At 38.9% G+C, this 69,803-nt stretch overlaps 8 protein-coding genes across 10 annotated transcripts in view; 3 read left to right on the top strand and 5 right to left on the bottom strand.

Moving 5' to 3' along the window:
• Positions 1-7,480: 7,480 nt before the first annotated feature.
• On the top strand, positions 7,481-8,250 carry LOC149380659 (pectinesterase inhibitor-like). The gene has a single exon (XM_089601884.1). The coding sequence runs from the start codon at positions 7,535-7,537 to the stop codon at positions 8,054-8,056; it is 522 nt and encodes a 173-aa protein (XP_089458010.1). The 5' UTR covers positions 7,481-7,534; the 3' UTR covers positions 8,057-8,250.
• A 17,886-nt stretch (positions 8,251-26,136) lies between these two features.
• LOC149380658 (replication protein A 70 kDa DNA-binding subunit D-like) lies at positions 26,137-31,015 on the bottom strand. 2 transcript variants are annotated; one of them, XM_089601039.1, is made up of 14 exons: positions 30,972-31,015; positions 30,577-30,659; positions 30,382-30,462; positions 30,173-30,228; positions 29,582-30,061; positions 29,336-29,492; positions 28,988-29,258; positions 28,799-28,898; positions 27,737-27,861; positions 27,559-27,640; positions 27,316-27,448; positions 27,055-27,215; positions 26,833-26,953; positions 26,137-26,753 (listed from the first exon to the last, which is right to left on the bottom strand). In XM_089601039.1, the coding sequence occupies exons 5-12, from the start codon at positions 29,590-29,592 to the stop codon at positions 27,156-27,158; spliced, it is 939 nt and encodes a 312-aa protein (XP_089457165.1). In that variant the 5' UTR covers positions 29,593-30,061; positions 30,173-30,228; positions 30,382-30,462; positions 30,577-30,659; positions 30,972-31,015; the 3' UTR covers positions 26,137-26,753; positions 26,833-26,953; positions 27,055-27,155. The 2 variants fall into 2 exon arrangements, with proteins under 2 accessions (XP_089457165.1, XP_089457166.1); XM_089601040.1 differs by lacking the exon at positions 30,382-30,462 and having other exon boundaries at positions 30,972-30,996.
• LOC149380657 (uncharacterized) lies at positions 30,848-33,259 on the bottom strand. The gene is made up of 10 exons (XM_089601042.1): positions 33,213-33,259; positions 33,063-33,130; positions 32,915-32,977; positions 32,804-32,842; positions 32,631-32,704; positions 32,445-32,536; positions 32,242-32,343; positions 31,759-31,839; positions 31,576-31,667; positions 30,848-31,209 (listed from the first exon to the last, which is right to left on the bottom strand). The coding sequence occupies exons 6-10, from the start codon at positions 32,523-32,525 to the stop codon at positions 31,197-31,199; spliced, it is 369 nt and encodes a 122-aa protein (XP_089457168.1). The 5' UTR covers positions 32,526-32,536; positions 32,631-32,704; positions 32,804-32,842; positions 32,915-32,977; positions 33,063-33,130; positions 33,213-33,259; the 3' UTR covers positions 30,848-31,196.
• A 1,151-nt stretch (positions 33,260-34,410) lies between these two features.
• On the top strand, positions 34,411-40,552 carry LOC149380656 (uncharacterized). Its single transcript, XM_089601915.1, has 3 exons — positions 34,411-34,727; positions 35,073-35,283; positions 35,371-40,552. Exons 1-3 carry the CDS (start codon positions 34,569-34,571, stop codon positions 40,110-40,112), a joined length of 5,112 nt encoding a protein of 1,703 aa, XP_089458041.1. The 5' UTR covers positions 34,411-34,568; the 3' UTR covers positions 40,113-40,552.
• A 32-nt stretch (positions 40,553-40,584) lies between these two features.
• On the bottom strand, positions 40,585-42,667 carry LOC149380655 (large ribosomal subunit protein uL30z-like). Of its 2 annotated transcripts, none has more exons than XM_089601916.1 (6): positions 42,562-42,667; positions 42,260-42,454; positions 41,864-41,961; positions 41,628-41,765; positions 41,107-41,209; positions 40,585-40,997 (listed from the first exon to the last, which is right to left on the bottom strand). In XM_089601916.1, the coding sequence occupies exons 2-6, from the start codon at positions 42,446-42,448 to the stop codon at positions 40,782-40,784; spliced, it is 744 nt and encodes a 247-aa protein (XP_089458042.1). In that variant the 5' UTR covers positions 42,449-42,454; positions 42,562-42,667; the 3' UTR covers positions 40,585-40,781. The 2 variants fall into 2 exon arrangements, with proteins under 2 accessions (XP_089458042.1, XP_089458043.1); XM_089601917.1 differs by having other exon boundaries at positions 42,570-42,654.
• Positions 42,668-43,296: 629 nt separating this feature from the next.
• On the top strand, positions 43,297-47,636 carry LOC149380654 (uncharacterized). The gene is made up of 8 exons (XM_089630449.1): positions 43,297-43,737; positions 44,132-44,650; positions 44,725-45,048; positions 45,124-45,282; positions 45,659-45,973; positions 46,046-46,537; positions 46,701-47,185; positions 47,259-47,636. Exons 1-8 carry the CDS (start codon positions 43,297-43,299, stop codon positions 47,431-47,433), a joined length of 2,910 nt encoding a protein of 969 aa, XP_089486575.1. The 3' UTR covers positions 47,434-47,636.
• A 280-nt stretch (positions 47,637-47,916) lies between these two features.
• On the bottom strand, positions 47,917-51,027 carry LOC149380653 (protein FAR-RED IMPAIRED RESPONSE 1-like). The gene is made up of 3 exons (XM_089630448.1): positions 50,174-51,027; positions 48,833-49,907; positions 47,917-48,411 (listed from the first exon to the last, which is right to left on the bottom strand). The coding sequence occupies exons 1-3, from the start codon at positions 51,025-51,027 to the stop codon at positions 47,959-47,961; spliced, it is 2,382 nt and encodes a 793-aa protein (XP_089486574.1). The 3' UTR covers positions 47,917-47,958.
• Positions 51,028-68,511: 17,484 nt separating this feature from the next.
• Positions 68,512-69,803, bottom strand: part of LOC149380652 (uncharacterized) — a 2,177-nt gene continuing 885 nt past the window's right edge. Inside the window, exons 2-6 of the mRNA XM_089629889.1 lie at positions 69,627-69,702; positions 69,485-69,547; positions 69,129-69,173; positions 68,993-69,049; positions 68,512-68,924 (exon numbers count right to left, since the gene is read on the bottom strand). Of these exons, the coding sequence (XP_089486015.1) occupies positions 68,832-68,924; positions 68,993-69,049; positions 69,129-69,173; positions 69,485-69,547; positions 69,627-69,702 (334 nt within the window). The 3' untranslated portion in view covers positions 68,512-68,831. The remainder of the gene's footprint in view (positions 68,925-68,992; positions 69,050-69,128; positions 69,174-69,484; positions 69,548-69,626; positions 69,703-69,803) is intronic.

Here is a 69,803-nt window from a genome sequence, read left to right as displayed (position 1 = left end):
ATCCAAGTTGGATGAGCGGCGCTCTCAATCGTTCCCACCTCGTCACGTGAGACGGATGGTCGCGAGAGAGACTCGATTGGGATGGTTCCCAACCCATCTTCGGTGATATCGGATCCGAGGCGAGCTAAGGCATCAGCCTCGGAGTTCTCTTATCGTGGGATCTGGATGATCTCGAACCAGGAGAAGGCATCTAGCTTGGCATTTGTCTTTGCCAAGTAGGCGATCATGTTAGGTTTTTTTGGCAACGTAGTCGCCTTTAACCTGATTTACAATTAATTGCGAGTCACAGTGTATTCGTAAATTTTGTACGTTGAGCTTTTGAGCGAGCTCCAGCCCTACGATGAGGGCTTCGTACTCGACCTCATTGTTTGAGGCCTGGAATCCGTAGTGGATGGCGTAGCGTAACTTTTCCCGGTCGGGGTTTGTCAGAATCACGTCGGCGCCTGCTCCTTGGGCATTAGATGCCCCGTCTACGTGTAGTTCCCAGATGGGACCCGTAGGGTCGACCTTTCTCTTTCGAGCCGACAAGTCGTAGGTCGAGTCGTCTTCTGCTCTTCCCATGTCGAGAGTGTAGGAGAATTCTGCCACGAAATCAGCTAAGGCTTGAGCCTTTATTGCCGGCCTCGGATGAAACTCAATCCTGTACTCGCTCAATTCTTGGGACCAGATCGCCATGCGAGTCGATGTTCCCTTTTGAAGAGCCTTACCGATTGGGTGTCCGGTTCGGACAACGATTGGGTGAGCCTGGAAGTATGGGTGTAGCTTTTTGGCGGCTACGAGGAGAGCAAGAGGGAGCTTCTCTATCTCTGTATAACGCGTTTCGGCGTCAAGTAGGGCTTTGCTTAAGTAGAAGATGGGCCATTGAGCCTTATCTTCTTCACGGATTAGCACAGCGCTCACAGCTCGTTCGGAGACGGCGAGGTAGATGTAAAGCGTCTCGCCTTCTTTTGGCTTGGAGAGGAACGGAGGTTTCCCGAAGTAGGCCTTCATTTCTTGGAAGGCCTTTTCGCACTCGTCCGTCCATTCAAAGCCGTCCGTCTTCTTAATCGCTTTGAAGAACGGTTGACACTTATCGGTTGCTTTGGCCACAAAACGCGATAGGGCGGCAATCCGACCGGTCAGACTTTGGACTTCCTTGAGACGTCGCGGGGACTTCATGTCAAGGAGTGCCTTGATTTTCTCGGGGTTCGCTTCGATACCCCGACGGCTAACTATGTAGCCTAGGAACTTCCCGGACTCGACCTCGAACACACATTTGTTGGGGTTGAGCTTCATTTTGTACCGACGGAGGATTAGGAACATCTCCCTCAGGTTGTCTACGTGGTTGGTAGCCAGCAGGCTTTTAACGAGCATGTCGTCCACGTACACTTCCATGGTCTTGCCGATTAGGTCGGCAAAGATCCGGTTTACCAATCCTTGGTAAGTAGCTCATGCATTCTTAAGGCCGAAAGGCATGACCTTGTAGCAGTAGAGGCCGCGATCAGTGACAAAGGTTGTCTTGATTTGATCGGGCTTGTGCATTCGTATCTGGTTATAGCCCGAGTAGGCGTCCATGAAACTTAGGAGTTCATGTCCTGCCGTGGCGTCGACCAGTTGTTCGATGCGTGGGAGTCGAAAGCAATCTTTCGGGCAGGCTTTGTTAAGATCTTTGTAATCTATGCAAATGCGCCACTTCCCGTTGGGCTTTTTGACCATGACCACATTGGCCACCCACTTTGGGTACTTGGCTTCTCGGATGAAACCAGCGGAGAGAAGTTTTTCGACTTCCTCGTTTATTGCTAGGTACCGTTCGGGGTTGAACGCACGTCTAGCTTGTACCTTTTCAGCGATGGTTTTATCGTCATTCAATCGGTGCACAATCACATCGGGGTCTATGCCGGGCATGTCTGCATGTGTCCATGCAAAGACATCCTTAAACTCCCGAAGGAAGGACGCGAGTTGAGTTTTGATGGCGAGAGGGAGTTGTGCACCGATCTTTACTACCTGGTCATGTTTAGCTTCATCGAGAACGATCGAAGTGAGATCATCGGGGTGTCAGCTTTCAACCTCTCGACATCGTCGCGGGGGTCTAATTCCCTGAGTTGCCGTGCGTCTTTTCGATCACACGGGTAGTCGTCTTCCAGTTGGTAGATCGTGTTAACCCTTTTTTCAGCGGGCTTGCCGTCCACGCCTTGGACGTAGCATATCCTCGCCTGGGTTTGATCACCGGCCATGACGCCAATTCCCTCTTCGGTGGGGAATTTCACTAGTAGGTGATAAATAGACGTGATAGCCCTTAGTCTGTTCAACGTGGGTCGCCCAATGATAACATTGTAGGGCGACTCCTGGTCGACCACAAGAAAGGGGACCATGTGAACGACTTCGATGCCTCCGGTAGTTCCGAAGGTGACTGGTAAATCAATTATTTTCTTCAGTCATGACATTTTCTCCCGTGAACCCAAACAGGGGTGTCTGAGTTGGGACATGGCGGAGCCCCCCGAGCTTCATGCGCTCGAGGGTGGTCTTAAAGATTATATCGGCCGCGCTGCCGTTATCAATAAGAACTTTTTTTACCAAGTTGTTGGCCACCTGGGCCTTGAGGACTATAGCGTCATTGTGCGGGTGCACAACTCGCTTGGCCTCTTCATTGGTGAATTGTATCGTCTCGTAAGGTACGGACGGAGGTTCCTCGTAGGTGAGGTTAACCTGCCTGGCAAGGCCTTCTTGGGAGGCAGCTCTGAGGAGCTTTTTCCTTTGCCGGGCCGAGTCCCTGTCTTGCAAGCCACCTAGTATGGTGGTGACGACGTGGAGTTGCGCATCAGCCGTAGCTGTGACCGCCGTGCGGTCGGTGTTTGGGTTGGTCCCTCTACCTTTTTCAGGCTGTGGCCTATTGTCGGTGGGGGCTGCCGCTCCTACCAAGCGAAGGACAAACTCTTTGAGCTCTCCCTTCTGGATTAATGTCTCAATTTGTTTCCTAAGATGGAAGCATTGAGCGGTCGTGTGACCGTAATCCTGGTGGAACTCACAATAACGGGACCGGTCGCGCGATGCGGGATTGCCCCTTATTGGAGCCGGAGCGACGAACTTGTCACGCGCCACAGCGTAGATTTGCTCTACCGGGGCGTTCAAGGGAGTGTAACCCGAGTAGTCTCTAAAATTGCTCGCAAGATGCGGCTTCTGAGACATAGGGGGTCGGCTATCGATAGCTTTACCTCCCTTTTTTATCCTCTTGCGGGGGTTTCCAGGCTCGTTGCCGGACTCATCCCGACGGCGGGAGCTTTGGCTGCTGCTCCTGCGGCCGTCGAGGTAATCTTCTACCCCCATAAAGGTTTTGGCTCGGTTCATTAACTCGGCCATCGTAGAAGGGACTCTGCCGACGACGGACTTTAAGAAGTTTCCGGTGCGCAAGCCCTCGATGATGGCTGTAATTGCGTCACCGTCGTCAAAGCGGTCAACCTTATTTGATTCTACGGTGAATCGGGTGAGATACTGTCTCAAGGACTCGTTATTCTCTTGCCTGATCGACCATAAGTACATCTTGGTCTTCTTTTGGACCATGGATGTAGCAAATCGTGCTAGGAACATGTCCTTCGGGTCTTTGAATGATTGGACGCTTCCTGGTCTTAAATTCTTAAACCACTCGAAACCGGGTCCGGTGAGGGTAAGACTAAAAGCTTGGCATAGAGCCCCAGGTGAGACGCCCTGCATCGTCATCCAAGTTTCGTAATGTTGGATGTGATACGTGGGATCAGATTTCCCATTGTATGGAGGGAGATTCGGGAGTTTGAAGTTTCCCGTGCACACCTCAGCAAGGATTTGGGCGGTGAAGGGAGAGGAATGTTCTTCCACGACCCCGTACGTATAACCGGCCAAGCCGCCTTCACCCAGGTCACGCACCTCGTTACGAAGATTGTGAATCATGGTGACGACGTCGAGGCCAGTGTTGGGGGTCACTCCTTGTTCAGGAGGAGTCACCTGCCGCCTTTCGTTCGACCCTTGAGCCGTGCGAGGGTCCCCATTGATTGGGGCCGTAGGGTTATGACCCTTACGAGCGCTCAGCCTCTCTCGGAGGTCTTCGCCACGGTTGTTCCGTTGGGCGGTAAGTCGATCTCTAAGATCCGGCCCGGCGGTATGGGGGCGTGAGCTTCGAGCCACACGCCTTACTCGCCGAGTCGTTGTACCTTCCCTGACATTGCCTCTTTGACCGAGTCGGTCATGGGCTGAACGTCGGGAGGTCTCTTCTTGAGAGGAGACCGGTATTGCTTTCGTTTTCGACGGACCGGCTTCGATCTCAACAGGGAGTTCCCCATCCTTGGTGAGAGAAGTCTCGACGTCCGCCGAAATTTCCAAGCCTTCATAGTTGGGGTCATAATCATGTCCCTCGTCCATGAGGTCCTCAGATTCCCCGTGGGGGACGCCGTGTGCAGGTACCTTGCCCGCCAGTTGGCGGTGGTACCTTGCATTAGCTATCTTTAGCTGGCGGATTTTCTCCTCCATTTCAAGGATGCGGTCGTCCCGACTGTCCTGAAGAGGAGGGGGCGAGGGAGTGTGGCTATCGTCGTTGAGAGACTCCCCGTCGCCTTGCGCTCGGGAGCGCAGGAAGTATTTCTTCACCGCGGTTGCATTTTCGGGGTTATTCACGCCCTCAGAACGAACGGGTGGTTGACCACTCATGTCTTTCTCGTGTCGAGAAAAAAGGGGTCGAGCTGTAGAAGGGATTTCGGGTTGTGTAAGTCGGGAAGTCCCCTCCTTCTAGCGCTAAAATGTTGTCGCACGAAAATGAACAACGATTAAATACCTCGGGCGGTTCGATCCAAGGCCGGACCAAGTTATCGCGCCCGGGCCAAAAATGGGAGCTCGTAGACCGAGCTGCACCCTCCAGACCCTGAGGTGTGTTTTGGGGGGTGTGACCGTGCCAAAGGTTGGCTGCCTACGTACCCTTTAGTCGGGATCAGGTCAGAACGTAGTTCAATTTGTGTATGGGGGCTATCTTGGGCTCAGAGGCTTTGGGAACCCAAGTCTTTAGAGTAGGACCCGGCTCGTAGCTTCTGGTGAAGACTTTAGAGGGGTCGCGTGCTCGTAGCTCGGAGTTCTAGCTCAAGGGCCAAGAAGCTGGAGAGCAGTGCGTACTGCAGAAGCTCGGGTCGCAGAAGAGGAGCGTGCTCCCTCTCGTGGAGGGGGGTCCTTGTTTCTGAGCCGAGGGAAGAGGAGTGCGCGCTCTTGGAATGTCACAAGAGCACGAGAGAATTCTTCAGAGAAGAGAAGTATTGTTCTCGAAAATGTATGAATTGTCTTTCTTTTCTCCTTTTCCTCCCCTAGGGGGGGGGGGGGGGGGGGGGGGGGGGGGTATTTATAGTATTTGAGGGGAGGCCTTAGGCCGGCCCCTTGAGGCCCACCGGGTGGCCGGGAGCGAGGCGCGCGAGGCCTCACGCCCAAGAGGGCGCGCGCCAGGCGCGGCGTGCCCGGCCGAGGTGGCAAGAACGCTCGGCCGAGGTGGCAAGAACGCTCGGCCGAGGTGGCAAGGACGCTCGGCCGAGGTGGCCGAGGTGGAAAGGACGCTCGGCCGAGGTGGCCGAGGTGGCAAAGACGCTCGGCCGAGGTGGCAAAGACGCTCGGCCGAGGTGGCCGAGCTGGCGAAGACGCTCGGCCGAGGTGGCCGAGCTGGCGAAAACGCTCGGCCGGGGCGGCCGAGATGGCGAAGGCTCTCGACTGAGGTGGCCGAGGTGGCAGGGACACCCGGCTGAGGCAGCAGGGGCGCTCAGCCGGGGCGCCGAGGCGCGCGTAGGCCGGGAGGCCGGGGTGCACGGGAGTGTGCGCGTGGGCCGGGAGGCCGGGGTGCGTGGGAGTGTGCGCGCGGGCCGGGAGGTCGGGGCGCAGGAGTGCGCTCGCGGGCCGGGAGGCCGGGGCGCAGGGTGCGCGCGAGCCAGGCGCGATAGGGCGCGCTGAGGCCCATTGGGCCGGGGGCCTCAGGGCCGGGGGCGCAGGTGCGCGCGCGCCGGCCGTGCCGGGCCGTGGGTGCGTCGGGGCGCTCGGGCCTGGTGGGCCGGGGCCCGTTGGGCTTCCGGCCGGCCTTGAATCGTTTTTGAATTTCCGGTGTTCCGAAAACGACCGGTAACACTCTCCTCTCTTGCACTTGCTTGACCACTAAAGAGAGAGTATGGTATATAAACACCACAACAACACACTTACCCAACCCATGTGGGACTCTTGCAATTCACTTCATTTACACATGACTAATGTGTTCTTTTAAGCATACTTTGAGCATCAATTTCTCATTCATTATAGTAATGTTTTTGACAAATAAATAATCAATCTTATACCCGACGCAACGAGGAATAAGAATACACAAGAATTGACAAATTCCGATGAGTGGACCTCAATCAAATATTAGCCACAAATCATCCATATACTTATAAATAATAACCTTTATTTACAATTCTTCCAACAAATACTTCGTATCTTATTAAAATAGAAGGCGTCATGTCATGGTTGACAGAGAAGCGCGAAAAAAAAAAAAAAAAAAAAAAAAAAAAAAATTGAAAGCAGACACGTTACGTAATACGTATTATGATAATGCAATGCATCAATGATCAATGCTTCTATAAAATAATAATTAAAAAAAGTTGTGCAAGATCACATGTAGCAATCAACAATGATGATGCATTTTACCCGGATTATTTTATATAAAACGAATACAAGTCAATAAATCTTACGAAATTAATATTGGTGGATTTCTTATGCTTATGGTCAGAGAATCGAAATTGGCGGTGAATATATAGTCTTGGAGAGGAACAATAAACAGGAAATGATAACATATGAATATTTGAATACAAGTATAAAGAGCTCCTAGACAACTAATTAACGTAATGAAATTATATGTAGCATGAAAGACGTGTAATACATGGTATATATATTCATTTATTTTGATGCACTTGGACGTCTCTTAAAGTACAAATTATACGCTCAAGTCCACGTACGCGTATCTTCCTATATATAGTAACGAAAAAAAAAAACAGTAGTTTTAGTTTTCAATGTCGTCATTTAAAATAATTCAAAGCGTAAAATATACCAGTTCCCTGAATTAATAATAACTCGTTCCGTTGCATATACATCAGAGACGTGCGTTATCCTAAAAAAGGGTCTGGAAAGTCTCATTTTGTCCGTGATCACTCGTGCACGAACGGTATTTACCAAACTCTCGTTGAAGTTTATGAATTTCGGTAGCTAAGGAAACTATAATGAGTAATATTCAATCACGTTATAAATCTTTTTATAAATCTTTAATACTAAAGGCGAATCAATCACGTTAATAATGATAATTTCTATACATAGAATGTAGAATCAATGGCTAAGAACTATAATTAAATGTGTATAATTAGCTTAACGGGGAATCCGGAAGACCTCATAATAAAACGAAATGTACAACGTTTACACAACTCTTTCCAACCTATATAATACGTACCTCACCCATTGCAATTTCCTCACAACTAAAGCACTCGATAAAGAAGAAGAAAAAAAAGAATACCAATCACTTGACCACCAAAAAAAGAACAACATGAATTCCATTATGTCAACCCTTTGTGTCATCGTTGTGGCCACATTGTGCCTCCACGAAATCGAAGCCCAGCAGAGCGACCTGATCAGCCAAACCTGCGCCGCGACGAGGTTCAAAGATGTCTGCATGAAGACGTTCAGCGCTGACCCATCAAGCAAGAGCGCGGACATCCACGGCCTGGCTCGCATCGCCTTGAACGCCGCGGCGAAGAAGTCAAAGTCAATCCAGTCTAAGGTGGCCAAGCTTCAGGCCAAGGCCACGGACCGGTACGTGGTTCAGGCCCTGAAGGACTGCGCCGAGAACTACGACAGCGCCAACGAGCAGCTCGCTGACTCGCTCACCGCTATCGAGAAGAAGCGATACAATGACGTCAATACCTGGGTCTCGGCCACCATGAGCAACGGCGAGTCGTGTGAGGATGGCTTCAAGGCTGGTACTTCCAACCTCACCGAGGACAACGCACTCTTCAGCCAGCTTTGCAGCAACGTCTTGGCTATCAGCAACAAGGCCAGTGGGCGCTGATTCTCTCAACTAGTGTCATATAAGCATATTCTTCATTATTTTAGCATTCATGTCCGTCTTATAATGTAATACCTTTTTTTTCTACATTAATCAATTATATAGTATTTATTGTGTAGCTCTCATGTGTACGTATCAGATGAATAAATTGTGACTATATATTCAAATAAATGACAACCACAAACATATTATTTTTTGAGTTATGGACGGCATAAACATTTAATACTTTTTATTCGTTGTACTCATTTTTTAAAAGTTGCGACAAAATACCTAATGATATAGAATTCAACCTCCTATTAAAAAACTCTGTCACGACCCCGCAGGACACTACAAGCAGGTTTCGATCCTGGGACATGTGGGCTACTACCTACCGTATTAAAATTGGAATGGACAGTCAAGATTTGTCAAAAAATAAAAATAATAATAATCAGTACGAGCAAATATTTAAAATAGGAAGTAACAAATAACCCCCAAATATTTTTTTCTCTTCCCTTATACTATGTCGATGAATCACAAAACAAAACAAAAAATTGGATTTGATTTGTTCTGAAACACAACAACAGGACAAGGGTCTGTCATCGTCTTTTTCGCCCTCACTGCTATCTTCTTCACCATAACTCTAACCTCACTGCCTCCATCGTTGACGCCCACACCCTCTCCCACGGCGCGTAAAGGGAGAAACTAATTACTTCCGGATCGCTTGTTCCTCATCTCCATGACTCAATCCTTTGTCAACAACGGAGGCCTAACTGACCAGGCTTTTTACACCTCCTTCCCGATCTAGATCTCCGGATTGCCGCCGCATCTGGGAACGACCAGAACGGCGACCACAATCCGTTGGGATGTGGCCGAGTGAGCCAACGACCCATGACGGTGGTGGTGAGAGGCAAGGACATCGCGCGAGATGATCCGTAGCTGGCATCATATATAATACCATTGAATAATATTACCTATGATATGGGGAAAACAAAACTTATTGCCTTATTGCCTTGAATCTATTAGCGGTGAATGAAGGAAAGTATTTTATAATAGAGTATTGCATCCATACATACCCATTTCCTTGATATAATTCGCATTTGCTCAAATATCAATTTGCTTCACTGATCCACTTTATTATTATTAGATTTAAGTTTTAAAAATAATACAAATATTTTTTTTAACATTTTGAAAATAATATAATGCTTACACGCATCTGTTCATCCACTTTCAATGACGCAGGTAATAATAGAGATACGATTTCGTAACATTCGAAAATTTACCGTAACTTTGAAAAAATAGATATTAACGGAAACAAAACGAAAATATATTGAGTATTTTGCTGCCAATATATCTTACCTTTTTAAAGGCATAGAAACAAAGTAGTTGTTGTCGTTGAAAATTGAATAGCAATTGAAGACTTCTTACGGTTTGGCCCAAAGTCGAGTATGCGGAACTCGAAAGTCATGAGTGTCGCTTATCTAGCTCAAGAACATTTTTGTTCATCGCGGAGACTTGAGAAGAAGAAGAAGAAGAAGGCAAGCGCGCAGTCCGCCAAAAATATTAGTTTGATTGCTATGTTTGAGGTGCGGGCACCGATATTCATGTAGAATATTTTAGGAGATTTAGGGCTCGATCAAAGGAAACTAGGGCTGAAACTGGGTCGGTTCGGTTCGATTTTGACCATTTTTTATATCCGGATCCGAATTTTCAATTTTAAAAGATTCAGTCCAATAACCTGTCCCGTTTAGACCAAAACCGAAATCGTTAATCCAAATATTCGGTTATCCAGTTTCTTAAATTCAATATCTAATTTTAATATCCGATTTTCAAAATCTCATTATCCGGTTCTTTAAAATCCGGATCAAGTTTTAAAACCGGTTTAAAAAATAGGTTACCCAATTCTTAAATTTATAATCACTACGAAACTAATTTAAATCCATACCTGGTTATAAAATTATTCCAATGATTAAAATTTGAGTAAAAATGAATCATACAATTCTAACACAATTATTTATTTTGTTTTAATAAAAAATAATCGGTTAAATATCTGATATCCGATTTTAAAACTTTTATATCGGATCCTGTTTTTGAAACTAGGCCGATTATCTTAATTCAAATTTCGATTATATGACATGGCACTAATTTTTTATTTTGGATCGGCTTAGTTATCAGTTTTATCTGATTTTTGGTTCGATTTGTACAGCTCTAGAAGAAACCGTGTGCAAATAGTTCTCGATGGCGTTTCAGGACTCTGGAATCGAGCAGCGAGTGTTTAGAAAAAGTTACCTAATCACATCTTGGACGAAGGCTAGGCGCGAGCAACAGGCCTCTTGAACGCGCGCTTCTAGAGTAGGCGCGCTGCGCAAGTCGATGAGTGGGTGCGCTTAGATCGGTCCACATTGGATGGGCTTTTGACTTTTTGGGCTCATGTTGAGATTTTTTTTGGCAATGTTTCAAATTTTCTAATAATGATACCATTTGCGAAAATTGATTAACAAACTTGTCAATGTTTAGTTAATTTTGTGATCTAATCATTAACTAAAATAAGCGAGTTACTAAGGACCACAATTCCCTTTAAGTACTAGCCCAGTTTTTCAAAATAATTTAATATAAAAAAGACAAAAAATTAACTATTTAAAATTTTAAATCAATCATTTAATTAATAATTAATACAAAACTAAGTAATATCCAACAATTAATGTCATGACTATTCCATTATTTTAGCAAATTACTCTCTCTCTCTCTCTCTCTCTCTCTCTCTCTATATATATATATATATATATATATATATATATATATATATATATATATATGTTTATACTCAAGATTACGAAAACCAAAAATTTGAAACATATGTATCTAATAGGCTACGTTTATTGATATAGACCTTACTATGCATTAATATTCAAGAATCAAGCACAACTTATTTATTTGATTTTTTTAATCACATTTAATTTTATTCAACAATCATATAATTTTGGCCAAAATGTAATATATTTTTTTATAACATTTAATCACAACTAATTTTTTCTAGTTGAAACCTCGGAATAGTCTTTCCAATGTTTCGTATGACTTAGTTAATATATATTTTTTTTTTTAAATGACCTTGTTTTTCACAGATGATCACATAAATTTTGAATTTTATTGCACTGAAATCACAAATAGCACATTGAAGAAGTAAATAACTCAATCGGATTCACTTGAATTTTTTATACCAATAAAATCGAGTGATAACACACATTTCGTACTTGGATTTACCTATTAACTTAATTTGTTTTGCTATCGCACATTTATTAGTGGATTCAAGGCCATAACCATGGATTTCAATGTACGAGATCATCCATCACTTACCGATGAGTCTTTGTCGATTAGTATTACACACAAAAAATCAATTATAGACACTGATCTAATTAGATCTGCTCTTCATAGACAAACTTGGGATTTGCGATCGATTTAAGATGGGTTCATGATCGTGAGATCCTATTCTATCAAATAGGAAAGGTTGCACTTCTAAGTAATTGCTTCATAGATCCTATATATATATATATATATATATATATATATATATATATATATATATATATATATATATATATAAAGAAGAAATCATGTGACGTGTTTTTTTTTTCAAATTGAAAATCAATTGAATTTGTGTTCTATTACTAGAAATGATACAATAAATTTCACTAACTAGCCTTACAATACATACTAAGTTACATCGAAAAGCTTGCTACACATAACTCCAACACCAATAGTTTTGTAACTCACGGGGTTATCTTGTCTTGTTTTAATTAAGTAATTGTAAAACTCAAAAGTTGTAAAATGTAGACTTGTATATGAGTTTTATGTAGTTTGTAATCTCTCCCTCAAAATACATTGCTTAAGTGTCATTTTCCGTATCAGAAAATGACCCCTCCAAAAGCAAGAGAGCATATGGCATGAGCCTCAACAGCAAATATATGACATTCTAACGCTCGCCATCTAACTCGTTTTGCCACACTTTTCCTCGCCTCGCCATGTACCTGCATTGCCTCACTGTGCGCTTGACTTATCTTACCACACTTGTCGTCGCCTCTCCGTGCACCTGACTAACCTCATCGTGCGTCGGTCTGACCTTGCCACAATTTCCCTCGCCTCGCCATGCGCCTGACTTACCTCACCGTGCATCTGTTTCGCCTCACCGTGCGTCTTCCTCCCCTTGCCACACTTCCATTTGCTTCGTTGTGTGCCTAACTCGCCTCATTGTGAACCTGCCTCGCCTCATTGTGTGCATACATCACCTTTCCATACTTGTCCTGGCCTCGTCACTCACCTGCCTCGCCTCGTCATGCGCATGCCTCACCTTTCTGTTGGAATTGATCTAGGGTTAAGAAAAGATTTAACGCTTCGAGCAAGCGGCAAAAAATAAAAATTTTCTGTTAAACAAGTAAAACGTTTTTACTAACCTAGACAAAGAGGAATCACATGTTTATTGTTAAAACTATCTAAAAGCAATTACACATTTACTAACCTTTGTGAATCTTGAACGTTGAGAAGCCTTAGGAAGGTTGAAACATTCGTCTCCCCACGCAGCTCGTCTTTCTTCGCTCTTCAGGAACTCGAGTAACCACGAAAGTTTCTATCACATGAATTACTCGAGATTAGAAGGAATTAGTGTGTGGGTATTTTTAAACACGACGACTCAAGAACAAGTCTAAGAGTCGAAGAGCTAAAACACTAGGTCAAATGTGGACCTAGGTGCCAAAACAAAAACGAAAAGAACTAGAGAGAGAGGATGTTGGGCAGCCACAATGTCTAGAGAGAGAAGCTCTCAATCTCTAACTTATGTGGGATTAGAAAACAATGAGAATGAGGCCTCTATTTATAGGGGAACGATTACCTTCATAAAGGTAGTTTCCTCTTCTATAGAATATCACATATTCATGAGCAAATATTGGCTTCCCTTTCTCTCATTTGAGCGTGCAAGCTATCCCATGCAAGTCCTTGGATTTGTTTTCTCTTTTGTTTTCTCCTTAGTTGGCCGCCCAAAATAATTCCTTCTAGAGGAAATTTATTTCCTCTTTTTTCTTTTGGCAAGTATCTTCATACATCAATGCACAAAATAATTCCATTTTCTCTCTTGGTATGTTGGACGAAATTGAGCTTCTAGAAGGAGCTTCTAGATGTTTCTTCATTTGTTCATGACAAGATAAGAAAATCTCATTAAGAATTTTCAAGTAAAATTCCATGAAATGAAATTAATCGTCAAGGCCCAAAAATCTCATCATGGCCGAGTATTTCATTTGTCATCATATGACAATGTCAAAACATTTATTAACATTCATTTTGTCCTATGTCCAAAAAGATAAAAATACCTTTTAGACATTTTTCGTAAAACTTGTCTCGTTCTTGTTTTGACTTAGCTTCTAGTTTAACTATTCCTACTCGATAAGATTTGTGATAGTGACCTCATGGATCCAAATGAACAAAGCTTGAGCTAACATACTTGGACTCAAAAGTTCACAATTCTTTTCGAAGTTTAGCTTAATGTCAACTCATTCCACTTAAGAGTTTACATTGAGAATCTCTCGGTTTAAATGAATTTATTTTCTACTCAAGAATTCAACTTAATTGTGGTGAGTGGATCCACTGAATATTATCTATGTTTACCCTTCATGAATATCATAAGCTAGTCGGGATTTATAAAATTACCATTTTACCATTCTAGTTGTTATTTCCTCAACTCCTTTGTCGCTTGTGAATAAGTCAGAAACAATGTATTGACGAGGAGCTAACAAGTCACATTGATTCGTCCAAAAGAGTCATGACTCAATTTGGACACTGGCTAGTTCATTTATTCACATTCCAAGGAACAAAGCATGAGGTGATATACATTGCACTTCAGCAATCTTGTACATGAATTCCATATCTATGAGATCTTCACAAAGTTACTCATGACATCTTCATAACTTAGTACTTCACCAATAGGTCTTGTTCAGAATCACATAGTGAATCCGACCTCTGACTTTCTAATGAGAATACGTAAGTTATGAAATGACATGTCTCATTTCAGGATTGAGGTAAGCATGATGCAATTCATACGTAGTGACTTCGAGACATAAGAGGTTAAATGGTTTGTTCTTATTCTGACTCTAGAAGTGCACTAGTCAATTCAGAACCTTCATAAGATACCTAGAAGAACTATAGAGTCTCCAACTCTCAATGTCCCATAACCAGACATCATAGATTCTTCTAACAATCGTACTGAGATCAATAGTCCTTTGATCATTAGATTGTGAATGTGCAGTTTTAAGCAAACCATGAAGAGTTTGTTCATGCAAATCTACATTTGTCTCTTCATGTGTTGTTAGGTTTGTTTAAGGACTAAAGACTATAGATTATCATAAAGCTTCAAACAGACAAGGAAGAATGAATGAACGTTTCAACTTTTATTAATAAATAAGCAGTTACAAGCAAGAGTTTTGTGAGACTATATTACATCAAATGTACATAAATAGAGACTACAAGTCTTCTTGTGGGCACCATTGACAACACTTTCTACACTTGCCCTCGCCTCGCTGTGCGTCTAACTCGCCTCGTCGTGAACCTATCTCGCCTCGTTGTGCGCCTACATCACCTTGCCACACTTGCCCTGACCTCGTCATTCACCTGTTCACCTCGTCGTGCGCATGTCTCACCTTTCTACAATTCCCCTCGCCTCGCCATTCGTCTGACTCAGTGCGCCGTGCGCCTGCCTCACCTCGCTACACTTGCCCTTGCCCTACCAACCATCTGAACATATTGTACATGTTGGAATAGATCTAGGGTTTAAGAAAAGATTATCGCTTCTAAAAAGTGGCGGAATATAAAAATTTCTTTAAAAACTCGTAAAACGTTTTTACAACCTAGACAAAGTGCATGAGCATATAATTTAAAATTTTAAAACTACTTTGAGTTTTCACTCGCTACCAACCTTGAATGGAGCTTAAGTGTTGAGAAGCCTTAGGAAGGTTGAATCACTCATCTCCCCACTTAGCTCGCCTCCCACTAGTCTTCTTGAACCTGTGAGTAACCACGAACGTTTCTACCACTAGAGTCTTTCGAGTATGGTTAGTATTTAGTGTGTGGGCACTTTTAAACACTATGACTCAAGAACTTGTCTTGGAGCCAGAGCTAAAACAAAACACTGGGTCTAATGAGGACCTAGGTGCCAAAACGAAAGAACAAGAAGAGAGATAGAGAGAGAGAGGGGCGGCCACTTTTCTAAAGAGAGAGGCTCTCAATCTCTAAAATTGTGTGTTGTGAATTGTGAATGAGGTAGGGTATTTATAGGAGGAGGTTTTGCCTTGAAAATGTAGTTTTCTCTTTTCCATTGAATATCACATATTCATGAGCAAATCCTAGTTTCCTCTTCTCTCCCCTTGGACGTGCAACACGTGCATTCAAAGTCCTTGGATTTGTTTCCTCATTTTTTTTTCTCTCTCTAGGCCGCCCACTTCATTGCTCCATGGAGCAAATTTGTTTCCTCTTTTTCTTTTTGCAAGTATCTTCATACATTAATGCACAAAATAAATCTCTTTCTCTCTTGACGTTGGACGGTTTTAAGAACCTCTAGAACATGCTTCTAAATGTTTCTTTATTTGTTCATGACAACATAAGAAAAGCCCATGTAGAATTTTCACATAAAATTCCATGAAATGAAAATCAATCCTCAAGGCCCAATTCTTTAATGTGGCCGTGTGGACTAGATTCATTGTCATCATATGACAATGTCAAAAAAATTATTTCTTGACATTCATATCATCCTATGTCCAAAAGGACTAAATTACCCTTTAGACAATTTTCGTAAAACTTGTCTAGTTCAACATTTGAACTTGTTCTGACTTAGCTTTCTAGTTTAACTAATCCTACTCTAATGACTTGTGGTAGTACCCTCATGTATCCAAAATGAACAAAGCTTGAGCTAGCATACTTGGACTCAAAAGTTCAGTTCCAAGTTCTAGCTTAATGTCAACTGACTCCAGTAAAGAGTGCTAAGCTGATAAAAATCGTTGTTGTGGACGATACATATGTAGAAAGCCTATATTTGGTTTTTCTAGTATTTTTGTTGACACTGAAATCTCTCGGTTCAAATGAATATATTTTCTACTCAAGAATTCTTCTTAATTGTGATGAGTGGATCCATTAAATATTATCTATGTTTACCCTTCATGAATATCATCAACTAGATGGGATTTACAAAATTACCATTTTACCCTTCTAGTTGTTATTTCATCAACTCCTTTATCGCTTGTGAATAAGTTAGAAACAATGTATTGACGAAGAGCTACAAGTCACATTGATTCATCAAAAAGAGTCATGACTCAATTTGTACACTGACCAGTTCATTTATTCACATTCCAAGGGACAAAGTATGCACCATATACATTGCATTTCAGCAATCTTGTATATGAATTCCATATCCATGAGATCTTCACAAAGTTGTTCATGACATCTTCATAACTTAGTATTTCACCAATAAGTCTTGTCTATATCACATAGTGAATCTAGAAGTATGACTTTCTTAAATGAGAATACGTAAGCTATGAAATGACATGTCTCATTTCAGGATTGAGGTAAGCATGATGCAATTCATACATAGTGACTTCGAGACAGAAGACGTTAAATGGTTTGTTCTTATAATGTCTCTAGAAGTGCACTGGTCAATTCAGTACCTTCAGAAGATACCTAGGATGAACTATAGAGTCTCTAACTCTCTATGCCTCATAACCAGACATCATAGATTCTCCTAACAATCATACTGAGATCAATAGCCCTTTGATCCTTAGATTGTGAAAATACTATTTTAAGCAAACCATGAAGAGTTTGTTCATGCAAATCTATATTTGGCTCTTCATTTGTTGTTAGGTTTGTTTAAGGACTAAAGACTATAGTTTATCATAATGCTTCAAATAGACAAGGAATAATGAATGAAAGTTTCAACTTTTATTAATTATTCAGCAGTTACAAGCAAGAGTCTTCGTGAGACTTTATTACTTCAAATGTACATAAGTAATGACTACTACTCTTCTTGTGGGCACCATCGACAACAGTACAGCCATCCATTGGCCCTTCCTTGGTCGTTGGGCCATCCCTTGGCCCTTCCTTGGTCGTACGGCCATCTGACTGGGCCGTACGGCCATACTTTTACCCTGTCTTGGTTGTATGGCCATCTAACCAAGCCGTACGACCACTTTCTTTCCTTGGCCGTACAACCACCTGACCAGGCCGTACATCCATTTTCTTGCCATGGTCATATGGCCACTTGATCACGTCATACGACTAGTCTGCCCAGTCTGGGTCAAGACCCCTCAAACCCATGACATGGCCAAAACTACTCCAAATCCCTCCAAAACGTACCAAGGGACCTTCCCACTTATTTCATCACCCAAGATAGGCCCCACTACTTACTTAAAGCACCTCAACACCTTAAAAATACTATAAAAACTCATAATTCACCACAAAAATGGGACACACAAATCTAGAGGTCAAAACTCTACACAAATCACTCATCACCCAAATTCTCTCAACCATCCCATTCTTGCCATGGTCATATGGCCACTTGATCAAGTCATACGACTAGTCTGCCCAGTCTGGGTCAAGACCCCTCAAACCAAGGACATGGCCAAAACTACTCCAAATCCCTCCAAAACGTATCAAGGGACCTTCCCACTTATTTCATCACCCAAGATAGGCCCCACTACTTATTTAAAGCACCTCAACACCTTACAAATACTATAAAAACTCATATTTCACCACAAAAATGGGACACAAATCTAGAGGTCAAAACTCTACACAAATCACTCATCACCCAAATTCTCTCAACCATCCCCAAGAAAGATCCTCTCACAATCTACACCACTATCTTTCTTCTCTCATCCACTACTTCTCGTCACTCATCTCATATCTCTCATCTACCGCTCATACCAAAGAAGGCTATTCGGAGGTTCATCACTACCGAAGTCAACTTTTTCAAAGCTCCTCGAAGATTGTGACCCTTATTAGGCCTGTTCCCATAGTCATGATCTCCTTGCAACCTAGGAAAGTGATATCCTTCACCACCACCACCACCACCACCACGATTACTCCTCGCTAAGAAATCTTAAGACCCCATACCAACATTTCCTTTAAGACCAAGGGAAGATAATCGCTTCTCTCAAGACTTGCATAACCAGGCTCCTCCCCGATAGGTACGTCGCAAATGTGATGCGAAAAATCGCGTCAACATACATTATTGATTTTTCTGGTCAGTGGCTTTAATTTGCAAATGAATGCCCAAAAAACTGGAAAATTACATTTTTTTTTCCGTCGTGATAGAAAATAGCTGAGTAAAGGATTACAAATCTATGGAGTTAATTTTTATCTAAGATAAACACTTATTTGAGGTGGACTGGAAGTTTTAAGTGCATTCCGAGAAATTTCATATCACTAGAGAAGAGAAAATTTTCCGAGCACAAGGTTTAAAAATTCTTGAATATTTTAACAAAGGAGCTTGGAAAATTATGAAACTTTCCATAGCCTTATATTATATGTTAAAGTAGCTAGAAAGAGTGATGTGGTATGCAGGAAGGGTAACAAGAACCAAGCAAGAAAATTAAAGGCGAACAAGCATAGAAAAGCGTAAAATTTATTGAGTTTACCTCATAACGTCAATGGCGTCTCAACGCCATCAGCCTTTTGTAACACATCTTTGGAGAGACTCAAAATGAGAAGGTTGCACCCATATCCTTGTCTATGTCTACACGACGATACATTCATCATCCACTTTTCATCCACTTCTCATAAACGACTTTGAGGTCGATGAGGACTATATTACGAGAAAACAATGTCTTCATCTTTTTCTTCCACGACCAATATTCATACTTATTATGGTAAAATATTTCCTCGAGAAAATGGAAAAAAAAAAAAAAAAACAACAACAACTGAGATTACACAAAAGGTTTAATCTAGTACTCAAGAACCACAAACTTGGTTTTGGTTTGGACAAAAAAAAAAATAATAATAATAATTTCAGAATTTGGACCTCAAATTTTCAATATCGTACAAATAGATTTAACAATCAATTTAAATAAAATAAAAACTAATCAAAATACAAATATAGTCTCTGATATCACTGTTTATACTTATAATTTGATTAGCGACACTTATCAATTAATATGCCGTTAAACTAATATGTCTTCTAAAATATCCAAATTATATTCTCTAAAACAATGATTAATTGGCTGATTATGAGTCTTTGGACACCGAGATGACTTTATTGAAGCAGTCCAAAAACTCACCTAAAAGTAGTCACAGTTACTTCTTGAAGAGTCCGAAGGTCTTTCCTCAGTCAACCACTCATATTTAAGTTCCTAGCCTTTTAATCTTCTTACTATTACTAGTTTTATAAACGCGCTACGCGCGAATGATTTAAAATAATATAAATTATAAAAATTAATAATATTACATAAATTAAAAAAATGTTCTTCACAACTTCCATTCAATCAATAGGCACCACAAAATATAAAGATCTAAAAAAACTACAGAAAGTGATAAATAATTAAAATGTAAATAACACTTTATCTAATTTTTATAAAATGGATAAGCATGAAATATTGAGAGAAATAATAGATCAAAGAAAAATATTGTGTCCTTTATTTTTTTGCACCGAGACATCCATGTAAAGTCTTGATCCGAGTATTATTGAACATTTACGTCTCTAATTACTTTGCCACATTATATCTACAGGTAGTTCTCCATTAGAGCACTACAAAGATGCGTTTCCAAAGAATAATTAGTTGTAAAATACAATAACATATGACAAATTGAATACAACAATATAAAACAGAGAGAGCTTCTCTTATAATAAATATAACGGGGAGCTTTATAAACACTGAACACTAATACCAAATTTAGAAATGAACTAAAGTTTTACATTTACCGAAATAGTAAGAGAAGGCTAACAAAATCTCATAGAGACAACACCAGCCATATTCTCTCAAACAAAAAACAAACAGCCTGCAACACAACTTGCCCAAAAACAACAAAACCCAACCTCGTAAAACATGCGAAATACCTGTAGATTAAATATCAAAAGGGTAGGTTCAAACACCAAAAGCTGCAACAGTTCAGTTAATTCTTGGTTTTTTCTCAGGTCTCTTGCTTTCTTCCTTATGAGTGTCGGTCATAGGTGCTTCAGCTATCTTCGTGTCTTGTTTTTCCTTTTCCACAGTTAAAACGATGGCACCGTCATTTTTTTCCTGACATTCTTGATGTGGTAATGACTGAGAAGATGAAATAGGGGCAGCGTCTTCAGCAGCGAAAACTATCGTGAACTTTGTTCCCGTGGTGTAGGATACCTCATTCTTTTGGGTCTTTAAATAAACAATGTAGTTGTCTTTTCCGGAGAGGTCAAAGAATGGAACCAAAGTTTCTTGATCAATTGCCTAGCAAATAAACATAAATAATAATTCATCCTAAATCGAATAAGGAAACCTAGGTAAAGTACAACGAAGACACCTTTTTGTCGGCCCCAAAACATTAAAAAGCGATAACTAAAGTGTCATGAATTGCATGATTTCTCAATAATGAAATTTCCTTTCGTCTAAAATTAAATTCACCACGTTTGAGCAATAGTGAGACATTATAATTCAGTTAAAAAAATAAAACAATAAATGATCATTTCTTTCAAAAAAAATAAAAGACAACAGTTTCATTTTATTCCTGCGGTCTAAAAATGTGTTGGTAACATTTGGTTAGGTTAATGACTTACTTTTGATGTTGCATCAACAAAGTCCGATGCAGTCCCAAAAAATATTTTCTCAGCGACCCCTCCGAAAACAGTGGCCGATATGCACCCAGATGAGTCTTCAATATCCACAACAACTCTAGGCCTAATATAAAAATGATGTTTATATGATATTATTTAGTGTATAACAGTGTACCTATAACTAAATAACTATTTTGCATCATACCAAGGTATAGCTTTGGCTTGGGGAGTGTGACAAAAAAGGCATTCGAACATGCTTTGCAGAGCTGATCCGGTGGATCTATGACATCTATCACAAGATGTGTACCAAAAAGGTTGTTTGGTGTTTGTAACAACAAGCTTACCCTTCACCCAGAATGTTGGTCTCTGTAAATTTAAGGAAATAAAGAAATGATGATAAATCCGAAGAACTATGCATAAACAGTAAGAAGGCTATTTCAATAAATAAATAAAAATAAGCGAATAATGATGGTTTGCTATGGTTTAAATGTAAAATCAGTGAAGAATTCAGCATGTGAAAAAAGAAAATATTATACCGTTAGAAGCATATCATTGACAAGGCTGATTGGAACAATGTGAACGAGGGGAGGAGGACGGAGAGGGATGGATGAAGCTTCATATTTTTTGTTGGTTATGATATCAAAAAGTCTAGAAGAGTTTTCGATGATCCTGTTTTACAATAGGAAGATACAAGTTAATTGACAAATATAATTTGACAAAATAAATTTGACTTAATTTTTTTTTGTTTAGTAATATACCATTCGCGAAGCTGTTTTGCACCGTTGAATTGAGGTTCGATGACAAAGCAAGTTATAGGTTTTGTTTGGACATTAATAGTACCTGAAAAAAATGCAAAAAGATAAGCGACATAAGCTACATTTTTTTCTTCTTATTTATAAAAAGTTTTAACTGATATGAGATACGTTTTTGTCAGTTGCAATTTGTTATGAAATGCGTTAATGGCTGAATCAAAAACAACAGCATGGATCTTGTTTCCCTGAGAAAATAAAAAGCAAAGATAAATATCATAACTTTACAAAGTTTAGATATTAGTTTTGTTATAGAATAAAGAGACTTGTGGATCCACTAAGATCAGCGACTGGTATTTTGTAGGACTTCGAGTTGATGAACGAGGTGTTGTTTTTTCAGCAACAACTATCTTTGCTGTCCAGCCCAAGTCATATTTTTGCACTTCTGGAATCAACTTGTATTTTTTTGATGCAACAAGAGTACTACAAATGTAGACATGATTTAATGAATGATAAAGGCTGACAAAATTGGGAAAAGGAGTGTTTCATGTAGTAGTGACATAAATGAATTATCAAATGTAGTGATGGAGTTAATATTTGTAAACCTAAATAGAAGCTTACCATGATCTCATCATGTGGAGAGATAAGAGTTAATATCTCGGATAAGTTGAGAGTAAAAAGATAGTGACCAGTGAAGTAATTTGATATAAAAGTATTGGTTATGGTATTTAAAGACTTGTAAGTAAAACAAAAATTGGCTGATTATTTTTCTATTAAATGTAATCTGTAGGTTCTTCATATTCTAACTTCTTCATATTCTAGTTGAACGATAGAAGTGACTTAATGTCAGAGTTGTTTCTTGGCTTAAAGTAATAATGTGATTCTTCATATTCCATTGCTGTATGGTAAGAAAACGCAAAAGAAAAAGTTACAATTTTACTTGAGCTTCATACCTCAAGTTCCCTGACTCTTGCAGGAAATAACAATGAATTAAAAAAATGAGGTATATATTTTTAACTAAAAGTAACGTAACTTTTTGTCAGCCTAGAATCCAGAGGAAAACAAATTATTATTTCTTCATATTCTAGTTCAATGATAGAAGTGACTTAATGTCAGAGTTGTTTCTTGGCTTAAAGTAATAATGTGACTCTTCATATTCCATTTGATGTATGGTAAGAAAACACAAAAGAAAAAGTTACAATTTTACTTGAGCTTCATACCTCAAGTTTACTGACTCTCCCAGGAAATAACAATGAATTAAAAAAATGAGATATATCTTTTTAACTAAAAGTAACGTAACTTTTTGTCAGCCTAGAATTTAGAGGAAAAAGAAAAGCTTATTATTTCTTAACCAAAATTGCACATTATTTTACTAATTGTTTTTTAAGTATATATATATATATATATATATATATATATATAGAGAGAGAGAGAGAGAGATATTATAAATAATTGCCTAATATAATTCTTATTATGTATTTTCTGAATGTCCATTAAGAATCACAGTGACTTGGAAGTAATGTTGTAGCATTATTTAAAAATGGATTGGGAAAAAGCCAGAAGTGACCACAATACTTGAAGGAAATGAACAATGCCAATACGTTAAGGAAATAAACAATGTCAATACGTGAAGGAAATGAACAATGCCAATACCTGAAGGAAATAAACAATGTCAATGGCACCATATCGAGCTTAGGAAATCAGTTTAAACTCCAAAAATGAGGTTGTCTTAATGACCACAATACCTGAAGGAAATGAACAATGTCAATACCACCATATCGAGCTTAGGAAATCAGTTTAAACTCCAAAAAATGAGTAGTTTGTTCTCAAACTGAAATAACAAAGCCCCACAAGATGTGCAAACAGTTGGCTCGTCAAGCACGCTAGATTTCACAGGAATTACATCCAAGCTGAAGTTGTTTTGTCTTCTCCTTCTGAATTTGTGATGGCACACGACGAAGACGAGGAGCCTGAAATTGAAAGAAAATAAAATAATAACAAAAATTAAAAACGTAGGGCTTCAAGTTGTGAAACTGACCAGAAATTGTTAAACTGAATGCAGATCATGAACGTGATACGAGGACAAAACCTGGTATTGGATTAAAAGAAGTTCGTTCATGAGCGGTTGGAAATGTTTCGCATGAAGTATTTTTCTCCGACACTTTTGGAGCATGGGCAATGATGAAACGGCGCCTCTTGCATTTCTTTTTTTCATTCAGTATCAAAGACCTTCTCTTTCGTGCAGCAGCCACAAGATGAAGTTTTCGTAATTTTTCTGGATCCACGACGGTCCCATGAGGTAAGTTATGAGAGCCAAATGTTTCAGTAGAAGGACACGTAGTCTTATTTATAGAACAATCAAATTTTTTTTTTCTTTTCTCGTTTAACAAGAAAGTTCGCCTATTACGTGCATTTCCCGTTTGAATGTGTTTCTCTATATCTATCGGTATATCATGAGAAGAAAGTGAAGTGTTAGGTGTACAAGTAGTACATGTATTAACAATCGTAGTAGAAATTTTAGGTACAATGTTTTTAATTTTTTTTTCCTCATGGACATGACTTAAGAGTTTTCTGGAGATCCTTGGATGAAGTCTAAGCATAAAAAGTTCAAAGCAAGAATTCTGAATTTCGTTTGTTATCATCTTTGTGGGAAATGAAGTGCAAGTTTAGGAAAAATTAAAACAAAGAATTGCAAAATACTAATAAAAAAAATTTATGCTGTTATCGGCAAACTTGGTAAGTAAAAATAAGACTTTGAAAACAAGCCAAATAAAATTATTATGGATGTATGGGATGAATAAAAAAATGTCAAATTAATATCAATAGATAGCTCGAATAACAGTAATTTTTTTTATATAAAAACAAGCACATCAAAACCATAACATTATACAGCTTCATCAAACCAAGAAAGCAATAATAAACAAACTAAGACTAAAAAATGGTAGTACACAGGAAAGAGAACAACTAATCTCTACTGACCTTCACATGGTTGAGAACGATGTCCTCGATGCGACAGCAATGGGCATCGAAGTATTTCTCCTCCGGAGACTTTACCTACCTATCACAAAAAAAATTTTAATGGGTCTCTCTCTCTCAGCAAGGATTTCAATCTGTCTATACATGGAATCTCATAAATTTGCAAAGCTATGTAAAGTTTCCAGGTATTAAACCATGGTAATAACTGAGCAATGTAATGTACAGCAATTGAAGTTCCATACCCCATATTTCATACCAATATTTACACAGATACCCAAATTTTATCCTCAAAGCATTAAAAAAAAAAAAATTCCAGATAAATTCATCAACATCAGTAAGTGGTTCAAAGTTTTTTTGTTTTGTTCTATGTAAGTTTTCTTGGTAAAAAAACAGAGTAAAGAGAACAATTATTTGCTAGTGACCTTCACCTTAATTGAGAACGATGTCCTCGGTGCGACACCGATGAGCAGCAAGAGAACGAGGTGCTTCGAGTTTCAGCGAATGAGTTTCAACAGAGTCAAATCCATAAAACTTCCTTGGCGTCGCCCCCTTCAGTGACAAAGCTGAGAACAAAGCTGAAATGTTTGGAGCAGATTCTCAAGGCGAAAGATGCCGAATCGAATTCCCAACTGGAGAACAGAGACGAAATGATCGCTGGCTCAGAATGGAGTTGAAGAAAACGAGTAAGAGCTCTGAGATTCTTGGGTCCAAAGAAGAAGAGACTGAGAGGAAATCCCAAATGGAAAGACTCGGAGCTTAGCTGAACAAGAGAAAGAGGTAGTGATCGAAGAACTAAGGATGAAGAATTTCTTTGAAGAGAGCATAGAGTGGACCGAGACCCGAAATCAGATAATTAAAGAATGAGAAATGGTGAAGAAACGGAAGGTAGTGTTTGTTATTCCTCTCAAAAACAATTTTTTAGTTTTTGAGTTAGAAAAAATTGAAAACAAAAATTGAAAACATGTTTGGTTTAAGTTTTTGGAAAAAAATTTCAAAAAATTTTGAAGTTGTTTTGGAAAAAAGTAAAGAAAACTAAAAACAAATAAAAGGTGTTTTTGAAAAAAAAAAAAATTCTCTTCTGTCCTCTTTCTCCTCATCTTCTCTTTTCATTCTTTCAAAAACAAAAATGAAAACTATACCAAACACTTTTTTCAGTTTTTTCACTTTCTCAAAAACAAAAATGAAAACTGTACCAAACAGCTTTTTGAAAACAACTACAAAACAGTTTTTCAGTACAACTACAAAAATTAAAAAACAGAAAACAAAAACTTTTTGAGTTAACTACCAAACACAAGAAAGGTCTCAAGCTCAGAGCCGGAATGAGAGTGAAGCGTATGGGAAGGAATTGTTAATAGTCACGTGTCTTTTCATTGAGGTGCCGATGTGGCAGCCATATAAGAAGTGTGTTAATAGGAGGTTCTCCTTATTAACTTTGTTATGGACTAGTAATGGCTACGCGCTACGCGTGAATGATCGTAAAACGAAAACAAGCAAGTTCAAAGAAATTCAAATCGTTGATGAAAATTTTGGTAAAAGTATGCATTTACCAATTAATTGAACAAAATTTCACTTTATATATAAGTGAGAAACAATGAAGTAAATGAGACTTTAAATACATGCAACCAGTTGATTTTGACATGGCTGGAAAATTTAGATTATTGATAAGAGAAACATTCAGATAATACAATATCCAAAAAAAACTTCAAAAACAGTCCACATAATATAGCTACAATCACAAAGAGTGATTCAAGGGCAAGTCATCAAAAACCATAGTTTGATTTCAACAAAAGTAACACTTTAGTTTGTTTTTTTTTCGATTTTTGGCTTCTTCTTGAGCTTGGTGTTGAGATCTTCACGGTTAGAAGCGCTGACCTTGGAGGAGTGACCGTCACTTTGTTGTGCCTCGGGTTGGGATGGTGTAGATATGAGTTTATATTTCTCAACGGATTTTTGAACCGAAAATTCATTCGATTCTATTATCTTTTGTCTGAGTTGGAATAATGACTGGATCATCTTGTTTTTCAGACTCATGTTCGATGAGTGCAGCAGATGCTGAGATATTGGGCAGAGTGTCATGTCCAATGTCTTTAGTTTCTTCAGCAGCAAAAACAACCGTGAACTTTGTTCTCATGGAAGTAGGCATATCAATTTTTGGAGCTTTGATATACACAAGGAAGTTGTTCTTGTGTGACAGCTCAAAAAAGGACTGTGGAGGCACTTGATTAGGAGCCTAATTAAGAAATACGAACATGAATAAGTCGTAAAGTTGCAGTAAAAGAATATGAAGTTTGGTCAACTTTGTGACTTACCATCGATGTTGCATCGACAATATCCGTTGCTAGACATGAGAATATGTTTTCAGCAGTTTTTCCAAAGAGAGTAGCTGCTATGAGCCATGTTGAGTCTTCTATATCCACTTAAATTCTAGGCCTAGAACATGGTAGAATAATTTGTTATTTGTTTACTACTGTAGAGAGTCAAGAAGTGTTCGTTATTTGTATACAGGAAATACGAAAGTTAGTTGGTCGAACCAGGGAATAGCTCTTGCTTGTGGAGTATCACAGAAAAGACATTCGAACACGGTTTCTAAAACTGATCCAGTTGCTTTGTGACATCTTTCGCAAGAAACGTACTAAAATGGTTGTTTAAAGTCTGTGACTTTCAGCTTGCCCTTCACCCAAAATTCCGACCTCTGTAGATAAAGGGAAAATGTCTAATATATGTAAAAAAAAAAAAAAAAAAAAAAAAAAAAAAAAAAAAGATATGATAAAAACATGTCTAAGCATTCATACCATCAGAGCCATATCATGCACATGGCTGATTGAAATAATTTGATCACCAGGAGAAGGACGCAGTGGAATGGATAAAGCTTCATAGCTTTTGTCGTCGATCAGATCAGCAATTTTTTTAGAGTTGTCGATGATCCTGTTAACAGTCAACGGGAAGAGATGAGATAAAAAAAATAAACAGAACATGAACTTAAAGAAAAAATAGATTTAAAATTTTTGGCATGTGTGTTGTGTAAGAAATTAGACCATCCGCGAAGTTGCTTTGCGGTGTCGAATTCAGGTTCAATGACGAAGCATGTCATAGGTTTCGTCTGAACACTAACTGCTCCTGAAATAAATAAATAAAAAACATATAAACATTGTAAATTTCTCATTGCTATTTTTAGATACATACAAATAAGGATGTTATTGTTGGTGAACTAACCATTGTGAGAAACAACTTGTAATTGAATGGCAGCAATAATTGGCCTTCTATGAATAATGTTTGAGAGTGTTTCACATTCATTTGTAGTGAAAGAATCCCACATCGTTAACGTCATGGTTTGAAACCTCCGGTAATGAAATAGCAAAAGAGTCATGTCATCATTGTAAATAGAAACAAATATTCTGAAGTATGAATCAATACCGGGCATAAAATAAGGAATAATATTAAGAAACTTTTTATGAAAAAAAAGTTCATATATAAAATAATATATGCTATTAAATGGATAGTAGATTTTACGTGCAGAATTGCATATGAAAAATGCCTTGCCTATCTTGTTAATTTATTGATATTGTCACATAATAATAACATGTGACTTAATTAGAGGAATCGAATAGATGCTCTATTTTGTGGCTTGGATTTGTTGAATCGACTACAAATGGTGAACCAAGATGAAATTTTTTAAAACAGACCCCTTTTAATACCTCTATAATTAAGAATCATATTAAAGTTTTATTTAATAAAAAAATATTTTAACTCATTTATCAAGTTTAAGTTTGTATGTCCTACGATTTATAATTAATTTTTATCTTTTTTTTTTTAAAAAATATAGATACATGGCACTCCTAAAAATTGTTTCTGGCTCCATCCTGATTAAATGGTCAATTTACTTTCATTAATTGGATCATGTTCGTGACAAAAGTTATTTATATCGCGTTACAGACGAAAGTTTAAAACAAATAAAAAAATTAAGATGACATAATATCAAGTTTTTATATTTGCTACTAATTTGTTGGAAAAAAAATATAATTGGGGATAGGTATGTCAAACAGAGCTAATATATAGGTAAAAAAAATGGTATTAATTCAACTATTCAAATGTTGTTCAATAGCCCTTGTCCATTTATATATTTCTTTTCCCTTACTTGGATAATAAGTCTTCCTCGTTTAGGATGAACAAATAGGGTTGACAAAATAATTGACTGTTTATCTACTATACTTATGTCAATCAGCAAGTACAGTATGCACAATTAAATATGTAATTTCATAAGTTTGAAATTCTCACTCTGCATTCAAAAGAACCACTTCTTGTATTGTGCTCGCAGTAGAGGATCTTGTCTGGATTTTCCTCTTTGGACGTATGTCTATAGCAGCAGCGAGGATATCTGCACATGTATTTTGTCAATTATGTTGCATTGACACAGATTTTAGAAAGTGAACAAGAAAAGAACCACAGGTTGTAAGCATGTATTACTAATGTGTGACACTTTGTCCATATGAAGTTGAAGATCTGATAAATGAGTGAAGCTGTAAGTCCATTCCAATAAGGTTGCATGGTTTTCATCTACTTCTTGAACTGTTGTTCGCGAATTTAGAGTCCAGTACAATTCGTCATGGCGATGTTTGTACTCTGCCTTTGCTTCCTTAACAGATGCATTTGAGATGAGATATGTTTTAGTCAGTTGGAGTTTGTTTTGGAAAGCTGTAATCGCTGAATCAAACATCACTGCCCGTATTTTGTTTCCCTGTGACAAAATCAACAAGAAAGGTAAATATAACAGAGAATATTCGTTAATAACATTTGTTAAGAAAGATAAAAAACCTCCGGGTCTACTAAGATCAACGATTGGTATTTGACAGGGCTTCGAGTTGAAGAACGGGGTGTTGTCTTTTTAGCAACAACGACTTTCGATGTCCAGCCCAGTTCATCTTTTTGTATTTCATGTATCAACTTATATTTGTTTGAGGTAATCTCAGAACTGTTGACACACAATCACAAAGAAGATTGAATAGAATGTAAAAAAAATTGGAGAAAAATGGATACTTTTCTAACACCATGTAAACTAACCTTGAAGCCATCACGTAGAGAGCTGAGAGAGCAAAAGAAAATATAGTATTTTAGGTGACAGATATATGAAGTACTCAGATTAAGGTACACTAATTTATAGTCCACACTATAACAGAAGTTGTAAAGGCTGGCTGTTGGTATTCTATTAGGTGTCTCTTCTTATTTTAATTGATGAAGTGACATGGGATAAGATTAAGCTGACATGATTATTAATCAAGTTGACTTGCAACTAAAATATTTTAAACTAACTTGATATCTTAAAAAATGGACCAGAAAACCTATTTCCTAAGTGAAACCACATTAGTTCCATTTCCTTGCCACTAAACCATTGCCCTGGGCAAGAAAAAATAATAACAAAAAAAAGGATACAGATATATCTGCACATAGTTCCTCTGACGAATGATAATCGTAAAACATTTTTCCCCGGACAAGGCTGCAGCGATGAAGATACTGCCGCTTTGATGAGGCTTTACTTTTATGCTGGAAGGTATCGAACATAGTATACAAACACCCAGCACAACACGTGTGAGAAATCGATAGGAAGATACAAGTCTCTGGCAGAGAACACAAACTAATGGCCTTTAGCATTACCTGTGGCTGTAAGGCTTTCTCTACAGCTAGAGATATCTTGTGTGTGTATGCATCGCCTGAGAAACAAAACAGTATGAAATAAAATACTACTTAAGAAATTGAGTTAATATTCGTCAAAATAGTTGGCAATCACAGGGAAAAAGACATAGATTTAGAAAAAAAAGTTTAAAAAAAAAATATATCACTAATCCAAACGTATTCCACCCAACCTATATCTTTGTCTTGAGATTGAATAGGTAGATCAGCACATGGCACGTATCATACATCAAAGCCGAGAAGTTCAACGACGACTAAAAATGAGATGGCAAAATATGAAAAAAAGTCAAATGAACTTCAATTCATCAATTATTATTTTAATTTATTTTATTTTTTTTGCTCGACAATTCATAAATAATTGAACTTACTCGATGGATGTGTAAGCGAGTTTTCGGACCAGCCACATTGGAACAGTAGATCCGTATAACTGGAACTTCATTCACTTTTCCGCCTAATCGAAAATTCCACGGAATCAATTTTCAAATACACTTTATTCAAACGAAATGAACTGTGACGAGACTAAATTTAAATTTAAATTTAATTAGTTCATTACAAGCCAAGTTCGTCTACAATTTCTTTGGTTTGGTAAGATACAGAGAATGATAAGCATATTGAACACATCACAGAATTGTTCACCAGCATGGGCAATTTATTATAAACATTTTTCACTTAATCATATGAATCAAGTAACAATGATGGTTTTTCTCTAATTGTGTGTTCTTGGAAGTAAAAAAAAAAAAACCCTAATATTTCTCCACAGTACCTATCGATATGATGAAGAAATGCCTGGCATCGTCTATGCTGTGCACTGCAACGATGGCAAGTGGGATAGCAAAATGAAGCGATGCCTTTTCGTGTACATGCCATCCAAATAAGAACCCACACATGTAAGCATACGCTACCCATCTGCTGATCATCCTCGGCTGTGGATTCCTCCAAGTTTTTATAAGACATGGAGATAAAGCAAGTAGAACCATAGCAAGTGTCGTTAACGGTGTGATCTGTCAATTTAAAATTCCCATTCATCAAAAACAGAGAAAGGAAATTAATATTACCAAGTCAAACAATATCCAAGATAATAACCAAGTTCGGAATCCATGTCAAAAGCTGTCTCTAGACTCTATTTTTTTGCAATCAATTTAAGAGCTGAATCGGGTTTTTAGGCTTTTTAACCCCAAGTATAGAAGAAGAAAGCTGACATTTCTTCATTTTAACTTTGCAGGCTTTTGGTTGAACTTCAAGCTCAGAGAATGGAACAAGAATGTCATGCCAGTTCACTAAATAAATAAATAAATATCCCGAACCAGGTAATAATAGCATTTCACTAAATAAATAATTAAATATCAGAAGATTATCTTTTTTAGTACCTTTCGAGAGGATTATTTCTTCCGCGAGTCAAATCGATCTTCGCATTATTGACAGCAACATCGTCTTCTCTAAGTATCACCCCACCATTTTTCTGTTTTAGAATAAACACAAAATATTTGATATCACAGATTCTGAGGAGTTTATATAAATCGAGGAAAGTAGGGTTTTCTCGAGCTGGGTACCTGAGAGCACACTATGTCCTTGGCCGTGACATTTTTAAAATTCTCAAGCTTGTCTTTAGGCACGGCATACTCGTTACAGAACTGTTACATGGAAGAATAATATCACCAAGAATGAAAAAAAAATGAAGGCTTCTTAGCACAAATAAACCATGAACTACATGCAAGTGAAATTTCGGTCCCTAAACTAATTTATTTGTAGTAAAATCGTCCCCAAACTATTGATCTTGTTGAGTTGTATCATTTTTGTCATTTTCATACATAAATTATTATATGAAATTACTTTTTTTTTCAATTAATCTAGCATCTAAAAAACTTAAAAAGGTATATTTCAACCTAACTACCTTCTTAATTTGATTAAAAATAGCTAATTAAATTATAACCTACCATTAAAATAATATATAATAATAAAAAAAAAGAAATTCGGATTGTTGGAGCAAGATTGTGTTGTAATTAACTTCTTTAAATTAAATAGCTCTTACACACCTGATACAGATTCCTCCTTCGAATTCTGATGATCAACTCTCTGGCCTTCTTCAACTCTTCATCCGGGCCGGTCTCGATCGTTTTTATTACAGTGTCATCTAACTGTATTTTAATACAAGTATTACAAGTATTACATAGGTACAGAATTTTAATTTGATGTTTTTATTGTTATCTTTTCATGAATAGTCGATGTGTGATTGTACCTTCCAGTATTCGGCGGGGTCTTCAATGTGGGACGCAATTTGAAGATAACTATTTGATTCCAACAAGGCATCCGATACCATAAGCTCTACAGCTTGCAAAAAAAAAAAAAAAATGGTTGCAATTTTTGGTTGAAATGGAAAGAAAAAGAAAAATGAAATATTTATTTATAGGGATCAAAATCGCACCTTTACTTTTAGATGCATATAAACTGTTCGGTATAAATCAGCTCGGGTGGCAAATAATTTGTGGATCGAAAGATCTGTTGGACAAATAAAAATCTGAATCAGGAGATGTGTCATTGGAATAAATTTTCATGAAATTGATAAATAAAAAATAGTAACAGCCTTTGGCACGATACCAAATCTCGTCATCCAAAACCCGCATCGTGTCCATTAATCTGGAAAAGATGGAAGTTCATATGTTTGTTTAAAAAAAATCAACAAAGTTTTTTAAAAAAATGTTGACAAACCTCTGAAACTCAAAGTTGCATCCAACCCCACAAGCTCGGCAATCGCGGACGATGTAATCAAATCTAGAAATACAAACCCATCAACATATAACAAAAAAATAATTTAAGGAGTAAATAAATAAAATTGAATGAAACGAAAGAAGCACACTTGTCTACATCGATTCCATTTCGACCATTTGCAACGATATCGTATAAGAAACTCTTTTCTCTTGAACCCTACACGTCCAACAGAAATTATGTAGGAATAAGATCATTATCATGAAAATATGCCCACAAAAAAAAAAAAAAAAATCCTTACCCATGGAGATTTAATCTCCGAGCGGAAGCGGTTCGGCGGAGTCAAGTTCGGGGAGATGGAGAGGAACTGCTTGCTGGCCTACAGGGAGTCGGCCAATCTCCATGAGCGCCTCTTCACGATCAGCGAGTTGTCTCAGATGAGTTTGCTGCGTATGCGGCAGCGTTGCCACCGTCGTCTCAGATGAGTTTGCTGCGTTTGAGAAGATGACCAGAGTGTGATTTGAAGCTTTCTCTTTGCCGCAACCCTCTTAATTTCCTCTCCTTTAGGTTCGTTTTTTTTTTTTTTAAAAGAACCATGGACGTTTAGGTTGAAGAAGGGGAGAAGACGGGAAGAAAATCAAGCTGAGAAGATGACCAGCAAGAATCCACGTGTCACTAAGAGATTCATGAAGAGAGTAAAAAAAATTCGCCACGTGGCGCTCAATGATATGGGCAAAGGATTGCCACGTGGCAGTGTGTGGATAGAAGTTTAAGGAGAGTAGACACTTATTATCTATGGTATGGATTAAGACAAAAAAGAAAAACTTTGGAAAAAAATATAGAAAAATAAAATTGATATGTAAAGTCAACAAGAAGACCGACCCGTAAAGAAGAATCGTCTTAGATGCATGGAATTATTTATTATTTGTCGTTTTGTCTCACATTTTTCGTACAATTATTCCCTAGACATTGCTTTTCCTAACTTTTAAATTTTCTTTCCTTCTTTAAAAAGGTTACGAAAATATTAATATTATTCTTTATTATTATTTTAATAAAAAAAATTATCAGATATTATTTTAATTAAATACTTCTCGTTGAAGTATGATCTATTTCCTTTTCCAAGTGTTTTTTCACATCAAACCTCAATCTAGTCTCACTTCACTCTTATATACACTCTGAAACAAACACAGCAAAGCAAGCAAACGCTATATTTTCAATTCCTTATTATTATTATCAAACAGAAAAAGAAAACAAATGAAAAATCTTTGGAAAAAATAAAGCAAAATTAAAAAGATTCGTCAAGTCAACAAGAAGACCGAGCCAAAGAACAGTCGTCGAAGATGCATGGAATTATTTATTGTTTTCTCACATTTGTCGTACAATTATTCCCAAGACATTACTTTCTAACAATTTTTACTTTCTAGTCTATCGAAGAAGTGTAAAATAATATTAATATTAATATTCTTTATTCCTTTTTATAATGAAATACTTCTCGCGGAAGTATTTCAGATTTTCGGTTTGCTTTTCCCATAAGTTCTAATGTATAAAGGGTCAAACCGAGTCTGAAGCACAGTCTAGTCTCACTTCACTCTTACAATCTGAAGCAAACTAAACACAACAAAGCGGACTCTTTATTTTCTCTCTTTTCTGTACGGAAATGGCGAGTCCGAGAGAGCACATCGAAGAGATTCGCCGGAAAAAGTTCTCGATCGGCGGAGAAGAGAACCCTCTGTCGGAGGATCTACACCAAGCCGTGAAAAATCTCTCTGCCGAGCTTTACGCGAAAGACGTCCATTTCTTGATGGAGCTGATTCAGGTGACGTTTCAGAGCCATGAAAACTAAACCTTTGCACACACACACCAAAATAAAAGTCGAGCCTTTGCGGTTGTTTTTCTCTTAGTTTGCTGCTTATGTATCTGTATACTGTATTGATGTTTGGGTGTTCAGTGCTGAGCTTTAATCTGACGATACTCTAAAAAAGAGTTGAATCACTTTTTTTATAAGCTTTGGTGGTTTCGCATATTTGTTTATGATCGTTTCGAGTTTTACTTTTTCTGTCCGTCGTTTCTTTTTTAGCAGCACTTTAGGAATGTTAAACTGAAAATTTCATGAACATCAGGGAGCTCAGTGTGAGTAGTTGTGTTGTTTTGTTTTGGGTAGAACGCGGAAGATAACGAGTACTCGGAGAGCGTTGATCCGTCGTTGGAGTTCGTCATAATTTCCAAAGACATCACCGCCACCGGAGCTCCGGCGACACTGCTCATCTTCAACAACGAGATCGGCTTCTCGCGCAAGAACATCGACTCCATTTGCAGCGTCGGACGGTCAACCAAGAAAGAAAACCGGAATAAGGGCTATATCGGAGAGAAAGGTAGTGCCATTGTAACGTTGTAGAATAGAATATAATATTCGCGTATGTATAATAAACGTTGTTGCTTGCTTGGTTTTATTATTGCAGGGATTGGTTTCAAAAGCGTGTTCCTGATAACCTCTACTCCGTACATATTCAGCAACGGATATCAGATCCGCTTCAACGAAGAGCCCTGCGATCACTGTGGTCTCGGCTACGTGGTCCCGGAGTGGGTCGAACAGAACCCGACTCTGTCCCAAATCAAGCAAATGTACGGCTCTTCTTCGACAACTCCGACGACAACGCTCGTTCTTCCCCTGAAGGCCGACAAAGTTAACGCGGTCACAAGTCAACTCTCGTCCATCCACCCACAGGTCCTCCTCTTCCTCTCGAAGATCAAACGCCTCTCTGTCCGGAGCGGCCTGAGCTCCGTCACTGAGGTGGCCATCATCAAGGAGACCGACTATGCTCAGCGCAAGAACATTGATGCCGAGTCCTTCACAATCCATCTCACCGCCGGCCCTGATTCCCCGTGCAGCTTCTACATGTGGCGGCAGAAATTCCCAGTGCCGGCGTCGTGCCGCGTCGATCGCCGTAGCGGCGTTGACATGTGGACCGTCGTGCTGGCCTTCCCGCTCGGTGATTCTTCCGCGGTCAAGAAGTCTCCGGGGATCTACGCGTTCCTTCCGACGGAGATGGTGACCGGATTCCCGTTTGTGATCCAGGCCGACTTTGTCCTGTCATCGTCCCGGGAGACCATCCTCCTCGACTGCCCCTGGAACCGGGGCATCCTGGGGCGGGTCCCGCACGCGTTCTCCGACGCCTTCAAGTCCCTGGTGACCGCAAACCCCGACGTCCCCCTCTCAACGCTCCCGGGGATTTTCTGGCACCTGCCCGTGGAGCCCTCGAGCTACCGGGAGCTCAACGCGGCAGTGAGGGACGGGATCCGGGCCCGCCTCGCCGACCAACACATCCTACCGAGCGAGCCCACGGCCGAGCAGAGGCTCTTCCACCGCCCGCGGGACGTCGGGAGGCTGCTCCCGGGCTTCTGGGCCGTTCTGGCCCGGGCCCGCCGAGATGGTGTCAGCCTCTCCTCCCTCTCCTCCCACGGCAAGTTTGTCCTCGCCGGCTGCTTCGACAGCGAAGACAATGACCGGTTCCTCAACTTTCTTGGAGTCGAGGCCGTGGACCACGAGTGGTACGGGAAGTGCATTCAGGGCTCCCGCATCGTTGATGGCCTCTCAGTGCCCGGCTACGTCGAGCTCCTTTCCTTCGCCGCCAGTCACTGGGGCGAGCTCAGCGCAACCAACCTCCGCAACATCCCACTTCTCAAGTACGAGGGTCTCTCTGGGAGGGTCTCGCTGACCAGTGTGGCCGGGTCGGCGCTGAGTCAGGACGGGTTGGTGTTCCTGTCTAGCAAGCCCAGGGAAGCTGAGTGGCTGATCGAGTGGAACCGGGAGCTGGGGTGCCCGGGGAGCCGGTTCTTCGTCCCCGAGGCCATTCAGGACGCGATACAGTCGAGCCTGAGTCGGGCTCTCCTCTTGCAGTGGCTCCAGAGCCACGCGAAGATCGACGTCGTAGATGTGTCTGACTACGCTGGCCTCCTCTGCGGGTCTCTCCGGGAGAGGAGGCTTCTCGTGTCCTACACCCACTTCCTCTACCACTCGACGGCGAACAAGAGGTTTCTGACGGAGGCCAGGGCGGATCATCTCTGCTCGCAGATGCCAGTGGTGGACAACTACGGCACCGTGGTGAGGTCAAGGAACGGAGTCCTGGTCCCGGCAAAGGGGAGCAAGTGGGCCGCGCTGGTCGGCTCCAACGCTTGGCGCGGCCTCGGCTATGTCGAGCTCAGCGAGGACTATCTCTCCCCGGCCAAACTTTCCTGCGAGAATGAGCTTGCCGGATTCCTCCGCGACAGAGCCAAGGCCGAGGACGTCCCAAGTATCCCCATCCCGGACTCGCGGATAGCTACCGCCGGATCGCCGCTCACAAGGCACAACGCTTTCCTCCTCCTCGACTGGATCCGGAGCCGCCGCGGGACCCAGTTGCCCAATCGCTTTGTGGAGAGCATCTCGGAGGGAAGCTGGCTGAGGATCACCGTGAAGGGGTGTACTAGTTTCAGGCCGCCGTGCGAGTCGTTCCTGCTGGGCTCATCGTCGCAGTCGTGGGCGAGCCTTCTGCAGAGCGGCTCGGTGCTCGTCGACATCCCTCTCATCGACCGCAGCTACTATGAGGGAATCACAATAGACAGCTACACGGCCGAGCTGAGAGCCGTCGGCGTGAAGTCCGAGTACTCCGAGGCCTGCGAGTTCATCGGAAACCGCCTCATGTCCCTGGCGGGTTCCGGAAACTTAACCAGAGAGAACGTGCTTTCGATCCTCGGGTTCATCGCCTTTCTTAGGAAGCAGTGTCTCTCCCCGAAAGAGTTCATCAACAGCGTCAAGGGCGGAAAGTGGCTGAGGACTTGCTTGGGAGACAAGTCGCCACAGGAGGCAGTCTGGTACGACGACACCTGGCGAGTCGCGTTGGAAATCAGCGACATCCCGTTCGTGGACATAGATCACTATGGAACAAGCGACATTAGCCGCTACAAAGAGGAGCTCGAGTTGCTCGGCGTGGCCGGTTCTTTCACTGCAGGGCACTACCAGTTCATGGCCGACCGCCTGAAGCCGTCTCGAAACCTAGCTTCCCTCTCCAGCCAAGCCCTTGTCACGCTGTTGATGTGCATGTATCTCGAGACCTCGTCCGAGAAAGTAGTCCGAGCCTTGACCGGAACTCCGTGCTTGAAGACCAGCTCCGGCTACAGTTGTCCCCACGGATCCGTGCTTTGCGAACCGACCTGGGCTTGTCTTCTGCAGATCTTCGATGCAATCCCGTTGGTCGATTCGACCTACTATGGCTCTCAAATCTTCAATTTAAAACCCCAGCTGAAACAGATCGGAGTGGTGGTCGATTTCGAGCACGCCGTGAAGGAATTCATTGGGTATTTTAAAGAAAGTGCGTCGTCGAGATTGGTGTCGAAAGAAAAAGTCATGTCGTTGCTCTCAGCTTACCGGAAATTTCACGAAGCCGACACCGCTCTTGTCGTCCCTTCCGATCTCAAGGACTGCTTGCGCGAGCAGAAGTGGCTGCGCACCCGCCACTGCGACTATCTCCGGTCCCCGAAGGAGTGCATTCTCTACAGCTCCGATTGGGAGGCTATATCGCCCATCGCAAGCCTTCCTTTCATCGACGACACCGACAGTTGGTATGGTAAAAGCGTCCATGCCTACAGAAAAGAGCTGAAGAGCATGGGAGCGGTGGTCGACTTTAAGGCAGCAGCCGGAGCCAAGCTTGTGGCAAATGGTCTCCTTAACTTCCGCGACGTTGAGTCCGTGAGCCGCGAAACCGCGCTCGCCTTGCTTGACTGCGTTCAGATCTTATCGACGGAGAAGGACTACAATTTTCCCGATGATTTCTCTAAAAAGCTCTCTCAGCCATGGATGAAGACCTACCTCGGCTACAGGCCTCCTCAAGATTGCTTACTCTTTGATCCGAAGTTCGCCGACTCGGGTCTGAAGAAGACGGATGGGCCATTCATCGACGAAGAGTTTTATGGTCCAAAACTCGCTGACTACAGAGGAGTTCTTGCCTCGATCGGGGTCATAGTCGTGGCCGAGAAAGGATCTCCCCTAATCGCCGCTGAGCTCGGATCCCAGAGTGAGTTTTCAAAGATATTAAGGTTGTATGACTACTTGGAAATGTACAACTGGGAGCCTAAAAGTGACACCGATAAGAACATTTGGATCCCCACCGGGAGTCACACTGGGAAATGGGTAAGTCCAGGAGATTGCGTGGTTCATGATAACTCTGGTCTCTTTGGTTCACAGTTGACCGTACTGGACAAGCACTATAAGACAAACCTCTTGTTTTTCTCAAGCACTTTCAAAGTCAAGCTCAGTCCTGACACCGAAGACTATTGCCGGCTATGGAGGACTTGGGAGGAATCAGGCCGGAGTTTGTCTAACAAAGAGTGTTGCAAGTTCTGGGGCTACATTGCAAAACACTGCTCCTTGAAAACAGAGAAGAATAATCTGCCGGAGAAGTTTGTCAAAGTTCCGGTGATGCCGCGCGGTGGTGGTTCAAACGGAATCTCGCTGGCGGCGAAGTGCAACGTGTTCATCGCCGACGATCTTCAGCTGAAGAGCCTCTTTGACCGGTCTTCCTCGCTCCCCATCTTCGTCTGGTATCCTCAGCCAGCCTCCTCAGCTCTCTCACGGACCAACCTGCTCAAGGTTTTTGAGCAGCTCGGCGTCCGAACTATATCTGAGTCAGTCCGGAGAGAAGAAGAGTTGTCCGTGGAGAACAACCGGAGGGAAATTCCAAGCTCCAACTTGATCGGGAGAGTCCTGGTGAAGCTCGTACTCGGATTCCTTGCCGTGACATTGGAAGCAGAGGAGCGGCACCGCACCGTCGGAGATCTCTTGAGGCTGAGCGTGGTGGAGACGGAGGATCCGATCGAGGTGGGTTACAATCTGAGTCTGTCCTCCGGCGAGAGTGTGAGGGTGCGGGCGAGGCGGAGTGTGAGGTGGGAGAGAGAGAGCTCGACGATCTTGACGCAGAGGATGAAGGAGGGAGAGGGGTCTAAGTGCCACGTCATCGAGAGAGCGACGTACTTCTCAGAGGTGGTGTCGGAGGGACTTCTGTGGGAGAACGGAGAGCGCATTCACGAGCTCGCCGAGCTTCTGAAGATGGCGTTTCTGTTGGACTTTGACGAAGCAGCGGTCGGCTTCCTGATGAAGTCCAAGAACTTACAGATATATGACGAGGACGACAAGTTCTTGGCGTCTGCTTTTCCCTCGCATCAATAGAACAGCCTTTTTTACTATTCTTACGAAAGTGTGTAATACTTGCTAATAGCTAGCTACCGTGGGTTCTTAAACTGTTTCCTCGTCTCTAAGACTGTGTGTGTGTGTGTGTGTGTGTATGTATATATATGTGCGTGTGTGTTGCAGTATTCAATATCCCAACTACTCGGACTGATCCTTGACTTGTCTTACCATTCTTAACGAAGTGCAGTAGATTACATAACTCGACTATATATCATCAACACTCGACAGTTATAACACTTGCCAAATAAACTACCCATTCGGTGGACTTCTGAGCCCAATTTAAGCTGCTTTGTTACCGCCCGAAGCGCAAGGGAGGAGTGAATTACAGAGAACCACGAGCGACTACTACACATTAAACCGTGGTAATGAGTGATTATTATAGAATCCAACACCTGCCAGTCGACACAAAGAAATGCCCAATGGAGATCAATGAGGTTTGGCACACAAGTGATTCGAGCCATCCCATTTCCGTGGAGGGACAAAGCAGTCTTATAAGATATCAAAAATCACAAAATTGTTTTACTATTTTGGATCAAAATTATAGTACAACACAATTTGAGTACGGTTTTACCCCCATGTACAGACTAACATAAAATCAAAATTTATAATTAAAAAAAATTCAAAACTTGGCTTCTCTTTCTCCTTAACCTAATTCATTTTATCGATTAGCTCGTTGATTTTATCCTCTCGGTTTCCAGATTCTCCTCCTTGCTCATATGTCTTCTTCAGTCCTTTTAACCCTTCTACTGGCTTGTTCAGCATAAACGGCCACAAAAATCGAGTGACCTCCTTAAAATGTGGACCAACATTTGCAACTTCGTGGACAATATCTTCAATGCAGAGAATTCCATGCTTCCCAAGTTCCTGCAAAGTTTGTAAATGCTGTAAAAGACTTGACATGTATTGAAAAAATGTATTGCTTCTGTTGAAAATGAATACGATATTTTAGATTTGATGCTCTAGAGTCTAGTACCTGCTCGATAATGTTGTTGTCGGTTAGAGGTACCTTCTTCTTATCTATGTTTGCATAACCTTTCTTGAAAATCAGTTCCTTGATATTCTTGAGATTCGGATATCTATGACACCAAAAAACCCATCAAGATTATTATATATCATCTGCCTCAGCTGTTCTACCTCTCAAGACAAAAGTGGGTCATTTAACAATAACAAAAAAATGTAAGCCAATTACATTGGAGCACATCCCCATTGGTATTCACCAGGGAAGACTCAAGCAGAGAGGATTCTAAATTTTCTATACGCACAGATAAAATCCTAGAAACCATTATTCCAAAGGAAATTTGACTCCAGGAAGAACTTTGTGCGAAACTTCAAATCCTTAAAGATCCATCAACATTTCCGACTAGAAGTCTATCTAAATTATTGAATATAGTAAGTTTCATTCTAATATAAGTAGATTCAGCATGCTGATTTTCCCATGCACTATATTGACAAATGAATCATTTCTTTAAATGCAAAAGATTTCATATGGCTTACCCGTAAGTCACATACGGCTCAGCCTTTTGAAGCTTCTCAAGTACCGACGCATTCACTTTCACAAAGACACCGCTAAAGACTTTCCTCAATCGCAGGTCGTACAACGTCTTCCTTACTACTGGATGCATGTCATTTGTTCTGAAGAATATTAAAAACCGCAATTTCAGAAATGAAAAATATTCTTATCTGGTACAACATACTGTAATTATATAATACATATACAGATATATTATTACCCTTGGACGCGGACAATGAAGAGGAGTTTCGACTTCCCGGTGGATGACTCTGGCCTCTTTCTCTTCATCCTAGTCTTCATACGGAGGAAATCTGCCTCCTGAAATACAGAATAACAAAACATTAAAGCTAAACAACAGTAAGCTTGTCACTAAACTTGACAAACTGTGATGGTAAAGATAAAGCGAATCTTTATGCTTAAATAGCAATTGACATCATGCCTCCGAACCAACCTTCTCCAAATACATCCAGGACTTCAACTCAAATTACACACGGTTCTTATTCTTGGACAGATAATAGTCATCAATTCAGCTATCTCAAATATATAACCCATAATCTAACTAGTCAAATATAGAAAAGCATTTCGAAAATAAAAAAGAATGAATATTTTTCGTTACCCTGTAACGGAACTCCTTGACGAATTCCTCGGGCTTTTTGATAAACTCGGTCTTATTTTTCTTGCTAGTGGCAGCAAATTTTCTCTGCTCTAATTGCGCTTTCCTTCTCAGAGCCGTCTCCTCATTGACTTTCCGTTTCTTCAAGATCGTCTCCGGGATGTAAGCCAGCGGCTTTGCTACGTCCGCCATTGTTGCCTGCAAACCAATTGATCATCCAAGAATGAGAATAATTATCCAGGAAGAACTGTGCGCCAAGTATCAATGCCTGAACACAAACGAGATATTGATGAAAATAAAATTACTGGGATACTTGGGTTTTCGACTGCTGACAGATGGAGAAAAATCTGGGCGTCGCCTCGTATTTGATCTAAAACCCTAAATCTGCAATTTACCAGTTATATACAAGACAAAATTGAATATTAACTTTGTATTTGGGCTTATTGCAAAGAAAATTATTTATGGGTCTTTGCTTATCGCTAGCCCACTTTCGTCCCTGGCAAATGGGATTATTCCTATTCTATGACTCCCACAATAATTTTGGACCATAATCCAATAAGTCCAATTTATTCCTAAAATATGACTACATGAATTGAGCTATTACAATTATATCCTTTCAATTTAGTTTCTCTTTATAAGAAAATTAAAACATTTTTCTTTTAATTTTATTACCTATATCAATTAATTTGATTTGGAATTAAAATTTGAAACCGTCCAAAATATTTTCTTTTCTTCTTCTGCGTTTTTTTTCTTCTTCTTCTTCGTCCAAAAAGAAACCCTATACAAACCCACTGAAACTAGTTGTCTCTCTCTCTCTCTCTCTCTCCATATCGCTCACCATCTCTCTCCATTTCGCTCTCTCTCACCGAAACCCTAAACAAACCCACCGACACCTCTCTCTCACTCCAGTTCATCTTCTACATTTCTTCGGCCGAAACCCACCACGCCTCTCACCCAGACCTCACCGAAACCACCGCGCCTCTCTCGCTCTCTCTTTCTCTCTCCAGTTCTTCTCCATTTCTTCGGCAAAAACCACCGAAATGACGAACACCCAGACCCCTAACGACGAACACCAAGACCAAAACCCTAAAACCATACCCATTTTGGCCGAAACTCAAACCCAAATACCCGACCCAAACTCAAACACGAAGAAGAAATCCCCCGCCAAGAAACCTCGCGTTTCCCATCCCTCGCCTGAGAAATCTCCCCCGGTGGTGCGTAGAAGTCCTCGCGTTTTCCATCCCTCGCCTGAGAAATCTCCTCCGAGCGTGGCGAAGAAGAATCCGAGCGCTGCGAAGAAGAAGCCAAGTGTTGCAAAGAAGAAGAGGAAGACGACCATCTCAAAGTTGCCGAAGTCTCCGGCCAAGCGACCAAAAATAGATACCAATGTGGTATCCGAAGATGATTCCTTTGCCGATTTCGTCATAAAAAAACCATCCTCTAAGCCCAGAATCACAAAGTCGTCCAATAAAAATCAAAAGGTTAGAGATTATTTTTTATGTTGATTATAGTGTTGATGTTGATTATAGTTTTATGTTGTTGAAGAAAAACCCAAATGTGAGATGTTAATTATAGTTTTAATCCGTTGACGTTGATGTTAGTTCTAACTCTTGGCGCCCAAATGTGTGTTTTTATACAATGTTGTTGTTTCTCATGTGTTTGGTGTTGCCGGGGTCGTTGACATTAGCTGGTTTATTGACATTGATGTCAATAAACCGTCTGTTTTATTGACATTGATGTCAATAAACTGTCTGATTTATTGACATTTATGTGAATAAACCGTCTGTTTTATTTACATTGATGTCAATAAACTGGAAGGTTTGACATTGGTACTTCAACGATATCATGTTCTAAGTAATGTTTTTTTTCATTTAGGGATGGAGCAGAGTCTTGGACGATGACCAAATTGCCGGGGTTACGTTCAACTTTTTGGGCGGTATTCAAAAGTTCAATGAGGTCATGAAGAAATCAATGTCCGAGGAAGAGACCAATATATTCAGGCAGTCTTGTTTTGGGCATTTCCTTGACGTCCCCGAGATAGCCAATTCTTCGGCGATAGTCAATCATATTATCTCGCGGGCTGGACAATACAAGGACTCATCTTCTGATGCTTTGTTTTTTGAAATTGGCGGTGAACCTCGGTCATTCAGTAAGGAGAATTTTGCGGAGATCACCGGCTTACGGTTTGTTGACGACTACACTAAATGTTCTTATTCGGAAGTTGTCAAGGATGGTCTCTACGAAACTGCCTTCCATAAGGGTGCCTTAAATAAGAGGGACGTCGTGCAGTCCTTGGTCTCTGAGAGCGAAGAATGGCAGACTGAGAAGAAGGCGAAGTTTAAAATACTATATTTTTTGCTGAACGTGCTCATCCCCGACAACACGAATTGTTTGGTAATCATAGTAATTATGAGTATTGCATTTTGATAAACCTTTTTGTATGTCTAACTTGATAGTGTTTTGTTTAGGTACCGAACATGAACTATGTCAAGTTGGTGGATAACTTGGACGAGTTCAACCGATACCCGTGGGGAAATGTGGCTTGGAATTTCCTCCATGAAAAGATTACAACATTCATTGAGAAGTCAAGGTCGAGGGACACAGGTAAAGTGAGACTGCCAGGTTTCTTTTTGCCTCTTCAAATTTGGGCATTCGAGTCTTTTCCCATCCTCTCGGAGCAAAAAATTTGCCACAAAGTCTCCGACACGGTCATTCCTCTCATGCTCCGATGGAAATCTACATTTAAGGTTTCTGCGCTAAAGATGCGAGAAATCGATTTCTCAAGCTCGCAGGTAAATCTAGTAACATGTCCTTTGATTAATGTATCACCATTGTTTATTCATCATGTTCTTGAATTCATGTACCAGATTGTTTACACTCCACTTCGCTCATCCACTGTGGCGGCGAAAGGAAGAGTTGTCAAAAGTCATGAAAAAAAATCAATGAAATCCACTGTGGCGGCGAAAGAAGCCTCGAAGGTGCCACCGACGAGTACTGACCAGACGAGTACTGACAAGCATTCCCAGGTAAATATCACACGACTTTTGACTATATTCATGTCAATAAAAACTTGTGTTTATGACATTCATGTCAATAAACAACCAATGTTTATTGACATTCATGTCAATAAAAACCTGTAATTATTGACATGAATGTCAATAAAAACCTGTGTTTATTGACATGAATGTCAATAATTACAGGTTTTTATTGACATGAATGTCAATAAACACTGGTTGTTTATTGACATGAATGTCAATAATGTCAATAAAGACATGTTTTTATTGACGTGAATGTCAATAAACACAGGTTGTTATTGACATGAATGTCAATAAGAACCTGTGTTTATTGACATGAATGTCAAATAAAATTTGTGTATATTGAAATGTTTTTTCATTCTATTAGGAGCGGTTGCATGCTTTGGAGAATCAAATGGCTAGTGTAAAGTCTGATTTGAAGGACATATATGGCAAAATTGACGAGTTAAGCCAATATGTCAAGGGCCTTGATGAAAAGATCCAATTGATCTTTCCAAAGAATAAGGACCCACGAGATTATGACGAGAGAGGACCAACAACACATGATGACGAGAAAGGAGAGACACATGAAGAAGAGAAAGAAAGAGAGCAAGAAGATGATGACACTCAAGCCAGCGATGGAGATAGGGAGAACAAAGAGAAGCGGGTATACGGAGAGAACGACATTTTTACTCAATCTCAGGTAGTCATTTTTACTCAACATTCCAAATTTATTTATTTATTAATTTATTTATGTTTGTTTATTCAATTCCAGGTAGTTGTTTATGGAGAATGGGGTTTTTTGAACCATACTTCACAAGAACTGAGAGATATGGAAGTGGAAGAAGAGGCCGGCATGTACGATGACGATGTAGTTGTTACCCAGGATATTGTAGACCGGGTCAAAGAGCAAGCTATCATCATTTCCGATTCGCCGGAAAAACATCGGATCCGGAGGCCCCCGGCAACATACACTCCTACACCGAAGTCACGGCCATATGTTCTTTTCACCACCGGCCCGAAGAAAATGCCCTCTCCTTATCCACTCTCGGATCCAACGGCACCGCCTTCCGTTGATGATGTTGATGTGATGACCAAGTGGTTGGAAGTTGGTCTAAAACCCGGATACAAGAAGACAAATGTCAAGATTAAATACAATGACTTTGAAGAGTCGTTGTCTCCATCTTGGGACTTCCGGGACGTATGCATTAGCTCAAAGACATGGTTTTACACCTTGTGGACGGCAGATGAATGGCTGACCGATGAGGTACCATAATTCATGTGAATAAGTCATAAGATTTATTTATGAGCATATCAATAAAAGAAGTGTTTATTGACATGAAATCTGATTTATTTCTATTCATGTCAATAAATAATCTGATTTATATCTATTCATGTCAATAAATCATCTGAGTTCTATTTGATTGCAGCACATGAGTGTACTATTCTACTACCTTAGGAAGAAGAGGAAGTACACGGAAGTCAGCCATGCATACACGACCACCAACACGCATTTCACCAAATATGTCGAAGAACTACACAACGAATGGAAATCTTGTGAGAATCCCGACAAGTTTGACTGGTCCAAGCAATCAACTGCGCAGAAGATCGTTTTAGGGATGAAATCAGCAGGGAATTGCGTTTGTCCATGGGTAGATGTGGGTATTATTTACGTCCCGTTTCACTCAAAGGATCATTGGATTCTTTTGGTTATCTCCCTCCCCGCCAAGTCAATCACTGTTTATGACTCATTGAGCTATCGAAAGGGAACGAGAGATAGTATAGCCGGTTTGGCTGAATTCCTTCCCATCATGCTAGGCTCAATTGGTGCGTTTGGAAGCTTAAAAATTGAGGATCAGACTTCTGAGCCATTCAAAATTATATTCGCCGATGATATGCCTCAACAACATAACGGGTAGGGATTGTAAATGTCTACTTTTACATAGTAATTATATTTTTAAATTTAATATTGTGTATTATGTTGACAGCGGAGACTGCGGGATGTTTGTCATTAAGACCGCAGAGTTCTTGATGCACGGGCTTCCATTGACGGATTTGAAGCAAGATGACATGGTCATGTACCGTCAAAAGCTAGTGATCGATCTTTATAGGCACGGCAGTTTGAAGCAAGAGAATAGATGCATGTCCGACATTGATGTATGATGTGTTGTATTAGCTGACATTGATATGTATGTTTTTATTTTGCTATCCCACAACTATGATATTAGGTAGGATTTGACTGAACAGGTATGGTAGTTACATGTGGGTAACCTTTTGTATGTTGTATTATGAGAAGTGTTCAGGTACACTATTTAATGTCTGAACAGGTATGGTAGTTACATGTGGGTATGTTATTTTGATATTTACTGAGGTTTATTGAGATCATATTTACTGATGTGTTTAGGTATGGTAGTTATTGAGATCATTGTCTATAAAAATTATTATTTATTGACAGGTTTTATTGACAATAAAACTGAGGTTTTATTGACATCATTGTCAATAAAACTGAGGATTTATTGACATCATTGTCAATAAAACTGAGGATTTATTGACATCATTGTCAATAAAACTGTTGGTTTTAAGAGAAGTAGAAGAATTTCATATTCACAAAAGACGACATCCATAATTATAAACTATTAGATCATATTCAGAATTACAAAATGGTTACAACATTAAATTAAAACTTATTCAACGACTGCTTCTCTGAGACAAAGGAACGGGATCATCACATGTCTTTCTATTGTGTCCTTCTTTGCCGCACCTGCTACATTTACGCCCACTAGGCACTTCACCTTGGGATAGTATCCTTCTCTTCTTAGGTCTACCTGCCGGACGGCTGTTGAAGTGAGGAGGAAGTAATTTGAATTGTTTAACTTCAACAGGAATGTCCCATGCTTTAGCACTGCCATGGGGGTGGATGACACCTAAATAACACCCTTTCCAGTACTCGGTGGTATAATAGGCAGAACAAAAGTCCACAGGTGGAAGGTTACGAATATGACATGCCGCAATCGCATGAGCGCATACAAAACTATCTGTTTGAAATTCTAAACATGAGCATGTTTTATGCTGCAAATTCACAGCCCATCTCTCTCCATCTTTATCTAAAACCTCAAACTCGAAAACAGAAGAAGGTCTCACCTACAATGAACAAGTATTTATTGTCAATAAAAAGTCACAGTGAGTTATTGAAACATAATTAATTCCTGTTCTTTTTTTATTTATATTAATGTCAATAAACATTGGAACTTATTTGTATTAATGTCAATAAAAAGTCACAGTGAGTTATTGAAAAATAATTAATTCCTGTTCTTTTTTTATTTATATTAATGTCAATAAATCTTGGAACTTATTTATATTAATGTCAATAAAAAGTCACAGTGAGTTATTGAAACATAATTAATTCCTGTTCTTTTTTTATTTATATTAATGTCAATAAATCTTGGAACTTATTTATATTAATGTCAATAAAAAGTCACAGTGAGTTATTGAAACATAATTAATTAATGGGATTCCTGTTCTTTTTTTTAGAAAGAGCATATTACATTAGTATAGATCTTACCAGCATTAAAGTAGAAAGAGCATGAGAGTCATCCATTCGCTTTTGAAATTTTGGAGTGAGCACCTTCGTTGAAGCCGTTGCTAATTCTCTTCGGTCGTAGAACCACTTTTGCATTCTCTCTCTCAACCAATCAATCAACTTCGAAATTGGAAAATCTCTAGCTTTGGAGTCCATTGCATTCATAGACTCGGCATTGTTTGAGGTCATGATTGAGTACCTTGTATTGGTAATGTAGCAACGAGCCCATTTTTCATGTCTCACTTCATTCTCAAGGTATTGTCGAATTTCAATATTTTCCCGGTCGATCATGCGCATATACTTTTCAAATTCCATACGAGTATATGCCTTTGCTGCACCATAAAACTTCCAGTTGAAACTCTTGGTGAGACCCTTGAAATTGTTCTTCACGTTTCCAAGAAGATGATGCGCGCAATACCCATGTCCCGAATTTGGAAAAACCTTTGCCACAGCGTTACATATTCCATTGTTCCTGTCAGATACAATGACTTGACGTGGCCTCTCCCCTATCGCTGCCTTTAACGTGCTCAAAAAATTCAACCATGACTCATTCGATTCAGAGTCTCCAACACCGAAGGCGAGGGGAAAACATTGTTCATTTGCATCCATCGCTACCGCTGTAAACAAAGTTCCACGATGATAGTTCTTCAAGAACGTAGCGTCGATAATGATGATAGGCCGACAAAACTTCCATCCTCTTATGAAGGGACTAAGAGACATAAAAAAATTTATAAATCTGTGTTCACGGTCAGCAGTAAGCTCCAGAACAGACCCTGGATTTATTGTCTCAATCATATACTTTAAGGTGGGCAGAAATGCGTACGACTCAGTGTCAGTTCCGTATAACAACCCAAGGGCCTTTTCTTTTGCTCTCCAAGCCTTCTTATACGTCATACGAACTCCATAATCTGTCTCCATGTAACCAAGGATTTCTTTCGGTTTACAATTCATTTGTCGAGGATCTACAAACTTGTGTTTCACAACATCTCCTGTGAATAGCGCCGTGGCTTTTGGATTCTTTCTAGACTCTACGGAACATGTATGCTCAGAATCAAACCTATATTAAGAATAAATGAATGTCAGTTGATAGATCACAAACCTATAACATAGATTGTTAATAAATCACAGTATTTATTTACATTGAAGTCAATAAATCGCAGTGTTTATTGACATTGAAGTCAATAAATCACAGTGTTTATTGATATCAAAGTCAATAAATCACAGTATTTGTTGAATTTAATGTCAATAAATACTGTGCATTAAGGTTCGTGAATATAACTAAATAATGATGTAAAAAAGAGAAAGATAGGGAGAAACACATACCTCCTAATCTGAAAAACCTCGGTCTCCCTTAATCTAACCGCACGAATTGCCCACACACAATTGTCACCCGGGCAAACGACGTGGAGATACTTCTTACAAGAACTCTTTGTCGTGAATGCAAAGTGGTTACTTATCGCATACATGTTCAAATGCTTCTTCAAGGCCTGTTTGGTAGCGTATAGAGCTCCTAGCTCGACTCTGATAGGCGAGTTCAAATCCATCACTTCATTCTCCCCAATGTGCTCACGACCAATCCTGGACGGTTTGGTAGGGGGCTGTGGAGGTCGTTGTGTCGAGGGAGTGGGTTGAGAGGGTCCTTGTGTAGATGAATGAGGTTGTGGAGATGGTTTATGTGTCGGTGGAGTTGGCTGTGACGGTCTCTGTGGCGGGGAAGGGGGCTGTGATGCCAACGCACGCGGCTGTTCAAATGTGTATTCTTCCAATCCAATTGTGGACGGAGATGCAAACTCTTCAAATCGAGACTCCCCCTTCATTGGACTTAATTCTAGGCGAGACGAGGACGGCTGATTTGCTGCCTCATCGGGCGTTAGCTTAACTATCTCAATAACAAGATGATAATTTGACATGGAAAGGTCTCGGCTCCTCAAATACAAGTAACTTTTGACGTGGCTATCGTTTGTAATCTTTATTGGCAATGCCGAAAATGGTGTCTCATATTTGACCACAATGGAATGAGTGGACGGTAAGAGCCCCATCTCAGCGTACAAGGCGTCCATGAGATGGTGGTATTCAAAACCATCCGAAAGCACAAGTACAAACGATGCACCCTCCTTGTATACACATGGTTTCACCCATGTACCACTATGCTTGACATACACTAAAATATCACCCATTACTGCATAAAAGAGTGTAATCGGGATGTTAATTTCATATTTTAAACGTTTAAAATTCCTTTATAAATATTTAAAATCATAACAAAAAAAATTAAAAAACTGTGAAGATTTATTGACATTGATGTCAATAAAAATGTATTTTTATTGACATTGATGTCAATAAATCTTCAAAGGATTTTCCCAGAACCGTTGAAGATTTATTGACATTAATGTCAATAAAAATGCAACAATGTCAATAAATCTTCAACGATTCTCAGAAATTTTAAGAAATTTTTCCAGATTTTCCAACCTTCGAAGAATCGTTCTTTCATTGTTTTTTTAACTTCAAAGACCACAAAAACTCTTTTTTTTCATGAAAACCATTAAACCCTAATCAAAGTGACGAACTTTTTTCATGATGAAGCTTTTCCATAATCAAAGTGACGAACTTTTTCCAGATTTTCCAACCTTCGAAGAATCGTTCTTTCATTGTTTTTTTAACTTCAAAGACCACAAAAACTCTTTTTTTTCATGAAAACCATTAAACCCTAATCAAAGTGACGAACTTTTTTCATGATGAAGCTTTTCCATAATCAAAGTGACGAACTTTTTCCAGATTTTCCAACCTTCGAAGAATCGTTCTTTCATTGTTTTTTTAACTTCAAAGACCACAAAAACTCTTTTTTTTCATGAAAACCATTAAACCCTAATCAAAGTGACGAACTTTTTTCATGATGAAGCTTTTCCATAATCAAAGTGACGAACTTTTTTCATGATGAAGCTTTTCCATACCTTTTTTCCACGAGCATGAAGCCAGTGGAAAACGAGTTCAAGATGAGAGCAGAGAGAGAAACGAGATGAGAGACACGGGTTGATAGAGAGAGACGAACATGAAAACAGAGGAAGACAGAGTACACACGCGAGAGAGAGAGGAAGAGAGAGAGAAGTCTGACTAAAATAAAAAGTAATCTCATTTGTAACAGAAGTCAAATACTCCAATAAAATAAAAATAAAACAAAGTGGGGTTATTTTTGTACTTTAGGAAAATAGGTAGTCATAGTTTAGGATAAAATTAGACTTATTTGATTTTGGTCCTAAATCATTGTAGAAGTCATAGTTTAGGAATAATCCCAATAGACAAATTCTATTTTGGCCAATAAATCCTTGATGTAGCGATAAATGTGAGGGGAAATTACGTAGATAGCGGTTTTAAGGTGTAATTTTAAATCTTTTTTAGTAAAATTTAAATTCTTTTAAAAACAATGTTCTTTCAAACGGTAAAAAGTTATTTTTTTTTACTAACAAATGAAATTATAAACAATAAATAAAACTAATTAGAGCACGAAAAAAATGAACAACAATTCTTTAAAAAAAACAAAAAATTGGCAAAATAACCAATTCAAACCTTAGAAATTGCTAAATAGCCAAGATTTTGTAAATAATAAGTAAATAGTCACTCGGATGACATGGCCCAATTGCATGTTTTTTCTATTCCAAACCTTGTCCTTTTAAAATTTTAAATTATGAAATTTTTGAATTTTGAATTGTTTTATATTTTCGGAAGTTTTATACGAGGGAATTTCAAAAAGTTCCTTATTTGTAGCAACTATTTAAACGTGGCTGACTATTTGTTGAATGGTTTCCTTATATTTTTTCTTTATTCCTTTTTTTTACTGTTCTAATTATTTATTTACTTGTTAATTTAATGGCCGAAAATCATTCACAGGTTTGAGTATATCACTATTCCTCAAGATGGCTAGGTTTTCTCTGAATGAATCAGGTAGTGTATTTTTCTCTTTTTTTTATTTTAGTCTATTCTCGCACCGGTTTACATAAAATTACTATTGTATTTACGTATATTTACTATCGCTGTTATGTTGCAGTGAAGCTTTTTGAACGTCAACAGCTGAATGTAATCAAATGAATTTACAAACTGTTTTCGGTAGACGGCGTTATTGTGAGCTTCTATATCTGACGGCAGCTATTTTTGTTCTCGTCATCATGGTTGAGCCCTATTAACCCTGTTTTACAGTAAATACGTGTTAATATTCCAATTTAGTTATAACAAATTCATAACTTGACATATTATGCAGTAAGTATATGTAAATATACAAACACACATCAAGCCATTTACAACCCGAATCACCAAATCTCGTCTGAAATTTCTAGGGTTTATGGAAAAAAATCTAGGATTATGAATAAGCTATATACGAATATTCACATCCATTTACAATACATGAATCTTTATCGACGAGGAAGATGATTAACACAAAATAAATGTTTTCAGAAATCGAATAAAAAACCCAAGTTATCTTTCCACTTTTTGTGTAATTCTTTTTTTGAAATTAATAAATACTTGTAAAACTATCAAGAACATCTACCAATCCATACATGCGAGAGTCTCTGCAGCCGAAATCGGTGGTCGACGATGGTGGACTAGATTTCGTCGGAGGAGAGACAAAGATTTTTCTTTTTCTTTGAGAGCTTTTTTTTAAAGCTTTTTTTTTTTATTTTGGCCGAGTAAATGATCCAGCGGTTAATGAAGAGGTTTAATAACCTAGAATCTCAGGAATAGAAATTTCCTGATTTTTTTTCATCATTAAATGGGCGAATGGACGGGAAATTTTTTTTGGGCATTTTAGTATTCTTAGACTGGTAGTTAATTCTTGCTGGCTATTTACTTAATATTTACAAAACCTTGGCTATTTAGCAATTTCTAAGGTTTGAGTTGGCTATTTTGCTAAATTACCTTTAAAAAACAAATAATTAGCTGTTTAGCCATCTAAAACACTAGCAATTTGGTTTTAGCCAACCTTTCGTTAATTTCTCGTAAATAGCCATCTTGCTTACGTGGCAGCTTATTAATTGAATTAGTTTTACCTTTTTGCCCTTACGCTATTTTAATTAGGCAGTTTTTTTTTTAAATTTCGAATTAAATATTGAAACCGAATAGGGAAGTTTTCAAATTTGAAATTTGAATTTTGAGCAGATTTTGAAAGTTCTCAGCCCATTAATTGTTATGTATTTGTAAATTTTCAGCGTTGACTTTAGGTAATTTGTTTCTATTTTCGTTGCAATTCATTATGGATAAAATCTGTATATATATTCTTCATTCATTGATATTATTTTGTCTTCCATATATTCATAATTTCCAGAATTTTCGTGCCCAAAATATTTCCAGAATTTTTTCAATTTATTTACACGAATATACTGTAAATAGGCTTTGTATTTACAGTGAATATACTGTAAATAAGCTTCGTATTTACACGAACATACTGTAAATATGATATCTATTTACACGAACATGCTGTATTAAAAAAAAAGCCATAAACTTCTCTCAGCAAGAAGCTTGTTGATTTGCACATGCGTTCCAGGAACAAGAATGAACTTGATTCCCAGGTTATAAAGGAAAAAAAAATTCCTGAGAACCAAAATTAGTCGAGAGAAAAATAAAATCATAGATCGTTGCTTTGAGACACGGGATCGTCGCCACCAGCAGCAGCCCCACGCCGCCCACTGCCGCGTACCCCAAAATGGCCCGCGTCTTCGTCGCCGTCCACCGCTATCCCCGCGTCACCTCTTCCAAAGCATCCTTCTCAGATTCGAAATCGCCGGCGGGATCGAGGCCAAGCGCGCCGGTGGTGGGATCGATGTGGATCACCTGCGTGTCGCGGCGCCCCACTCCCTCGATCTGTCTTTCTCGGCTCTCTCTCTCTCTCTCTCTCTCTCTCTCTCGGCTCTCTTTCTTCTTTCCTCTTTCTTTCTCTCTTAATGATCTTAATTAATGATCTTAATGACGTCCTTAATAACAATGAGCAGTTATATCAGAATATTTTGTGTTAAATGTTTTATTTTCAGCATGTTAATGGGCGGGAATGGTTGGGAGGTTATTTTGGTATTTTTATCTATGTAAATAAATTGGGCTGGCTATTAACACGAAATTAACTAAATGTTGGCTAAATCCAAAACTGTCTAAAGTGGAAGGCTATTTAGCTATATAACCCTTAAAAAAAAGTCGTTTACTGTTTGAAAAATGACTATGTACAACTTTAAAAACGCAATTTTCGTTAGAAATTTTAAACATTTCATCATGGTAATAAAGTACAAAAAACTGCTACTATAAGCAATTACCATTAAATTTGATTAGGGAATTGTACTTTATAATAATTATTAGTATAATTAAATATTTTCTTTGTAATCAACTAAAATAGGACAAAATTGCTATTAGTAAATTCAGGAGAGAGAAAAGTTTTTTTTTTTATATAATTTTACCTAACGTTCTAAATGTCATCGAAAATTGCTAATTTTCGCATGGAAATTCTTTGCCGGGACACTTACGGCCATCGGGAGGAACGTTTTTTGTATCGGATATATGTAGTTTATGTATAATATATTGGGTGCATTAGATATATAGTCATATTTATAGTTTCACATTACTACGTAGCTAACGTTTTGTAAATCTTAGGTAAATAGCCACGTCCATGTGTTTACACGTGTATATTGACGTAAATACCCCAGCTTTTTTATTTTCAATAAAAGGGCAAACTAGGAATGCCCCATCATCTTATGGCTATTTACCTAAGATTTAGTAAACGTTGACTATATAGCAATCTCAAACGTTTTAGTTGGCTGGTTACCTAATTCTTTGTATTATATTTGTAATGTGATTTAGACAAATACCAAAAGTATTATATATATATATATATATATATATATATATATATATATATATATATATATGACATATGTGTCATTAAATCCGAGTTTGATAGAGCGAATGAAATAAACTATTGCGGCGAATAAAAATAATTGAGAGCGACGATACGAGGCTCGTCGTATACCTTGAAAACAAGCCCAACTAAGTTCGGTATACACTTATGACGGTCGCTATCGGACTCGAAGATGCAATAGACTTGGTGCTGGTAAATGGATGTGATGCCACCACTACGCCTTTTTTATTATAGCTGATTTAAAATAATGAAAACCATTAAAACGTGGCTAGATTACAAAACTAATCAAACGTTGGCTAATTTGCAAAAATAATGTTGGCTAGTTAGATATATGTTGTGAAAAATTCGTACCCAAGTGCACATAGTCACTCAAGTAATAAAATTAGTAAGTACAAATCGATCCCACGATGACTTTTCTTAACCAAAAATCAAATGAGCTAGCAACGAATGAACGGATATGAGGAAGACAAGGGCAACGGCTTCGCTAAACTCTCATATGGTCGGGATTACTAGAATTACACGCGATTTTTCGGTTCTCTCTCTTCACTAATCACACTCACGTAATATTATCGCTAAATCTCTCTCGAGCATCTAACAACCTATGTCAATATCGAATTTTTATCTCTTGATTTCAAACCTTTAAAATACGACAAGCATTACAAACAATAGTGTTCACACGATTCTATAGTAGCCTAGCTATCTCTAGCATATGAATGTACTACAGTTATCTGATTCGTATGTGTTGGAATTGATCTAGTGTTTAAGAAAAAGTTTAACGCTTCGCAAAGCGGCGGAATTTTAAAAATTTTCTTTTCAAGTAAAAACAGTTTTTTACTAACCTAGACAAAGAGCAAGTACATATAAATAAAAACTATTATGAGCTAAGAAGTTTACTAACCTTTCTTGAAGCTTGAACTTTGATAAGCTTTTGGAAAGTTGCAACACTCGTCTCCCTCGCAGCACGTCTCTCTTTTTTTCCTCGGCGACTCGAGCAGCCACGAAAGTTTCTATCACTAAATCACTCGAAATAAAAGGAATCAGTGAGTGGGCACTTTTAAACACTACGACTTAAGAACGAGTGAAGTCGCAGAGCTAAACTCTAGGTCAAATGAGGACCTAGGTGCCAAAACAATAAAACGAAATTGAAGAGAGAGAGAGAGGATCAGCCAAGGTTCTAGAGAGAGAGTCTCTCAAATCTCTAAAACTTGGAATGAATGAAATGTGAGGAATGAAGCTCCTATTTATAGGAGAGGCTTTACCTTCAATAAGGTAGTTTCCTCTTCTATAGAATATCACATATTCATGAGCCAATTTCCTCTTTTTCCTCTTGAGATACTCGGCCAACACAAGGCTTCTAGAAGCCTTGATTTGTTTCCTATTTTGTTCCTTTCTAGCCTTGGCTGAATTCCTTGTTTCCTCATAGAGGAAATTTGTTTCCTCTTTTTCTTTTGGCAAGTATCTTGATACATTTATGCACAAAATATTCTCTCTTTCTCTTGGGTATTTGGGAGCCCATTATGTCTCTAGAAGGAGCTTCTAGAAGCTTCCTCATTTGTTCATGACAACATGAGAAAAGCCCATTAAGAATTTTCAATAAAATTCTTATGAAATGAAATTAATTCACAAGGCCCAATGATCAAGTCATGGCCGAGTGACATTAAGTCATCAAATGAACTTGTCAAAAAATTTCTTGACATTCATTTCATCATTTGTCTCAAAAGACAAAAATACCCTTTTGACTATTTTCGTTCTTGTTATGAGTTAGCTTCCAGTTTAACTATTCCTAATCGATGTGATTCGTGATAGTGACCTCATGGATCCAAATGAACAAAGCTTGAGCTAAAATACTTGGACTCAAAAGTTCACAAACATTTTCCAAGTTTAGCTTAATGTCAACTGACTCCACTAAAGAGTTGACACTGAAAATCTCTCAGTTCAAATGAATTTATTTTCTACTCAAGAATTCAACCTAATTGTAATGAGTGGATCCACAGAATATTATCAGTGTTTACCCTTCATGAATATCATCAGCTAGTCGGGATTTACAAAATTACCATTTTACCCTTCTAGCTATTATTTCCTCAACTCCTTTGTCGCTTGTGAATAAGTTAGAAACTGTCGGGGATGATTCCCCCATGTAACCATATAAATGCGGAAAATTGATTAATTACGCTAATCATGAGCTAATTAATTCAATGATTATATGACAAGATCTAGATTTACATTAATTAATATTATGAGAGAGCATATAAGTCAAGCAACCGAAATAAGAGTGAACGAGTACTTACATTGATTTTCGGTTCACGAACTGAAAGCTTTCACAATCCGTCTTCGTCTTGAACGTACAAGCTTCCACACGATCCAACAAAGAACTCCTCTTTCAAGGACTCGATGTGATGACACCTTAGTCTTCCGAAACGTAATCTCCGAGACGAATAAGAAAGATGAGTGGGCACAGTCTTTATCTCACTAGATCACGAAACTAGGTGTTTCGAGATCTCGCTCTTATTTTACTAAGAATGGAAACGAATTTCCGAGGGTATGAGAAGTAGAAGTGCACGGCCAAGGAGGCTAGGTTGCACGAAATTTTCACTCAAAATTGCTTCAAATAATTGCTTATTTTTGCCTTCTCATGACCCCCTATTTATAGTAGTAAAAATGAGATATTCATGGAATCTTCCAGAATATTTTATTTCCTTTTATTGTGTTCACACTAGAGGATTTAATCTAGGCCCTTGGATCTCAACAAGTGAATCCTACTTTTTCTCTCATCCATCAGATCAATATCTATGGGATATTTAAATAGAGAATAATTTATTTAGTGAGATAATAAAGGAGAATATATTATTCTCCTAAATTTTCTTCTAAATATTCTCCTAAATATTCTCCTAAATACTCTCCTTTAAATGAGGAGAAAATATAGGAAAATATCTTATATTATTCTCTCTCCTTTATTTAAACAACTAAATAGAAAATATTGGTAAATACCAATATTATGAAAATCGAATTTGGAGGCACACGGCCTAGGGATTTGCGCAACTTCTAATGCCGAAACCCTAATTCGATTTTTCATTTGTGCAAGGCTCAATTGCTTAAAACCCAATTAATCATTTATTTACTTGGTCCAACAATAAACAAATAATTAATAATTGTTTATTTGCTTGATCAAACAATAAATAAACAATTATACCATAAATATTTATTTAATTCTGCGAATACCCGTTTTCCAGAATTAATGCTGTCAATCACAATTACAGCAAGTGAGATTAATAATGATAAACATTATTATACGAAAGTTCTTATCCGCCTTTATCAGAGCCGAATCGGGGACTATGGACCTAGTAATAGGAGCTTAACAAATCCGATGAAAAAGACGAAATAGTCATTTCTCTTTTGTCCATCGATTCGTCTAATCTTGGTCAAATACTCCACCTTGTAAGCCAAGACTGAACTCTCCTTTATACTAGAATTATATTTACTCATCGTGACGAGTGTCCACTGATATAGTCAGTTCGTGATCAAGATCCTCCAGGTTCAACCCGTATCGAGAGAAGTCAATTTTTCCGTTATACTTCTCTTGATACATATCAGCCCTAAGCATTGTTGCTTCCCCAACGAAAGATTCTTTCCAACATTACTTACTTCGAAAGTGCGCGCAATCTATCGGTTCTGGAATCAACCCTTAGGTGAGAGAACATTAACCTTCTTTCAGGAAGGCTGGATTCCGTATCTGTAAATCACTTCCCACTCGAATTATGCTCTGAGAAAACTCCCAAGACAAAAGCTGTGATTAGCATGAATAGCCTTTTAGCGAATGAGTCAAAGAGCTCAGTAACATAACCCAATGTCCATGATCACTTCAGGATTTAGATCAAGTCTCACTGTGACCATCATAGTGGCCTCGGTTAGTGTGTCGTAACGGTCCTTAAACGACACATCTACACCAAGACCTATCCGGGTCATACACTTACCACAAGTGTAGAATGCTCCCACATAGTGATCAGCCTTCACCCATGTGTTCCACATATATGACTTTAGATATAGTTTTCCAGGCGTATATCAGTCATCGACCATGTTTTAGCACACCGCCCGAACTCAGGTGCCCAACACGTGACTCAGTTAGATACGGAGGCTATGGAATAATGAATGTTTAATAAATCTTATTAAATAAGAAATAACGCTTTCAATTCAAATAGATAATAAATGTCAAACTTTATTTTATTAATAATTTCAACGAGAATTTACATAAGTATCTTCTCATGGGCAAGAATTCCTAACAGAAACAATGTATTGACGAGGAGCTAACAAGTCACATTGTTTCATCCAAAAGAGTCAAGACTCAATTTGGACACTGGCCAGTTCATTTATTCACACTCCAAGGAACAAAGCATGAGGTGATATACATTGCATTTCAGCAATCTTTTACATGAATTCCATATCTATGAGAACTTCACAAAGTTACTCGTGACATTCTCACAACTTAGTACTTCACCAATAGGCCCTGTTCGGAATCACATAGTGAGTCCGAACTCTGACTTTCTCAAATGAGAATACTAAGGTGTGAAATGACATGTCTCATTTCAAGATTAAGGTAAGCACGATGCAATTCATACGTAGTGACTTCGAGACATAAGAGGTTAAATGGTTTGTTCTTGAACTATAGAGTCTCCAACTCTCAATGCCTCATAACCAGACATCATAGATTCTTCTAACAATCATACTGAGGTCAATAGTCCTTTGACCCTTAGATTGCGAATATATCGTTTTAAGCAAACTACGAAGAGTTTGTTCATGCAAATATACATTTGTCTCTTCGTAAGTTGTTTAGTTTGTTTATGGACTAAAGACTAATGTTTTATCATAAAGCTTCAGACAAGGAAGATTGAATGAACGTTTCAACTTTTCATTAATGAATAAGCAATTACAAGCAAGAGTCTTCGTAAGACTATATGACATCAAATGTACATAAATACACACTACAACTCTTCTTGTGGGCACCATTGACAACAGTATGCACGATCAACCTAATCCTTCTCAATCATCAAGTCAATCCTAAAAATCATGAATGAGGTCGCGAATCGAAAACAAGCATTAAACACGAAATTAAACAAAGTGATAGAAAAGATAAACAGAAAAATACTTCATTCAAATAGACATGAATCCACAATCATAATTGAGAAATTCTAAGTCATCACCCTTAAAGGGTTCAGTTCATTGCGTCGAGAGTAACAAAAACACAAAATAAATAAAACTAATACATAATAATAAACCCAAAACAAAGCATAAATAAAATGGAGTTCCAATGGATAAGATAGAAGAAAAACGTTGAATCGCGGTTGTCAGTCGTCGACGAGCGATGATCTTCTTCTCTAATTTTCCATTCTTTCTCAATAAGCCAAACAAATAATGAAAACCTAAAATAAAACCTAACTCATGAATTCTGAAAGTTTATAGGTTTGTGTTTATGTATTTTTGGAGCCTTAGAAGCCATTAAATCAGATCGTATGACTGAAAACGAAGTAAAGACTACAATCAAGAAAGTATAATTTTTTGCACAGCGCGGTGCGCCCAAGACATGGTGTAGCGCGCCTTCTGGAATTTTTGCCCTTCGTAAAACGTGCCTGCTGCTCGGATGCTTGCTTCTTCGGTCTGCTCATCGGCGCGGCGCGTACCTTTTTTTCCCCAGCATGCACCGTTTTTGAAACAAGCATAATTCCTAGCTACAGTGTCCGATTTTTACAAATAAATATGCATTGAGAAGATAATTGAAAGTTCTATCCAATGGTGGAAACAAATATTCCTGAATATTTGATTGAGAATCTCAAAATCATGTAGAAGAAGACGTCGTGTTTCTTGTTTCGCTCTAAGTTGTTCGAAACATCTTCGAATCACCTCAAAATTGCTCCATAACGTCACATGATGCTCTACTAACCTCTTTAACATCCATTTGACCTCTCAAACTTGTAAATCACCAAAAAGAACACATCAACACTCGAGAACACGTGAAAATGAGGCCGAAAAATAAGAATTTAACACGTACGAAACGCACCTATCACTACACTACCCTTATTAATATTCAAGATCAATTACATCATATAAACAATGTACATATACAACAGTATGCAAAATTGAGCGAAAATGAGATATAAGTTTTTTTTTCTTTTTTTTTTGCGCTACTATAGTTAATTATTGAATTAATGACATTTTTGGCCCCTCGTCTTTGACCTCTTTAACACCTTGGTCCCTGATTAAAAAAACCTGCAATTTTGGCCCATTATGATCAGCCAATTTTCATATTTGGTACTTCCGTTAATTTTTCTGTCAAAATTGACGGATACTCATCACGTGCAAGTCACGTGTGCGAATTGTGGAGGGTAAGGCATTTCAATATTGACTTTTTTATTTTTTTTTCACGTTTGATTGAATTAATTTGGGAAATTATTAATTTGGAATTTTGAATATCCAATAAATTAATCCAATATTTTCATATATGTTCATATTCTCTCTCTCTCTCTCTCTCTCTCTCTCTCTCTCTCTCTCTCTCTCCAATGGAAGCTTCCTCTGCAACCATGGCCATCAGAGCCACCACAATCACAACCTTCTTCTCTTCATTCCCTCACACAAACCCCAACTCTTCTTTCTTCCACCTCCGAACCAACAACGCCCACAAAACTCCGCTCCTCAGAACACTCAAATGCATCCACAATCCTAACCCTAACCCCAACCCCACGCCTTTCTCCTGCTCCGCCGCCACGGCGACCTCATCTCCGGCGCGAATTTCCGACCTCGCTTCACCCATCGCCAAGCTCCGCCGCGTCGCCGCCGAGTTCGCCGCCGTCTCCGAGCCCGCCGACCGAGTCCGGAGGCTTCTTCACTACGCGCGCTTACTTTCGGCCATGGAGGATTCGGACCGGGTCGATTCGAACCGGGTCATGGGGTGTACGGCCCGGGTCTGGCTCGCGGCGCTGCTTGACGGAGACGGGAAGGTGCGATTCTCGGCGGAAAGCGATTCGGAGATCACGAGAGGGTTCTGTTACTGCCTTGTGTCGATTCTCGACGGTGCATCGGCGGAGGAGGTGTTGGAGGATCTGGCGGCGGCGATCGACGTTGGGCCGGTCCGCGGCGGTGGAGAGAGGTCCAGAGCGAACACGCGGCACAATGTTTTCGTGACTATGCAGAAAAAGACACGAGCTTTAGTGGCCGAGAGAGATGGGAAAGCTCGGTTGGACGCGTTTTCGTCGCTTGTCATTGGCTCCGATGGAATTCAAGCTAAAGGAAGCTACGCCCAAGCTCAGGTATGTTTTCGAGTTTGCTGCTTCTTTTGTCTATTCACTAATTTGGAATTGTTACAATATTGTGGGACTAAACTGCTTAAAGTATTGGGACTGATCAAGGTTTAGAAGATTATAAATTGATAGATGGTATTGATAGATGCTCTCTCTCTCTTTCTCGGTGTCTTTTCCTCGGCCTCGGCGGACGCGCGACACAGTCGAGCTCGGTTGATGGTGCGCGTGACTGAAGAAGAAGAAGAAGAAAGAAAGATGAGGAAGGAGAGGTAGTGGTGATGATCGGCCGGATCTTGAGCGAAAGAAGAAGGAGAGGAAGCGAAGAGAAAGAAAACGTATATAGAGAGAGAGAGAATTCTTATTTTTATTTTATTAATTTTAATTGTAATATGATTTGTTTTTTAATTTATTATTAAATTACGATTTTGTTCTCATTTAAAAGGCACGTGATACGCACATGATCCATTTTTCATCTGTTTTGACGGTTTTTTTAACAGAATGACTGAAAGTGAAAAAATGACTATCATAATGGGCCAAGACTGCATGTTTTTTTAATCAGGGACCAATGTGTTAAAGAGGTCAAAGACGAGGGGCCAAAAATTAAACATATAAATTGTATATTAAATAACGTTTTGGTTAATAATAGTAAATTAGTCACTAGTACCAGATCAAAAGGAATGAGTTGCTCGGAATCCAGTTTTATAAATAAAATAAGGGAAAATAATACATATATACCTTGTGTTTTAATGAAATGTCGACTTTAACCTTTGGTTTTTTAAAATGTCTTGTTCATACCATCCGTTTAACTAAAATTATGAAATTATACATTGAAATGGACAACAGTGTTACAGATCTCCCTTTCATTGATGTTATATCTTATATAAAAATAACCGAATCAAATACATATCAATACCCTAACTTCCAAAATCCCAATTTTAAAATAAAAATAGCCTTAAATCGAAATTAAGTAATAAAATTCATATCTCCCAAGAGATGACTTCATTCCGTGTTCGAATTGCAACTTTGAATCCCAAATTTTCTGTTCGAATCTATAATTTTCATGACTATCAACTGTCGATTTTTACCCATTGTCTCTTTTTGTGTTCTCCAACTGTTGTTTGTTTTTTCGTTTGTAACTATATTACATATATGACGCGAATGAATAAAGATAATTGATATTTACGTATAAATATTATAATCAATGTCAATAACAAGAAGATTTGTGGCACTGTTATTTATTTCAAGGTATAATTTTGTCATTTTAGATAAAAAAAAAAAAAGAGTATGAACTCGACATTTTTGAAAATCAAAAGTTAAACTCGAAATTTTATTAAAACACAGAATATATATATATATATATATATATATATATATATATATATGTATTATCTTCTCATAAAAATAAAAAAAATTGCTTGCTTCTCTCTCTCTCAAATACTTAAGAAGGATACGAACAAATTTTGACTATATTTTCTTATTTGATTCCCGTATCTCACGATTTATTTTCTTCCTTACGAGTTATATTGGCCCGCGCGTTGCTGCGGGTTTACTAAAAGAGAGTAACACTATTTTGAAATGTTTAAGAGTTTATAAAGATAATAATAATAATTTTTATGATAATTATCTAATATGTTTATTATGTTTTAATTAAAACATATAAGAAGTTGAATATATTCATATTTTCAGATATATTGTACATATGTTTTTTTTATATAGTATTAAGTTATTAAATATATAATACTACAAAATGTAATTAGTAATTAATTTATAATTAAAATAAGTTGCACTCCATTTACCTCGTACTATAAATAATAATGTCACATTACCATGGAAAGAAAACCAATGCTTATGGTTGAAGGATTAAAAGACAATAATAGTAAATTATGAATTTTGTAAGTGATGTGTGTAAAATAAATACGAACAATAACACACTTCTTTATATTTTATTTTACACGATAAAGAGGTATATGCAGTTTTGATTAATAGATGTATTTGTAGTCTTTTTGGTTTATACGTATGTTCGAACTTAGCACTAATGAACATTAAAACTTATTTATAATTATAAAATTATCATTACAGATAATTTACTCTAGAATATATAATTATGCATTCAACTTATATTTTGTGTTTTTAAGAGTAAGAATATAATTTTAATAATTACTTTTATGAAATTAATAAAATACTGAAGTGAAAAAAAATAAGAAGGGTTCAATTTTTTAATTTCGTTAGATAAAAACAAATCAGTAGGTGTTATCAATATAAATAAAATGAGATTATAATGTTTTTTTTTAGTTTAATTGTTTGATTTGTACAAAGGTCTTCTTTCTATTTTAATTGTCATACTTTTTTTTTCTTTTCTTTACTACTCTTATTTCAGTAGCCAATAAATATTAAAAATGTTTAACTCATTCAGCCCACTCGATTTTCTCTCATTCTCAATCTTGATGGGTGACATCACCTATATATGTTAACAGATGGATCAAACACAATATTTTTTTTTTTACTTATATTTTAATCGTATAACTTCTTTTTTTTTTATCTCTCTCTCTCACATTATAATATAGCGGGACCCACAACATTAAAAGAGGAAAAAAAATTATGCAGCAACTAATGTGGTACACTTTGATTGGAGAAGAGTTTCTACCGTGATAGTGTACCAAACTTTAGTATATACTACTTTGTAAGCTGTTATTTAATATTATAAATGGTGGAATTTTGTGATCTGATTTCACATTCTCTGAAATTTCCTAGTAGATTGAACCAGCTAATTCACTAAGCAAGTACAAGAAAAGTTTGACAGTTCAGTATTTCCTTAGACATTCGGACACAGAGATGACATGTGCAAAAATATAGACAATATATCATCTGTGATGAATTATAGATTAGAGTAACTTATGTCATGTCATATTTCTAAACATAAAATTAGCATTACGGTTGTGTGAGTGATTTACTTTAGCAGTGTTAAAGACGTCGTTTTTACAATCGGGAAGTTCGTCAACTCGTCTCAGTTCGTCAGCTCGTCTCACCATCATCACGTCAGCTCGTCTCACCATCATCACGTCAGCTCGTCTCACCATCATCACGTCAGCTCGTCTCATCATCAGTTCGTCAACTCATCTCACCATCAGCACGTCAGCTCGTCTCACCATCAGTTCGTCAGATCGTCTCACCATCATCACGTCAGCTCGTCTCACCATCATCACGTTAGCTCGTCTCATCATATTTTTAGTATGTAAATGTACTCGGAACAAAAACAAATAATGGAAAGAAGCTAAGCTCGAGCACCTATTCATATTTACACAATCAACCGAGTTTTTTTTTTCTTTTTCTTCTTAGTATCCTATTGAGAGAGCTAATGACAATTGACAAACCTTTTCATAGTTGCTTAAGGATGTGATGGTAGGGTCGGCGTTTAGCAGAGCATTTTAACATTGTTTAATGGCATTATGAAGATCCTTTAAGTGACCGTACTTTGGTTGTCTGATCAAACCTATTACACGAGCGAGACGAAAAGCCACTTAGTCAAAATCAAACTAAAAAATCTACGAAAAAAGAATTTAAATCAGTTGACTTGTCTCACCATATTCGTCAATCAGTTGACTGTCTCAGTTCGGCACCTCGTCTCACCATCAGTTCGTCAGCTCGTCTCACCATCATCACGTCAGCTCATCTCACCATCAGCACGTCAGCTCGTCTCACCATCAATTCGTCAGCTCGTCTCACCATCAGTTCGTCAGCTCGTCTCACCGTCATCACGTCAGCTCGTCTCACCATCATCACGTCAGCTCGTCTCACCATCAATTCGTCAGCTCGTCTCACCATCAGCACGTCAGCTCGTCTCACCATCAGTTCGTCAGCTCGTCTCACCATCATCACGTCGGCTCGTCTCACCATCAGTTCGTCAGCTCGTCTCATCATCAGTTCGTCAGCTCATCTCACCATCAACGACTATCCAAGTGACGAGCCTCTTCGAACTGTGCAATCCAAGCTCGATTTCTTCATCATACCAAATCAAGCTTGAGGGGGTGTAGAAAATCAGTTCGTCAGCTAGTCTCAGTTCGTCAGCTCGTCTCACCATCAGTTGGTCAGCTCGTCTCAGCATCAGTTCGTCAGCCCGTCTCACCATCATCACGTCAGCTCGTCTCATCATCAGTTCGTCAACTCATCTCACCATCAGTTCGTCAGCTCATCTCACCATCAGTTCGTCAGCTCGTCTCACCATCATCACGTCAGCTCGTCTCATCATCAGTTCGTCAACTCATCTCACCATCAGTTCGTCAGCTCATCTCACCATCAGTTCGTCAGCTCGTCTCACCATCATCACGTCAGCTCGTCTCACCATCAGTTCGTCAACTCGTCTCAGTTCGTCAGCTCGTCTCACCATCATCACGTCAGCTCGTCTCATCATCAGTTCGTCAACTCATCTCACCATCAGCACGTCAGCTCGTCTCACCATCAGTTCGTCAGATCGTCTCACCAACATCACGTCAGCTCGTCTCACCATCATCACGTCAGCTCGTCTCATCATCAGGTCGTCAACTCATATCACCCTCAGTTCGTCAGCTCATCTCATTGATAAAAAGAACGATAGAAAAGAGGAAAGCAAACAAAACAACAATTTGCAAAATAAAGAAAAATGAAAGAGACGTTGACACGTGGCAAGAGCAGAAAAGAGGAAAGCAAACAAAGCAACAGTTTGCAAAATAAAGAAAAATGAAAGACACGTTGACACGTGGCAAGAGCACAAAAAGAGACGTTGATACGTGGCAAGAGCACAACACTTTGGCCATCCGCTCTTTTAAGATATGTATAGGATAGAATGATTTGTTTTTTAATTGTTTATATTACCATTATTGGTAGATATTTGATGTAATTTTTTAATAATTTCCATGTCAATTTCCATGTCAGTAAACTCTCTCTCTCTCTCTCTCTCTCTCTCTCTCTCTCTCTCTCTCTCTCTCTCTCCTGACAGTTATTTATAAATAAAGTATTTTGATTTTATTTTCCTTAATTTCATGGCTTTATTTGTTTTATTTCCTAAATTCTATAAATTCTGGTGAATTCTACTGCCTTCTTCTAAAATGCTTAATGTACCAACACACAAAATATGATTTTAAACGCACATAAATTTATTTTTGTTCGAAGTTATTTTTTGTGAATAGGGGTTATTAGAAACGAAGGAGAACAAAAAGTATTGGGATAGAGAAGTGTGAAATACTTGAGAACATAATGTGCTTGAAAGTCTAATGTATATATCATAAAATAGAAAGGCTATTGTATATTTTGATCATCTGAAGAGCACATATTTTTCTTCTTTTTGGTGCACCTAGCAGGAACTAGTTCATGTTTTTTGGTGCACCTACCAGGAACTAGTTCATGTGAAATCTCCTCGTTTATGCGCTCAATCTCCATAATTTTTTATTTTTTAAAAGTGGTCTTTAATTTGTGCTTTAATGTTACTCCAGAAATATATAAATAAATAAAAAGAGAACAAAAAAAAAAAATTTGCTACCAAAACAGGATATTGTTCTTTTCATGCAGCAGGTGTGGACATGTGAAAGCCAAAACACTGCAGGCACAAAACGAAACAACGTTTTCCAACTTCAAAACACATGAGCATTGTTTCATCTCAAGCCACTACTCACCCAGAACCCAAATAGTACGCAACAAACTAAAACTGAAGGTTCTAACACAGATGCAAAAGAGTATGAATAAAAAATCTTTAACTTTTTTTTTTTTAGTACCCTGGGACACTTTTTGAGATAGCTGGATTCCGCAATCCTTCAGGCAAGAGATGAGACTGAGGAAATCAATCGAAGCTGGCATTCAAGAATTTCAGTAACTCGTTTCTGTTGCTCTCTGCCGCTTTGTCCTCTTTCGTCTTGTCGAGTTTCAATAAAATCTGAACCACGGAAAGAGTTGAATAACTACTGAAAAGGGATTCGTGTTAATTTTTATTATTCTTTGTACCTTCTTCCCAGACACTGCACTGCGACGTACTCCATCATCCTTGTCGCGCCCTAAAAACTGTACAAAGCCAAATAAAATTAGATGGGCATTCATCAAAAAAGGAACAGTAATGGAACACCAAAACAAAATCTATAACCTTTGAAAGCCGTACAGGGCTGCCAGATCTTTCGTCCCGCTGCTTCTATATTAGCATCTCGAATTTCCAAGACAACGAACCCAGAACCGATATCCAGGAAAGTTAGTCAAAAACCCGGTCCATCATGCCAGAGACCACAGCTCCAATTTCAGAGAGCAAATCCATAAACAGGAAGAAAAAACTATAAGTATCTAAGATCTTGATGTCCAACACAAATAGTTTAGTGTTGATTATTCGAAATCCTTATTATTTGGTCAGTAAGATCCGAATATTGTAGATTTTTTTATATTTCTCAACAATTTTTTCGTCAATTTATGACGACACCGTAAAATTATTCTGAGAACATGGGCTTATACCTCTTTCACTCTGTGCTTGTGACGTTTGTGGCGATGAGTCTTGCTTCGCTCCTTATCCTTACTCTAAAAGGGGAAAGAAAATGAGCGAGCGCTCGTACAGAAACATATAAAGCCAGAACTGAAAGAAACAAAAAGTAACTACCTTCTTTGGCCTTTCGCTCCTCTTGTGCTTCTTGGAATGATTAGATGTCTCATGCTCACTATCAGAAGAACTTTCACTGCAATAACATAAGAAATCACCATCCAATGACTGACTAATTGTAAAATCATACATTCAAATAGATAGATATATCTCTAAGTCTAATTATAAATAATTTCC

This window comes from Urtica dioica, chromosome 11 (genome assembly GCF_054948205.1).
Source record: "Urtica dioica subsp. dioica isolate 48M chromosome 11, U.dioica_male_clone48M_v1_H2, whole genome shotgun sequence".
In the NCBI taxonomy this organism is placed as follows: Eukaryota; Viridiplantae; Streptophyta; class Magnoliopsida; order Rosales; family Urticaceae; genus Urtica; species Urtica dioica.
Note: the sequence above shows the minus strand (reverse complement) of the source record. Positions and strands in the feature narration are given on the sequence as shown.

Bases quoted from the DNA above. Each gene is read 5' to 3' on its own strand.
- LOC149380653 (XM_089630448.1), bottom strand. From the start codon at position 51,027: ATGGGTGATATTTTAGTGTATGTCAAGCATAGTGGTACATGGGTGAAA. The intron at 49,908-50,173 runs GTATGTGTTTCT...TTCTTAATATAG, and splicing joins GAGGTTTTTCAGATTAGGAG to GTTTGATTCTGAGCATACAT. The intron at 48,412-48,832 runs GTAAGATCTATA...TGTTCATTGTAG, and splicing joins CTCTTTCTACTTTAATGCTG to GTGAGACCTTCTTCTGTTTT.
- LOC149380654 (XM_089630449.1), top strand. From the start codon at position 43,297: ATGACGAACACCCAGACCCCTAACGACGAACACCAAGACCAAAACCCT. The intron at 45,049-45,123 runs GTAAATCTAGTA...TTCATGTACCAG, and splicing joins TCGATTTCTCAAGCTCGCAG to ATTGTTTACACTCCACTTCG. The intron at 45,974-46,045 runs GTAGTCATTTTT...ATTCAATTCCAG, and splicing joins ACATTTTTACTCAATCTCAG to GTAGTTGTTTATGGAGAATG.
- LOC149380655 (XM_089601916.1), bottom strand. From the start codon at position 42,448: ATGGCGGACGTAGCAAAGCCGCTGGCTTACATCCCGGAGACGATCTTG. The intron at 41,962-42,259 runs GTAACGAAAAAT...TCTGTATTTCAG, and splicing joins TCAAGGAGTTCCGTTACAGG to GAGGCAGATTTCCTCCGTAT. The intron at 41,210-41,627 runs GTAAGCCATATG...TTGGTGTCATAG, and splicing joins GAGCCGTATGTGACTTACGG to ATATCCGAATCTCAAGAATA.
- LOC149380659 (XM_089601884.1), top strand. From the start codon at position 7,535: ATGAATTCCATTATGTCAACCCTTTGTGTCATCGTTGTGGCCACATTG.
- LOC149380658 (XM_089601039.1), bottom strand. The intron at 29,259-29,335 runs GTTTTTTATCTT...ATTTTGTCACAG, and splicing joins TGATCTTAGTAGACCCGGAG to GGAAACAAAATACGGGCAGT. The intron at 27,216-27,315 runs GTATGAATGCTT...CTTTATCTACAG, and splicing joins TGCATGATATGGCTCTGATG to AGGTCGGAATTTTGGGTGAA.
- LOC149380657 (XM_089601042.1), bottom strand. From the start codon at position 32,525: ATGGTATCGGATGCCTTGTTGGAATCAAATAGTTATCTTCAAATTGCG. The intron at 32,344-32,444 runs GTACAATCACAC...ATTAAAATACAG, and splicing joins ACCCCGCCGAATACTGGAAG to TTAGATGACACTGTAATAAA. The intron at 31,668-31,758 runs GTACCCAGCTCG...ATTCTAAAACAG, and splicing joins AGGACATAGTGTGCTCTCAG to AAAAATGGTGGGGTGATACT.
- LOC149380656 (XM_089601915.1), top strand. From the start codon at position 34,569: ATGGCGAGTCCGAGAGAGCACATCGAAGAGATTCGCCGGAAAAAGTTC. The intron at 34,728-35,072 runs GTGACGTTTCAG...TGTTTTGGGTAG, and splicing joins TCTTGATGGAGCTGATTCAG to AACGCGGAAGATAACGAGTA. The intron at 35,284-35,370 runs GTAGTGCCATTG...TTATTATTGCAG, and splicing joins GGGCTATATCGGAGAGAAAG to GGATTGGTTTCAAAAGCGTG.